The 70,306-nt window shown below is 48.2% G+C and overlaps 2 protein-coding genes across 7 annotated transcripts; one reads left to right on the top strand and one right to left on the bottom strand.

Moving 5' to 3' along the window:
* Positions 1 to 12,459: 12,459 nt before the first annotated feature.
* On the top strand, positions 12,460 to 30,458 carry Wdr86 (WD repeat domain 86). Of its 4 annotated transcripts, none has more exons than XR_004944565.1 (6): positions 12,460 to 12,994; positions 21,315 to 21,456; positions 25,029 to 25,449; positions 27,614 to 27,749; positions 29,093 to 29,200; positions 30,032 to 30,085. XR_004944565.1 is itself a non-coding variant. In XM_036182786.1 (6 exons), exons 1-6 carry the CDS (start codon positions 12,832 to 12,834, stop codon positions 30,396 to 30,398), a joined length of 1,143 nt encoding a protein of 380 aa, XP_036038679.1. In that variant the 5' UTR covers positions 12,460 to 12,831; the 3' UTR covers positions 30,399 to 30,458. The 4 variants fall into 4 exon arrangements, 3 of the variants coding, with proteins under 3 accessions (XP_036038679.1, XP_036038678.1, XP_036038680.1); XM_036182786.1 differs by lacking the exon at positions 29,093 to 29,200 and adding an exon at positions 30,222 to 30,458 and having other exon boundaries at positions 30,032 to 30,135; XM_036182785.1 differs by having other exon boundaries at positions 28,921 to 29,200; positions 30,032 to 30,129.
* Positions 30,459 to 32,788: 2,330 nt separating this feature from the next.
* Positions 32,789 to 68,716, bottom strand: Nub1 (negative regulator of ubiquitin like proteins 1). Of its 3 annotated transcripts, none has more exons than XM_036181289.1 (15): positions 68,487 to 68,716; positions 64,433 to 64,563; positions 59,202 to 59,369; positions 54,920 to 54,981; positions 54,033 to 54,103; positions 50,285 to 50,467; positions 50,047 to 50,135; positions 48,486 to 48,592; positions 41,107 to 41,290; positions 40,413 to 40,520; positions 39,086 to 39,238; positions 36,575 to 36,721; positions 35,967 to 36,062; positions 34,404 to 34,581; positions 32,789 to 34,200 (listed from the first exon to the last, which is right to left on the bottom strand). In XM_036181289.1, exons 2-15 carry the CDS (start codon positions 64,547 to 64,549, stop codon positions 34,025 to 34,027), a joined length of 1,839 nt encoding a protein of 612 aa, XP_036037182.1. In that variant the 5' UTR covers positions 64,550 to 64,563; positions 68,487 to 68,716; the 3' UTR covers positions 32,789 to 34,024. The 3 variants fall into 3 exon arrangements, with proteins under 3 accessions (XP_036037182.1, XP_036037180.1, XP_036037181.1); XM_036181287.1 differs by having other exon boundaries at positions 64,433 to 64,550; XM_036181288.1 differs by having other exon boundaries at positions 54,920 to 54,978; positions 64,433 to 64,550.
* Positions 68,717 to 70,306: the final 1,590 nt, after the last annotated feature.

Here is a 70,306-nt window from a genome sequence, read left to right as displayed (position 1 = left end):
TGGAAGCCTTCTACAGCTTCAGGCCTCAACACATTCCCCCTAAGTACACCCTCACCGGGTCCTGGACTAAATAAAAAGGAGAAAGTGAGTCCCTGCAGGGGATACAGTATGACCCTCTTCCTGCAGCTGCTGCAACCACCATTTCCCTGCTTTGCTAGACTGTATCCTGAAACTGTGAGCAAAATAAACTCTTGTTTCATTTTTTTTAAAAAAAGATTGATGTGTGTGTGTGTGTGTGTGTGTGTGTGTGTGTGTGCGCGCGCGCGCGCGCGCTCATGAATGCAGATGCCTACAGATCCCAGAGCCCTCCATCCCACTGGAGCTGGAGTTACCGATGGTGCTGGGAACCGAATTCAGGTCCTCTGCAAGAGCAGCCATGCTCTTAACCTCGGAGTCATTTATGTCTGCAGCCAGGCATAATGACGCATGTCTGTCGTCTCAGCACTGGGGAGGTGGAGACAGGAGGATCCCCAAAGCTTGCTGACCAGCCAGTCTTACATGGAACTATTGGCATGTTACAACATATTTGAAGCGGATGGTGGTGGCGCACGCCTTTAATCCCAGCACTCGGGAGGCAGAGCCAGGTGGATCTCTGTGAGTTCGAGGCCAGCCTGGGCTATAGAGTGAGTTCCAGGAAAGGCACCAAAACTACACAGAGAAACCCTGTCTCGAAAAACAAAACAAAAACCAACCAACCAAACAAACAAAAAAGAACATATTTGAGCCTAACTCTCTGGACATCACAGTGTGAAGCCCTGACCCACACTCACTGTCCCGAGGAGCTCTAGCTGCCCTCGTGCTCTGGGGACCTCGTGATATGTGTGGACGGCTTCTGGGCTCCACCGCTTGGCCAGCTGCCCTTCAGTGTGTGCACAACTGCAATGGAATTCAGTCCCAATAAAACTGCTTCCCAGTGGGGTGAGGAGGTAGTTCAGTGTATAAAGTGCTTAATGTGCCAGCATGAGGACCTGAGTCTGGGTCCCCAGGACACGTGTGAAAAAATCTAGACTCACTGTAGATGTGACCCCAGCGCTCCTCCAGTGAGATGGATGGCGGAGGAAGGGAGGGCCCCCAAAGCCTGGGGAGTCCAGCTTCTGCAGCCCTGAATAAGACAGAAGGTGAGGACCAACATTTGAGGCTGTCCTCTGACCTGCACACATATACTGTGGCATGTGTACACTGGCACTCACACACACATACACATATAGCCATGCACATAAAATACACATACCTGTGTGCACACAAAATTTAAAACACAACCAAAAACCTGCTGCAGATCATAGAGTCCTTTAAACTTTCTGTCAAAGATGAGTGTTAACAGAGCTGGAGAGGCGGCTCAGCAGGTACGAGCCCAGGCTGTTCTTGCAGAAGCCTGGAGTTTGGGTCCCAGAACCCATGTTGGGCTTTGATGGTCTCCTCCCCCATCCTGTATGACACTCTCCTTGCATGCTCTCACCTGTTCTGTTCCTGCTTGTGCTCAGCCAAGAGTCCTGAGATGCTGTGAGCTACAAAAGGCAGGCGGGGTGTGACTGCGACCTTGTTCCCAGCAGAGAGGGCACTGAGCACAGGGAAACATGACTGTGTAGGCTGAGCAGCCCAGCAGTGCAAAGCTCTGCTCAGAACCCCCACGGGGAGCAAGCCACAGCTTTGTTCTGTGGGCAGTGGGAGCTTCTGGAAGGAGTGGAAGCAGATGCAGTTGGCAGGGTTCCCTCCTGGTCCCTCCCACTCAGACACATAAGACTTCATACACATGTGCTCACACTCACATAAACAACACTGATACTCAGACACACAAACATGCTTTCACACGCCCAAGAAGGATGCACAAGCCCACAAACATGCACATGTGCACGCATGCATTTTCTCACCCTCTCACAGCAGTCAGGCATACAAGCATTCTCACTTTGAATACACGTGAACCCTCACATGCTAACAGCTTCCCATGTGCACACTGGTGCACACTCTCTCACACATATTCCTTCTAACCAGAAGCCCTACTCTATGTGATGAGGGCTGTATGAAGAGGTGTGATAGCTTTGCTTGGGATGGAATTTGGATCTATTTTGGCAGATGCACACACCCAGGAAACCATCATCACAGTTCAGATAGTCAACTACTGACTTTTAAATTGTTCCTTCTGAGTCTTTCTTTCTTTCTTTCTTTCTTTCTTTCTTTCTTTCTTTCTTTCTTTCTTTCTTTCTTTCTTTTTTTATTATGTATACAGAAGAGGGTGCCAGATCTCATTACAGATGGTTGTGAGCCACAATGTGGATGCTGGGAATTGAACTCAGGACCTCTGGAAGAGCAGTGAGTGCTCTTAACCTCTGAGCCATCTCTCCAGCCCCCTTCTGAGTCTTTCTTTGCTTGTTTTTTCCTTTTCTTTTTGAGACAGGATCTCAGTCACTCTGTAGATCAGGCTGTCAAACTCATGAGATCCCCCTGCCTCTGCCTCTCCAGCACCAGGACTGCAGGTGTGCCCCTGTCTTCCTTAGGGTTTTCATTACTGTGAAGAGACACCATGACCATGGCAACTCTTATAAAGGAAACATTTAATTGAGGTGGCTCACTTACAGTTTCAGAGGTTCAGTCCGTTATCATCACGTTGGGGAGCATGGTGGCGTGCAGGCGGACATGGCGCTGGAGCAGCTGAGAGTCTTACATCTTGCAGGCAACAGGAAGTCGACTGACTGTCACACTGAGGGAAGCTTGAGAAAAAAAGACCTCACATCTACCCCACAGTGACACACTTCCTAATAGTGCCACTCCCTTTGGAGGCCATTTTCTTTCAAGCCACCACAGCATCGCAAACCTGGTCTGTGTCATGTCATGTAAAAACATTTTAAAAGTTTTTATTTAAAATTTAAAACATTTTATTTTGGGCATGCAGCAGTGTCAGACAGAGGTAGGAGGATCTCTGAGTTCAAGGCCAGCCTGGTCTACAGAGCAAGTTCCAGGACAGCCAGGGCTACCCAGGGAAACCCTGTCTCTCGGAAAAAACAGGCCAAGCCAAAACAACCAACCAAACAATCCACTTATTCATTTTGGAGGTGGATACATGCATGCCATAATGTGTGTGTAAAGGTCAGGAGACAGCTCTTGGGAGTGGCCCTCTCCTTCTGCCATGTAAGTCTAGCGACTGGAATCAGGTCTTCAGGCTTGGTGGCAAGTGTCTCTACCTGCTGAACCATCTTGCAAGCCTAATATTATTTATGCATTTATGTATTCATTTATTTTATTTTATGTGTGTGTGCTACCTGCATGTATGTATGTGTGCTGTATGCACACCTGGTGTCATAAGAGGTCATCAAGAGGACATAAATGTCACGCATGGAGGTCAGAAGAGAACATCAGATCCTTTGGAAATAGAGTTATGGATGGTTGTGAGCCATCACATGGGTGCTGGAACCTGAACCCAGGTCCTCTGCAAAAGCAGTGAGTGCTCTACTAGCTGATCCATCTCTGCAGCCACACAAAGTCTTCATTTTTCTTATCTCTATTTATGTATGTGTGTCTGTGTGAGTGGACATCCGTCAGTTCCCTCTTTCTATCGTGATTGATTGATTATGTATACAGTGTTCTGCCTGCATGTATCCCTGCAGGCCAGAAGAGGGCACCAGATCTCATTACAGATGGTTGTGAGTCACCATGTGGTTGCTGGGAATTGAACTCAGGACCTCTGGAAGAGCAGCCAGTGCTCTTAACCTCTGAGCCATCTCTCCAGCCCCCCCCCCCCCTTTCCTAATTCTAATAACACAGTTCACAAGGATCGATCGAAGTTGTTCTAGGTCACTGGTTTGCTTCCCATTTACTGTATTTTTAATGATCCTTTTGTATTTTCAAGTACTTCTTGAATGACTTCTTCCGTGTCTCATTTCCTGAAGTCTGCACTGAGCTGTCTTCAAGTTCACGTTCTTCTATCATGTCTAAATCAGGTGTCAGTCCCGTCCAGGGTTGCTTTAATTTCAGACATCTTTGTTTTGTTTTGTTTTGGAGACGGGGTTTTTCTGTGTAGCTCTGACTATCCCGGAACTTTCTCTGTAGACCAGGCTGGCCTTGAACTCACAGAGATCTGCCTGCCTCTACCTCCCAGATGCTGGGATTAAAGGCATGTACCATCTCTAGCTCAACTGGGGACTATGATATTTTCAGTGTTTTGTTTGTTTGTTTGTTTGTTTGTTTGTTTGTTTGTTTCTCAGTGTTTTTAAGATGGTGGTCTCGGGTTTGAACCTGGAGCCTGGAGTGTTCTGGGCAAGTCCTCAGCCAATGAGCTGAACCTTGGCCCTGGATAACTTTTTAAACATATGGAATGCAATTAATAATAACTGCTGGAGAGGGATCCTTGGGGCCTGAAACACGCACTTGGGGGTTCTCTCTTCATGCTCTGTCCTACTAACAGCAGCCACCTCGCTGCCCCAAGTACTCTACTGTTTCCCCGACTCGGGAAGTCCACTGGGCTCTGCAGGGTCCCCCTTCCTGCTCTGTGGTCTGGAAGTCTCTCAAGGCAGAGAGCCAGCCCAGTGGTAGCCTGGACCTCATTTTCCCCATCCCTCAGGATTACTATCCTCCATTGCCTGATGTCTTATGTCTTGAAAACAACAGCTCTGTGTATTTTATGCGTCTGGTTTTGGTTGCTGTTGGGTGGGAGGCAGGAGGGCAAACAGGTCCTTGTCAATCCCTGGCCGGAAATGGGAGCAGAGCCTGTGTGCTGGAAGTTTTGCAGCCCTCTGCGGAGTCAGCCCTGCATTCTCGGAAGTTCCTGGGAAGAGGCTGCAGAAGATAAGGGGGGATATGGGGTGGGTGGTGGGAGGTTTGCCAGTTGGCTTGCTTTCTACACAACACAGCCCTGGTCAGAGACCCAGAAAGGGCTGACATTCCAGGGCCGGATGTGGGGTGACCACAGAAAGTCCTGCACATGTGCAGACTGGATCTCCAACCCTGTGCCCATATGGTCTCCTGCCCAGAGGGGACATCAGTGGCCATCGGTGACCACAGGAAGGAGGCTGGACTTTTTGTTGTTGTTTTGAGAAAGGGTGTCTCTGTGTAGCCCTGGCTGTCCTGGAACTCTGTAGACCAGGCTACCCTCAAACTCAAGAGAGAGCCGCCTGCCTCTGCCTCCTGAGTACTGGGATTAGAGGCTTGTGCTACCACCTGGCTTTTTTTTTTTTCCCCAGGAAAAGAAAAGGTGCCTTTCTACCCAGAATGCTGGAGTGGATGTTGTCTAATAACCTGGAATCGTTTGCTGTTATCCTATGCAGCCAGCCTTCACCTGACTCCCTCAAAATCCTGAGCATTTTTTAGGCCCCACATCCTGAGCTTTGTTCTCAGTGAATAGAACCCATCCTTACAAAAGCAGTCCTAAGAACTTTGCATCCTCCATCAATAGACTCCATCCCTAGGCTATTACAAAGTCTTCCTCTCTAGGCCTTTGCCCTAGGGAGGCACTGTTCTCTGTCAACAGCATTCATCCTTATGGTGAAGGTCACAGGTGCCTTGAGATGTACTTTGGAAGGACAGGATGCAGCTATCCCTGAAGCTTTATTATAAAATTGTCACGTGGAAACCTTTCTCCAAAGTTTCACTGTATTTAAATAGCTAAGAAAAAGAAACCACTTGGTCAGACTGTGGACATTTTTGACCCAGCACCCGCAAAAGTGGTGCTGACAGAGTTTCATTCTTTACCTCACATGAGCATTTCCCTGCCACCTGTGACACTTGCAGGGACCCCAATACATGTGTGTGCACAGGTTTATGCAGGTCACTGTGCACATGAGCACATGATGTGGGGAGCGGAGGCTGACACTGGACGTTTCCCTCAATCACTCTTTTTTTTGGTTTTTTGAGACAGGGTTTCTCTGTGTAGCTTTGCGCCTTTCCTGGAACTCACTTGGTAGCCCAGGCTGGCCTTGAACTCATAGAGATCCACCTGCCTCTGCCTCCCGAGTGCTGGGATTAAAGGCGTGCGCCACAACCACCTGGCTCCTCAATCACTCTTTATTTTTTGAGACAGGGTCTCTCACTGCACCTGGAGCTCACTGATTTGGCCAGACTGGCTGGCCGGCAAACCCCAGGGTTCCTCCTGTCTCTACCTCCGGGTGCACATCAAGTACATCATCAACTAAGCCATTTTCCCAGCCCCTCCAAACATTCATTTTAATAGTCTGATGATCATTCAGTAATAATAATAATATAACAGGTTCATTAAATATCTTTAAAGAAATTGGTGTGTGTGCACATTAAAACACACACAGCTGGGCCAGAGATGTAACTCAATTAATTGGTAGAGTGCTTGCTTAGTATTTAGAAAGCCCAGGTTCTACCCCAGCACCATATAAGCAGGGTGTGAAGGTGCACTTGTAATCCTGTACTTGGGAGGTAATGGCACAAGGATCAGGAGTTCAAGGTCATCTGAGTCTGTTTGAGTCTAGCCTGGGCTAAAATAAAATACACGTACGTAAACTGACCATCGTAACCATTTTCCCATGTGCTTATTCAGTGGTATGAAGCCTAACTCACCATGTCACCCAGCCTTCCCCACTGTTTGTACAGAACTCTCCCTGATGGGATACCCACCATACATTACACAGCAGAGCCCCAGGCCCTCCTTCAAGCTCCTAGCAACTACTAACCGGCTGTCTGTCTGACTGCATTTGGACATTGCCTCTGGATGAGATAATACTTGTCCTTTTGACTCTGGCTTCCATCACATGGCAGGTTGCTGTCTGAGCTCATCCATGAGGTGGGCCAACTCAGTCCTCTATTTCTTCCCTGAGTAAAACCTCCCTGTGTGGCTATGGCATCTGACTCCCTGTCCACCTGCTGATGTGTACCTGAGTTGTTTCTACCCTCTGCCGTTGGGAACATTCATGTTCACACTTGTGTTAGGACACACGTGTTCAGTTCTCTGCGGTAACTCCTAGGAGCAAGTCCAGGTACTTGGCCTCAATGAGGGAACAAGACAGTTTTCCAAAGTGGTTCCACTATTTCATGTTTTTACTGGCACAAATGCTCCAATCTTCCATGTTCTTGACAACACTTAGGATTCTCTGTTTTTAAACTATGGCCGTCCTGGTGGAGGCAAAGTGGCATCTCATGTGTCTAAAAAACAACTTTATCAGATGTTGTAGCATGTGTGGTCCAGCAGCGTGTAGTATATTCACAGCTGTATGTAACATCAACATGGCCAACTTAGAACATTTTTTCACCCCCAAAGAAAATCCTGATGTTTTATCCATTACTCTTCACTCTTGTCCTGGTTAGTTAGTTTTGTTTTTTGTCTTTGTTTTTGTTTTTGTCCAACATGACAGAAACCAGGGTCATCTGGGAAGAGGAACCCGAACTGAGAAATGCCTCCATGGAGTTGAACTTTCTTTGGACCACCAGCTTCTGAATAATGACATGGAGATTTTTTATTAATTATGAAAGCTGGGCCTTAGCTTAGGCTTCTTCCCAACTAGCTCTTAAAACTTAAATTAACCTGTTTATATTAATCTACATTATGCCACTACATTCTGACTTGTTACCTCTCTTTCATACTGTGTGTCCGACTTCCTCTGAGACTTGATAGCGAATCTTTGCCTCTCTCTGATTCTTCTCCTGGGTTCCTCTCTCTCCCCAGAAGTCCCGCCTATCTTTTCCTGACTAGCTATTGGCCATTCAGTGCTTTATTAAACCAATCAAAAGGCGCCTTGGCAGAGACACATCTTCACAGTGTACAAAAAGATTATCCCACAACACCTCCACACCCCCATACCTGTGGAAAAGTCTGTGGAGCATTTTCTTTTCCTTCCTTCTTTCCTTCCTTCCTTCCTTCCTTCCTTCCTTCCCTCTCTCCCTCCCTCCCTTCTTCCTTCCTTCCTGCCTTTCTTTCTTTCTTTCTTTCTTTCTTTCTTTCTTTCTTTCTTCCTTTTCTTTCTTGTTTTTAAAGATAAAGTTTCTCTGTGTAACAGTCCTGGCTGGCCTGGAACTTGCTCAGTAGACCAGGCTGGCCTTGAACTCAGAGATCCACCTGCCTCTGTCTCTTGAGTGCTAGAATTAAAGAAACCCTGGGGTAGAACAACTCCTCATTTTCTCAAACTCCCTCCAGCTCTAGGTGACCAATTCTATTTGCACAGATCCTCTGCCATGGCTATCATATAAACACAGTCATGTACCATGTGTCATTTGTGATTGACCTTTCTCCACAAACATCTTTGGGATAAAGGTACAGCTCAGAGTCCTAGCATGCATGAAGTCTTGGGTTTGATCTCCAAAACCATAAAGAAAAACATTCAGGGTTCACCATGTTGTAGCATGTATCAGTATTGCACTGTATGACCAGTACATTCTGATGATCTACTCAGCAGCTTATGGACCCTTGGGTTGTTTCCATCCTTTGGCTATTTGTTACACATTTCCATCTACCTTCCTGTCTATAGGTGGGGTACAGCATGCCACAGTCTAAGTATGGAGGTCAGAGGATACTTGTGGGAGCCAGTTCTCTCTTCCTGCCACCTGGGTCCTGCAAATGCAAATTTAGGTCATCTGAGCCATCTCTGAGCACCCTCTGTGGCTATTTGAATCATGCAATTTATTTCCCTGGAATATATATGGAATGTGCTCATTAGTCATTTGTGTATTTTATTTGGGAGAGTGTCTATATAAGTTGTGTGTGCATGTGAGCATGCATACACATGTGGTATGTGTGTGTGTGTGTGTGTGTGTGTGTGTGTGTGTGTGTGTGTGTATGGGTGTGCATGCAGGGTGTTGAGTGCCCTGCCCCCATCATTCTCCACCTTATTGCTTTGATGCAAGGTCTCTTCCTGAACTTAGCGCTCATGTGTTTCCCAGTTAGGCTGGAAGCCAACAGGTCCCAGTGATGCTGCTGTTTGAACACATGGGCACTGGGAAACATACTCTGGTCTTTCTGTGTGAGCAGCAAGCTCTTAACCACCGAGCGGTTCTCCAGGCACACCATCCTTTTCGTACTTAAAGCTGTGTGTTGGCGAAGGAATTCCTAGTGTATTCTGCATTCTAACTTTTATCAGTTCTTTGATAGTCTTCCATTCCAAAGGCCATTTTTATTTTCTCAACACTTTCTCCCCATATCTTTATTTTAATTTATTTTGAGGAATGGTCTCACTGAGTTGTCCAAGATTGCCTAGAAATCACAATCCTCCTTCCTCAGCCTACTGAGGACTAAGATTACAGCTATGTGCCTTTTTGTTGTTGTTGTTGTTGTTTGTTTGTTTTTCGAGACAGGGTTTCTCTGTAGCTTTGGAGCCTGTCCTGGACTAGCTCTGTGGACCAGGCTGGCCTCAAACTCACAGAGATCCACCTGCTGCCTCCTGAGTGCTGGGATTACAGGTGTGCGCCACCACCGCCCAGCTGAAATTGCCTTTTTATGGACAGAAGTTTAAATTCTGATTATTCCTCCTAGGCCTGTGTGTTAAGGGTTGGCCCCCCGGGTGATAGATACTCCTGGATGTAGGTCAGGCAGAATGACTTTAGTCCATAGAGTGGTACCCTGGATGGGGTTTGGGTCCTAAGCTTTTCCTCTTCTTCTTGTGCTCTCTGGCTCATAGTGAAGTGACCGATTCAGTTTCTCCACATGCTTCCACCATGATGTGCTGCCTCACCATAGGCTCACAGCCACCGGATCAGCAGGTCAGAATGCAGAGCCTCCAGCACCGGGAGCCAAGATAAACCCTTCTTCATAAACTGGCCTCGGGTCTTTTGTAATAGTGACAGAAAGCTGACTGCACATAGTTTTTAAATGTTTACATTTCAGTTGGGTGGTGAGTTCCAGGCCAGCCTGGTCTACAGAGAGTGTTCCATGACAGCCAGGGCTACACAGAGAAACCCTGTCTTGAAAAAAAAAAAAATAGTACTGTTGGGCACACGAACATAGAAAACCCATGTCAGGAAAACCAGGCCCTAGAATTTATCAGACACACAAGAAAAAGGGGTAACTCTCTCACTGGGGCATGGCAACAGTCCCTTACTGACCTGTCATCTGGCCACCTGATATGTGCATCAGAGGGCAGACAGGCAGAGGACTCCCTGCTGCTCCCTGCCCCCACTGTTGACACAGCCCATTGGGCTTTTCTGTCTTGCTGTTCATCCTTCTGGATCTGCTGTCCTTCCACCCATCCCCATCAGTGACTCTGTGCCCAGTCCTGCCCTGTCACATCCACAGCTGGACTCTGCTCCATAGCTCAACTCTGGCTTTGCAGCTGGACACTACAATAGCAGCTGCAGACCCTCTCTGGAGACTGCCAGCTGGTTTGCTATCTCACCCCCACACAGTCAATATGGCTATCAGTTTCCCAGCTTTGGCATCTCAGGCCTCTTCGGAACTCCTTGCTTTTTAACCCTTTTGTATCCTTTCTATAACCTATGCATATGCACACACACACAGTTACTATGTGGACTGTATAATCTGAAAGTTAATATTAATAATTAAGACTGGAATAAAAGCCCGTGTTTCCCTTGCTCAACACAATCAAGGAGAGTGTGGTGGGAGGGATAATTTGACAAACTGCTCCCCTGAAATTGCAACCGTGTGAATTTAGCGTGATTCAACAAAGTCTGACGTGGGAAGACACAAATGTGTCATTTATGTTTCTGATAGTGTGTGCTCATGACAGGGACCCCAAAAGGTGGCTCCCTCTGTTACTTCTTATTTTGAGATTATCACCATTCTAGATGTTTCTCATAGAGTCCCAGAAGGTCAATCTTTCTAACAGGTGACATTGAGACTATCTGTGTGGCCTTGGGGATGGGCCTTCCCTGGCACCAGATGGTCACCTCCATTGTTGCTGGGGTCTTCTGAACAGTCTGCCTTTTCCTTCTGCCTCTTGGATGTGACTGTCCCTCCCCATTCCTCTTCTTACCATGCTTTACATTCTGCAAACAATTAGCTCTCAGAGCACACGGTGTTTCAGGCTCCTGCAGCGGGCTTGGCGGCCTGGGACCACACTCACACCAGTTTTTGCTGATATCAGCTGGGCTGCTGCCCTACCTGGCTTCTAGGTGGAGAAGACTCCAGGCTCAGAGGACCTGGATGCTGCTTTCTAACTTTCTGGTCTCCAGGAAAATCCTGCTACTCTGTAAAGGAAAAGGGCAGAGACATGACCCGAGCCGACACAGTACCTATACAACCACACAGCCACTGGGTACAAATCCTGTCTGAGAAATGAACTGATAGCATTTGGTTCCTCTGCAGGCTTGGGGTTGAGGAAGCGAACAGATGTTTTCCTGAGGACTGGTGGGCAAACTAGAACTGTAAGAGTCCCAGTTTGCTCACATCATGTGACTTGCCTTGGAAGTGTTGCCCACCCCCACCCCCACCCCCAAGGTAGCTATCCTGCCCAATTCCCTGCTGGGCAAACGCTTTATATGTTTACACCACCTATCCCTGGCTGTTCTCCAACTCCCTTACAATGTCCCCGGACCTCACTTGTGCAGCCAGGTACCCAACCTGTCTTCACAACCGGATGATGCAAAGGCCTTCTAAAGGTCAAGGTACCAGATGAACTCAGGAGGGGCCCCTTAGAGGCACTTTGGATCCAGAGTCCTTTACCCTTTCTATGATCGTCAGCAGCCTCCTGCCTCCACACTCAAGGTCCCATCAATACCCTCTGCTGGCTCTTCAGCGTCTGCAAAGGTCTCCTAAGTGGATTCGAAAGTTTCAGGGGAGGAAAAATACGTTTATTTGATTGCGCCACTCGGGGAATAAAGCTATTCCATGGAACCCACTTCTGGGTCAGCCAGAGTGGGCAGGGCAGGTCGTCACATTACCCAGGAGGCTGGCTCCCCCAAACCATCGCTTTCCTTCCTCTCTCCTTGGAGGGTTTGAGAAACCCTGCTACCTCTAGGACCTGGAGGATCCGAGTGTGTGTAGGGGGGTCACCCTCCCCGCCCCCCAGCAAAGTCGACACCCGGAACTGCTCTAATAGGAACCAGCCGACTGAGCTCCGGGAGGGCTGCGGGCCGGGTGTAGGATTCCGCCAGACCTCAGTGGGACCTCAGAGGCGCGCGCCCAGCTGAGGGCGGAGGGGGTGGGGTGGTGATGGGTGTGAGAAGGACAAACCTGACCTCCCCCATCTGGGCTTGCTCCTATCCCCCACCCCCAGGGCCCGGGATCCAGCCCTCCCCTGCCCAGCCCTGGTAGAATTCGGTGTGTACTCGTGTTTTCCCAGGGAGGGTGGACTCGGGGCTCCCCAGCTCCCTTCGTCAGGGGTCCCCCAAGACTCCAGACTCTTATGTCCACTTCTTCCTCGCCCTGGGCTCTGGGGACAGGGACAGCTGGAATGGCAGGGGACAGAACCCAGCCTAGACTGCTAGGAGGGTCTCACGTGGAACACGTGGAAGCGGTCCCCAAGCCGGGACCAGAGTAGCATCTCAGTTTTGTGCCCAAAGGACGACCAGGGCGTCTTGGGGTGGGGGTTGGCGCGCGGCCGGAGAAGTGGGAGGGGACAGGTTGGGGGGTGGTCTCTGAGGAGGAGCCAGGCTGGACTGTATTGTTCCGCGCTCCGCTTCTCGGGTTCTTCTGCCCGCTTCAGACCCGGTGGGCGCACCCCGAGGCAGAGGCTCCCCCCCTGCGCTCCGAGACGGTTCCGAGGAAGGGAGGTCTCACCTGGAGCTCTGCGTCGGAGCCACAGGAGCGGGGGATACCGGTGGAGAGTCAGAGTCCCTGTTGTTCCCCGCCGCACCGCGAGCCTTTGCAGGAGCGGGGCACCAGGTCCCCTCCCTGCGATGGCCGCTGTCCGTCTGGGCCCCGTCAGGAGCACGTGCGGACGCTGGAGCACCGCTCTCTAGCCGGCCACAGCGTCTCTTTACCCCCGCCTGGCGATGGGGAGCAGCGGGTCGGCGTTGAGGGTCTGTGCGGACCACCGCGGGGGCATCAACTGGCTGAGTCTGAGCCCCGACGGGCAGCGCCTGCTGACGGGCAGCGAGGACGGCACGGCCCGCCTCTGGAGCACCGCGGACGGCCAGTGCTGCGCGCTCCTGCAAGGTAGACGAGCGCGCGTGCTCGCGACCCTTTCAGCCTCGCCATGCTCACCTGCCCCGCACCCGGGACTTCACTCTTCCCCGGGCCTGCAGTCCCCTTCTGGAAGAGTGGAGCTCTAGCTCCTTTGCATGGGGTGGGGCCCTCACCCCAACCCTTGAGCTCGTGGTGGGGCGCCGTGAGAGTCCGAGGGTGCTTGGGTGTGAGTGACTAAGGGGCGCGCACCCTAATGCAAGATCGTTTTGTCGACCAGTCCCATGTTATCCTTATCATGGCAAAATTTTTAGCCAACAAAAAGGCGCGCCCATACCCTAACGAACACTTCCTGCGGCACTCCTTGACCTGGTGACCCATGGTCGACTTGGGGGCCCCTGTAACAGTGAGGTTGTTGAGGATCCACGCTGCTGTGGGCTAACCTCATCCTGTGACCCTAACCCAGACACGGACCGATATCACCCTTGAGATTTGAACACCTCCTCCAAACCCCCACCCTCAGCTCTGTTTGGCCTCATCTCAGTTATGGCCAGAAGAAAGGGGAGGATTGATTCAAATTTCTGAGAAGTGGGGTTGAGTCTATCTTGCATATTTGAAAGGAAACAAGGAATTATCATGCGCAGAATTTATAGTATGTCTTGGGTATTCACACGTGGATTCAGTTCTGTTCACATTCTGAGCAGCCTTGTCCTGGGTGCCCCCCACACTGCTCTGTGGAGGCCCCCAGGCCTGCTGTTGGCCTCTGCAGTAGCTCATGCAGGCTTGAGGCACGCCAAGCTTTTTGCACAAGGTATGGCTCTTTATCTCCAGCTTTTCCGCCAGGATCAGCAAATGCTGGGTGGCCTGGCTCAAGCCCTCCAGAAAGATAGTATTAGTCCTGAAACTACTTCATTCCTACACTATCAGTTTTAAGTGGAAACAGTATAAGGTAGCTAGTCCACGGCCCCAAAGGGAGGAACGTTGGATTGACAGGTCCCTGGGAGCTGGTGCGAAGATGGGGAATTGGCTACAAACTGGTCCACATTCCTCCCCACACAGCCAGCATTCTCTGACAGGCCCGCTCAGGAGGAGAGCTGTTAGCTCAAGTAAAATATGTATTGTTTCCCAAAGAAAAGACTGTCGGGTTTTTAGGAGTGCAGATTCTTTGGCCTGGCTCCAAAGATTCCCCAGAGAAGAACCTTGGAATTGGCTTTTTGTTTGATTTGTTTGTTTGTTTTTTGTTTGTTTGTTTTTTGTTTGTTTGTTTTTTGAGCTGAGGATCGAACCCAGGGTCTTGCTCTTGCTAGGCAAGCGCTCTACCACTGAGCTAAATCCCCAACTCTTTTTTCTTTTCCTTTCTCTCTCTCTCTCTCTCTCTCTCTCTCTCTCTCTCTCTCTCTCTCTCTTCAAGATAGGGTTCTCTGTGTAGCCCTGGCTGTTCCGGAACTCACTCTGTAGACTAGGCTGGCCTCAAAACTCAGAGTCTAAGTGTCAGAATTAAAGGCATGCACCACCGCCGCTTGGCTTTGAGTTTGGTTCAGGGCAGGTTTTCTGTCACCTTCAGATTTCAAAGTCACCGTCTTAGTTGGGATTATTGTTGCTGTAATAAACAATATGATTGAAAGCAAGCTGGGGAGGAAATCATTGGTTAGGTTTACATTTCTACAGCACTGCTGTCACTGAAGGAAGTCAGGACAGGAACTCAAGCAGGGCAGGAACCTGGAGGCAGGAGCTGATGCAGAGGCCATGGAGCCCATTTACCGACTTGCTCTCCTGGCTTGCTCAGCCTGCCTTCTTGCAGAACCCAGGAACACCAGCCCACAATGGGCTGTGGGCTCTCTGTCATCAATCACTAACTAAGAAAATGCCCGGCAAGCTTGTCTACAGTCTAATCTTCTAGAGCCATTTTCTCACTTGAAGTTCCTCCTCTCAGATGTCTTCAGCTAGTGTCCAGTTGACATAAAACTAGACAGCACACTCACCTTGTAACTTTGAATTCCTGATCCTCCTGCCTCCACCTCCAAAATACCTGAAATCAGAGGCTCTCCACCAGGCTAGGCTTGGTTGGTGTTTCCAATTGCTATTTCCTCAGGATTTGGGTGACTAGTACACAGCCAGCCTGTGGAGCCTTTATGCCTGGGACTCCAGTGGGATTCCAGTTTGTCAAGAAGGCTTCTCCTCAGAAAGTCTAGGCCTCCCAGGCTGGTTCTGGCCCAGTGGTTTGTCCCAGGGCAGCTCTGGAATCTTGCCAAGTTTCCAGGGCCCATCCTTGAGCCCAGCTCTGACTGGCACCTAGCATCCTTCATATCTGTTTTAGTGGCCCTCACAGCTGTGTGGCCCGTCAACAGCTTTCCAGTGTGGGATGCCTGGCCTGGCCTGGGCTAGTGGAAAGCCACCCCACTGTTGGAGATTCCCTGCCTTGGCTGTTCTTGCCAGGGTTAAGACTCTGAGTCTTTGTTTCCAAAGGCTGGCATTTCAAAATTGTACAGGATAAAAGGGACAAAGATATCTACTGTGAGACCCTGATTATGACTGAGCTTGCATGAGTCAATGTGGCTATTTGGTATCTTTCTGTTTGTGTCCCCTCCTCCAGGGAAAAACAAGGTCTCCTCCAGCAGCTTCCTCCTGAGATATTAGTAGGATTGATTACACATACACACCCCTTTCGTTTGAGGCATACATGAGTGTATAAGTGTATGTACCTGTATATGGAGGCCAGATATAACCTTAGATGTTTCTCAGGAACTGTGTGCTTGTGTGTGTGTGTGTGTGTGTGTGTGTGTGTGTGTGTGTGTGTGAGTGTGTGTAGAGGGGATGGTAGAGTTAGTCTGTCATTGGCCTGGAATTTGCCAAGTAGGCTGGGTTAACTGCAAGCCCTGGGCTATCTTCTCCCTGACTCCTTTTTATTAGCTTTTTCAGACAGTGTCTCCTTTGGGTGAGGGTTGGGTTTTGTTTGTTTGTTTGTTTTGTTTTGTTTTGTTTTTCAAGACAGAGTTTCTCTCTGTAGCCCTGAATAGCCTGGAACTTGCTCTGTAGACTAGGCTGGCTTTGAACTCACAGAGACCCCCCTGCTTCTGCTTCCTGAGTGGCTGAGTTTAAAGGCATCTGCCACCACTGCCCAGGCTAAGAAGATGTCTCCTTGTTTAGCCCTGGCTGGCCTGGAACTTTGTAGACCAGGCGGGCCTCAAACTTGTGGTGATCTTAATGCTTCCTCCTCTAGATGCTGGAATTATTGGTATATGCCACCACACCCACTTAGTAAAGAATGCTTGTTTCACACCTTATATTTTAAGATGTATGTCTGTATACTTTATTATGTGGTTATATTTCATAGACTAGGATCAACACTGTTTTTTTCAATTAAAAATTTTACTTTATGTGTATGGGTATTTTGCCTTCACGTATGTCTGTGCACCAACTGTGTGCCTGGTACCCAAGGAAGCCAGAAGAGGGCATCAAATACTCTGGAACTGGAGTTACAGATGGTTGTGAGCCACCATGTGGAGTCTGGGGATAGAACCCAGGTCCTTTGGAAGAACAGCTAGTGCTTGCTGTTCTGCAAGCCCACTGACACCAGTTTATGAGCCAGAAATGGACAGAGGCAGACTTAATTACTGATACAGAATGTCTTGTGTTTTCTGGATGCTGCCTGGAGGTGAGTGTAGCCTCAGCATCCCCCAAGCAGGAATGAACTGGAGGACTTGTCCAAGGTGGCAAGACTGGTCCATTGCAGCCCGCTGCTTGTGGCTACTGCTTCTCCTCAGGGCCCTGCTGCAGGGAAGTTGTGCCCAGGCCATACAGCCAGCTAGCGGCAGCTGTCATCCCTGTGAACTGCCTGTGAATGCAGGCATCCTTCTGCTCCTGTGGGAGGACTTGGACCCTTGTGTAGCCTTAGGCTTGCAAAGGCCTTGGAATTCCAGCCTGTTGTTTGGAGCCCTGATTCCTTGGGCAGAGCGGTTGAGATTGGTGACTGGGCTGTGTGTTCAAGCTTCCTTATCAGATCTCAGCAGCAGAGGCTGTGTAGGCTGGAGGATTTTCTGAGTATTTTCCAGAGCTTGGGGAAGTTTGGACCAGGGACTGGAATGGAGATGAAAGTGGGGATTGCTGGGCAGGTCATTTCTGTTGGAACTCTCAGAAGAGTCACAAAGCAGCATCAGTAGGACTGGAATGCTCAGGCTTCCCCGCTGCGGACATACACATTTAGAAGGGACAGCTTTCAGATGCAGTGGGTGAACACTGGAGAAAAAGAGTTGACTGGCACTTATTTTGGGAAAAGGATTGCTGGAATGGTAGTGGTCACCAGTCCCCTCTTTGCCCTCTGTGGAGTATCCATGTCCTTGATGACACTGGACCCTGACCTAAGAAAACATCCTGAGATGTCTGTGCTGCCCTGTTTGGTTCCCAATGGAGTAAGGGACTTGATCTGAAGGTTCTAGGCCACTGTGGATGCTCCAGATCCTTCTTTGGCCTCAGCGTCTTCTGAGAACCACCACTCATGGTTGCAAGCTTCAGAGGAGGGCACTGGCCTGGAGCAGGACCCAAGCATAGTGTTAACTGTTAACTTTGAGGGTCAGGGAGAAAAGAGACATATAGGTATGGGCTGAATGAGGAGATGAAGTATCCATTTTTTGTTTTGATTTGTTTTTCTTGTAAGCTAACAACTCATGCATTTAAATTTTATTTTTAGATTTTTATCCTATATGTGTGAATGTTTTGCCTGCATGTATGTCTGTGTACTACATGTGTGCCTGATGGTGCCACAAGAGGGTGTCAGAGCCCATGGGACTAAAGTTACAGATAGTCATGAGCAGCCCTGTGGGGGTGCTGGGAATTGAACCCATGTCCTTTAGAAGAGCAGCCAGTGCTCTTAACTGTTGAGCTGTCTGTCCAGCCCCTTACAAGGAAGGCATAGAAGAGTACTGGGAGAGGAGGGCTGCTACACATAGGCAGTCAATATTTGCTCAAGGAAGAATTCCATGAAGACGTCGTCTGTTTTAGTGACTGCACTTTGGAGGTTCAGTGGTAGGTTCCCTGTTGCCTGTTCAGAAGGCTAAGGGGAAAGGTGCCAGAGTGGTGGGTGAGGCAATGGTGGGTGAGGCTGTGGGGAGGGTCATGGCTGGGCTGGTGCTGAAGGGCAGTACCAGTCAGGGCCCTGGCTCCCTTTTTTGTTTGTTTGTTTGTTTGTTTGTTTTTTTGGAGACAGGGTTTCTCTGTAGCTTTGGAGCCTGTCCTGGAACTCGCTTTGTAGACCAGCCTGTCCTCGAACTCACAGAGATCCTCCTGCCTCTGCCTCCTGAGTGCTGGGATTACATAGGGTAATTCATAAGCATCTAAGAAAGCGACACCACAAAGTGGACAGAGTATAATACGAAGAAGAACCACTGGGACATCACTTCTCCCAGGGCAATGCAGCTACAGCAGCCTGTAGGCAGCTGTGGGGTAGACTCCCCTGGGGCAAAGGGACCTTGCCTGCAGGGCCACAGGCGGCCCGAGGCAGCCCTCTGTGTCAGAGCCCAAGGTAACGTTTGGCCGGTCAGGCCATCCCTTATGCAGCCCTGCTGTGTAAAGCAAGCTCAGATCTAACTAGGAAACCTTTGTGGGCTCCCACAACCAGGGGCCACCCAGCAAGTGTACCTTTCTTGCACAAATCACAGTACCTGCTTGCACTCCCAGGGTGGGGTAAGGATGTGTTACTATACTACTATGGGGTGCAGTCACCAAGTGGCAGTTGGGGTGGCCAGTTATTGTGTGACCCTGGGGACTGAAAGAGAAAGGAGGTCTTGTTTGTTTGTTTTCGTTTTGTTGTTGTTGTTTCGAGACAGGGTTTCTCTGTGTAGCTTTGCTCCTTTCCTGGAACTCACTTGGTAGCCCAGGCTGGCCTCGAACTCACAGAGATCCACCTGCCTCTGCCTCCCGAGTGCTGGGATTAAAGGCATGCGCCACCACCGCCCGGCTAAGAGGACCTGTTTTATGCTGTGTCCCCTGCGGCCCTGGGTCCTGGGCCACTTTTCCTGTGCGCAGAGGGAACAGCAGATCTTGGCAAACTCTCAGTGTCCAGGGAGGCGAGAAGGGCCGCCGCCTCAGCAGGAGCCCCCAAGGCTGCTCTTCTGAATGCAATAGCTACATCTTATCTGCATTCTTTATCCCTTCAAAAATATTTTCTTTCAGCTTGGCGTTTGTGCTTATTCTGCACAATTCCAACAGCTGAAAGCCGAGGTCCCTGGAGGTGATAGGTCTAGAGCCGGCAGACACAGCTCCTCCCACACTCTGTGGTGACCCCACCAGCCCTGGGTCCGGCCCATCACTGGTTGGTTACAGTGTACCGGGGTGGGGTGGACAAGGGACAGGTACAGCAGAGTCCAGACCCTCAGCTGGCAGGTTCTGACCCATGACCCAAGCGGGTGTGTTTGCTGCCTGGAGAGTGAGCCATAGGAGACTGGAGAGGGGCTCGCCTTCAGTAGAGTCCTGGGTGCTGTGGGAGCCTCACTTGGCTCAGGGCCTGGCTGCAGAGGGCAGAGGCTGCTACGTCAGCCTGGCTTGCAGTCAGAAACACGGAAAACTCTTGTTGCGTTTGTTTATTGCCTCTTTTCAGTCTGTGTGTTCGCCCCTCTCCCTAACGTGCCATAAAGCTGCCCCCCCCCACCCCCAGGTTCAGCAGCCAGGCTCCGTCCGTAGTTCCACAAAACCAGGGAGCCGTTGCCCAATAGCTCCACGTGGCTCTCAAGTGCTTTTTCATGGTTCGATTTATGGTTCACTCCTGCACTTGACCCACTGTGTCGATGGGATGTCAGCAGCTGGGCGCTGCTGGAGCAGTTGCTCTGGGCCTCAGCCAGCCTTGGCTCACGGTCCTTAGGGGCCATGGGTGGTGACGCCCATCCAGGGTTATTAGGGGGCTATGGGAGGTAACTCCCATACAAAGTCATTAGCGGGGCCTGGAGTCATGCCATGCCAGTACCCAGTAGGCCTGGCATACCTTGGCTGCCTTTCTTGGGGTATCTCAGCTCCCAAGAGGCCTTTGGAAGAGGGAGGCAGACTGGTCTCAGGGAAAGTTTGTTGACAACTTTAAGAATTATTTATAAACTCTGGCAAAAATCTGGGCTGTGTTTTGCCAAACAGATTTGCCCTCAGCTTTTTCATCAACTTGTGTATTCGGGGAAACACAATCTGCCATTTCTTAGGGGTTTACTTAATTCTTGCATTGTTTTCAGATCAGCCTGGCATGCACTCTCCTGGAGGACCGAGAGCTTTTATTAAAATTCTCTTTCTTAGAACCCAGGAAGTCAAGTTTTTCCAAGCTAAGTTTAACCCAGGACCTTAAAAAAAAAAAAAAAAAAAAAAAAAAGTTAACAAGCTTGATCCTGCAGGAGAGATTGCTAAAATTCCTGTTTGCCTACGAAAGGAAATTCTCAAATGAGATTAAAGACCTGGGTGTGGTGGCTCATGCTTTTAATCCCAATGGTGGGAGGTAGATTTAGGAGGATCAGGAGTTCAAGGCCAGCCTGGGCTACATGAAAAAGTCTCAAAATAAAAGTGGGGAGCAGGTCCTGAGGAGATAGCTCAGTGAGTCAGAGGGCTCGCTGCTCAGCTGTGAGGGCCTGAGTTCAGGTCTCCAAACCTAGGGAAAAAGCTGAGGGTGCTCTTTGCAAACGACCATAACCCCCAGTGCTGTGGAGGATGGACACAGGAGGATCACTGGGGTCTAGCCTCAGCCCAGCTCTGGGTTCAGGGAGAGACTCTCAAGGGAACACACAGGGAGTGGTAGAGCAGACCGGACAATCCTTTTCCATGTGTCCACTGGCGCGCGCGCGCGCGCACACACACACACACACACACACACACACACACACACACACACCTCTGTCACACATACAGAGACAGACAGACAGACAGAGAAGTTTAAAAGTCACAAAAGGGAGCCAGGCAGTGGTGGCACACACCTTTAACCCCAGCACTCCGGAGGCAGAGGCAGGCGGATCTCTGTGAGTTCGAGGCCAGCCTGGTCTACAGAGTGAGTTCCAGGACAGCCAGGACTGCTTCACAGAGAAACTCTGTCTGGAAAAACCAAAACCAAAACCAAACAAACAAAAACAAAGCAAACAAACAAACAACCCGAAAGGGCCAGTCTCACTGGACGTGGCGATTTACTCCTGGGACTGAGCACCCTGGAGGCTGAGGCAGAAGGACTGTGAGTTCCAGCCTGGCCTGGGCTACAAAGTAAGATCCCGGTCTGTAGGATAGAGGTAGGGCTAGTCTCCCAGACTTGCCTCAGAGGCTCCTGCTCTCATGTATCTGCTTGCACACACAGGCAGAGAAGAGCTGGTACCTGGCCATCCCACACTTCCTCTCACTGTAGGTCATGAGAGCTATGTGACCTTCTGCCAGCTGGAGGATGAAGCCGCCTTCACCTGCAGTGCTGACTGCACCATCCGGAAGTGGGACGTTAGGACCGGGCAGTGTCTGCAGGTGTACCGAGGGCACACGTCCATCGTGAACAGGTCAGCCAAGTCCCGGGGCATGGGTCAAGACACAGAAATGGAGGATTGATTTTGAGCAGTGCGGCTAACTGCTTGTGGTAGCTGGATGGTCATGCAGAGGAGCCACAGGAAAGAGGCATCATTAGCATACATTAGCATAGTCTGTGCCCTGACTGCCCTCTGGGTGTGGGGAAGTGTTGGAGCTATATATAGCACCCACGAATGGGAGCAAATTCCAGAGGAGATTGTTACAGGACACCAATGGCAGAGCAAGGGGCTCAGAGGAGGAAGATACAGTTGGTGATATTTTTATACTTCCTTTCTTTCATATGGCTACTGAAGGTCTCCTGGCTTTCTTCAGGATCTGAATTTTTTTCCTGTTGAATTTAGGTTGGACCTGAGCAGTGGAAATTTGTTTACTGACCAGATCAACTTGATGTTATTTTTATGACACACAATGGTTGCCCTGGGCTCCCAAGTTCTAAGTGGATGCCTAGCATTGGAACCCGTAAAGTCACACTGACAGGAGTGTAGCAGGAATCTTAAAAAGGTCTTAGCAATAAAGTCAAACCTAGAGCCAGGTATTGGGGTGAATGCTGGAAGATCAGAGAAGCAGAACAAGCCACAGCTACCTCACCTCGCCAATTCCTCAGCTGATCCTGTTTCCTCAGACTGGAAGCCTCTGTGTCTTCATCCAAATGGATCTCAGCTGCACTGCTGCTCCAAAGCCTAAAAGCTTAACTAGCCAAAAGCTTCTAGTTTCTGGTCTTCACACCTTATATACCTTTCTGCTTTCTGCCATCACTTCCTGGTATTAAAGGTGTGAGTCACCATGCCTGGCTATTTCCAATGTGGCCTTGAACTCACAGAGATCCATGCCTCCAGAAGGCTAGGATTAAAGGTGTGAGTGCCACCATTTTCTAGCCTCTGTATCTAGTGGCTGTTCTATTCTCTGACCCCAGATAAGTTTATTAGAATGTACAATATTTGGGGGAACACAATACCACCACAGGTTCCTACTTGGGAAGGACCCAAGGGCCTTTCTTTGTGGACACGGAGAAGTCCCCTGTGCTGCAGCCAGGGGACTCTGAGTGCTGTGTGGGCCTCCAGACAGGCAGACTAGCTACTCAAGCTAACTGCAGCTCCAGAGTCCACATCAGATGGCAGCTCGACAGTCTGAAGGTGTCTGTAGGAGATGCTAGATCTAGGAGAACTCAGCTCTCACAGTTCAAACTGGCCTTTCCCAGCAAGATGTCTGTCATTGGCCAAGCATGGTGACTTGTTTCTGTTGTCCCAGAACTTGGGAAACTGAGGTAGTGCAATTTCCATGACTTCAAGGCCAGCCTGGGTGCAGAATGAGCTCTAGATCAGCCTGGCTTAGAGGAGACCCTGTCTCGGAATCCCCCCCCCCACCTTAACTGTCTATACAAAAAGTCCTCCACAAAAACAGAAACTCAGGCACCCTAGTCAAAAGCCAACCTAGGGTCCATGCCTCAGATGACCAGCTTGTCCTCAGGTTGTTGATCAGGGGAAGGTCACAAGCTTCTCTAAACAAGGCGGAAACTATGCTTTATGAGGTTTAGCATCCATGCCCACACACAGGTAATATACATAACACAACACAAAGGTACAGCACGTGGATACACACGTACATACAGCATACACACAACATGCATATGTATGAACAAGATCATTCATATAAAAATTACATATACACAACACATACACAACTGCGATGCATCAAATACATATACATAGGAATGTCCACACATGTGCTCGACATGTGTCCAATGCACATGCACATACAGAACATCCACAAACGTACGTACATACACTGTTTCCCATCAGTGGCTGTTCAAAATCCACCACACGAAGGACACACTCTGATGACTGTTCCCAAATGGGTGAGAGGCTGGAACTCACTTCTGTATTTTTTGTTTCTGAGACAGGATTTCTCTGTGTAGCTTTGCACCTTTCCTGGAACTCACTCTGTAGCCCAGGCTGGCCTCAAACTCACAGAGCTCAGCCTGGCTCTGCCTCCCGAGTCCTGGGATCAAAGTGCGCCACCACCACCCGGTTCACTTCTATTTTTGAAGCGAGGCTGTGCTTGTGAGCTTCCAGCACACATCCTTCAGTGGCCTAGCGTCCCTCTTGTACATTGTACCCGCATCTGCCCAGGGCCCACTTAGCCTGTGTTAATTTCTTTTCTCATTGCTTGGACACCATCCACCTCCAGAAAAAGCAACTTAAGGAATAAAGGGAGCTGGTCTATCACGGCAGGGAGGGCATGTCAGCAGGAACAGGAGACAGCTGGTCTCATCACACCCAAGATCAGCTCACTTTCTCCTTTTTATTCAGCCCAGGACCACAGTCCAGGGAATGGTGTCGTCACCTGCTTAGGATGGAGCTTCCTACTTAACCTAATCTAGCAGGTCACAAATGTACCAGAGGTCACAAATGTACCAGAGGCTTGTTTCCATGCTGATCCTAAATCTCACCAAGTTGGCAAGATTAACTATTGAGAACCCCAGTGCCTCGAGCATGCCCTATGGGGCTGCATCCTCAGAACATCATAGGTTCTTGTCAAGGAGAGTCTTTGACTCTCAACAGATCACAAACTCGCCATGTAGATCCACCTGCCTCTGTCTCCTGAGTGCTGGGATTACAGGCGTGGGTCATACCTGGTGAGTCTAGACTTCTTAACAAGGACATGTAAACAGGCCCTTGGAAGTCCTGTGCAAAGTTCTCTGAAGACAAATGTGTTTTTCTGGGAAGTTGTAGCATTTAGCAGTGTGAGAGCAGGCTGTCAACATTTATCTCATTTAAGACCCCCACCCCCAGTGGCAAGCCAGCCGGCTGCATGAATGTCCCTTCTGATGCCTCATACCCAGAGTTCCCTGGAGTCTGGTCTGTGCCCTGGAGCTGGAGTGTTTCTCCTGGGCTCTTGCTGGCAGAGTTGACAGTAGAGGCCCTCCCCACACTTCAGCTTGCCTCTGTGCCTGCCTGAGGCACAAGGGCTTCTATTCCTTGTGGCCCTCAAGGTGGGCACTCTGAACTGGCCTTAACCAGCCTGCTTTATGTATCCAGACTGTTCCCAAGGTGACCAGATGGTCCCAAGTAGCCCTAGACTTTCTCACTGGTTTTCTTTGTTTTCCTTTTGGAGGCAGGGTCTCTCCCACTCTATAGTCTGGGCTTGCCTCAAACTCACTATGTAACCCAGGTTGGCTTTGAACTCAAGGCAGGCCTTCTGCCTCAGCTCCCTGAATGGCCTTTTCCTATTTTAAACAGAAAGCCCCGTGTCCCCTCTTCCTCCTATGTCTCTGGCTTGGATAGAGTGTTATGTGAATCATGCACCAGAGACATGGTCCCTGTTGGGGTACAGGGCAGGCCTGCAGGTTGGTCATAGGAGGAAATAACTGAGAATGAAGGGTGGCTGGGGGGTGGGCACGGTGGACATGTGGTGTTTTGAGCTAGACCTTGGAGAGTGAGTGTGGAGCAGGGCAGAGACTGGAGACCACAGCTAGCCTGTGAGGGCCGGGTGGATCCCTTCAACCCTGGGTGTTCTGAGCCTGACCCCTTCCCCTCACCCATAGGATCCTAGTTGCAAATGGCCAGCTCTTCAGCAGTTCCTATGACCGGACAGCACGTGCATGGACTGTGGACAAAGGGCAAGCGTCCAAGGAGTTCCGGGGCCACCGCAACTGTGTGCTGACACTAGCCTACTCGGCCCCCAAGGACCTGCCCGGGGATCCCTGCTTGGAGGCAGCCATGGGTGGTGGGCTCCTCGTGACTGGCAGCACGGACGACACGGCCAAAGTGTGGCAGGTGGCCAGTGGCTGCTGCCACCAGACACTTCGGGGCCACACAGGGGCAGTGCTGTGCCTGGTGCTGTCTGTTTCCAGCCACACGGCCTTCACAGGTAGCACTGATGCCACCGTCCGTGCTTGGGACATCCTGAGTGGGGAGCAGCTGCGGGTTTTCCGGGAGCACCAGGGCTCTGTCATCTGTCTGGAGGTGAGACCTGTCTGACTGCTGCTGGACTGCATGTCCTATTGTGGGGGAAGGGAAGAGGGGAACACAGCCTCAAGCAGCCTTCGTTCACAGTGCCAAACTGTTCATTGCATCCGTCCATCAATTCTCTCACGTGTGGAGCTGGTGGAGTTCTCATGGTCTAAACACATTTCTGTTTTTGTTTTCAGAAACAGGGTTTCTCTGTGTCATCCTGGCTGTCCTGGGACTCACTCTGTAGGCTTGGTAGCTGTGAACTCAGAGATCATCCTCCTGCCTCTGCCTCCTGAGTGCTGGGATTAAAGGCATGTGCCACCGTGCCCAGCTCACTAAACACCTTTTATTAGGCATCCCCAACCCTACAATCATTCATTCATTCATTCATTCATTCATTCATTTTGAGACAGCGTCTCACTGTGTACTCATGGCTATCCTGAAATTCTGTGTAGACCAGGCTAGCCTTGAAGTTACAGAGATCCACCTGCCTCATGTGTGTTGGGATTAAAGGTGTGCACCATTATACCCGGCCCTGGCCCACTCCCACACTCTTGCACTGGGAAAGTGTCCAGCCTATGCTTTGTGGGGGAAACATTCAGATCTCAGCAGTGCAGACCTTGCCAGGAAAATGGACAGTAAGTCGGCTGAATAAGAAGATTCCTGAACATATATCCAGACAAAGGGGAGGTAGGGCCGAAGAAGTGACCCAACAGAGAAAGGGACTTTGAACAGCTTAAGTGTGATTGAGAATACCTGGAATCCTGGTGCTGGGGAAGCCAGGAGGGAATCTGAAGCCAGCTTGGGCTACCCAGTGAGATCCTGTCTGAAAAAAACAGACCAGGCAGATGGCTCAAACATTTGCCACACAAGCTGAGGAGCTGAGTTCATCCCAGCACCGTGTAGAAAAGCTGGGTGTATCGGGGCTGGAGAGATGGCTCAGCAGTTAAGAGCACTGGCTGCTCTTCCAGAGGACTTGGGTTCAATTCCCAGCACCCACAACCCACAACCATCTGTAATGAGATCTGATGCCCTCTTCTGACGTAAGTTGTACATATAGGTAGAAGACTCATATACATAAAATAAATAATTAGAAAAAGAAAAGCTGGGGGCATACACCTGTAACCCACCATGGAGATGCAGAGGCAGGTGGATCCCTATGGCTTGCTGCCCAACCAGCCTAACCTAATTAGTGAGCTCAGGATGCCTGAGGGTCAGCAGAGGTTGACCACTGGTCTCTCTCTCTACACACACACACACACACACACACACACACACACACACACACACACACACACACGGAACATGAACTCACATACATACACACACAAAAACAACATCAACAAAACCCCCTAAGGCCTGACCTGCGTCTGTGTATTTCTTGAACTGAGTTTCTGTCTCTGGCAACAGGAACCTTTTTCTTCCCCTAGAGGCAGGGCTTTTCTCAGTTTTAGGAGCTGGAGGAGGGTCTGAACACAGTGTCTTTGCTGCCGTATTTGGGGTTGTATATACTGTCAGCCTTCAGTCCTGGGTACCAGTTCTCTCACCCAACATGCTAGGGGTGACAACAGCCTTCTAGGTCTCTCTGGGGCTGAGAGTGGAAGTGACCTGACCCTCACCTGGAGCATGGCTCAGTGTGTCTCCACTTAGCAGGATACTGGGGGTGGAGTACTGCTGTGTGTGAGGATCCTGTGTAGGCAGAGGGCTTCTGTTTATGCCTGGGCACTGAGCTTGCCACTTAGTGACAAGCCTCCTCTGTGTCCTCTGACTCTCTGGAGGCTCTGCTACTTCTCCTGAGTGCCATCAGCTGGGGACCAAGGCTTTATTAGTGAGCCTGTGGAGGAGGAGGAGCCAGTGGAGAGGCTCTGTCTGAGTGTGTGGCTCTGCTTGGGGTCTGCAGGGCTGTACGGGGGCTGGGGGCCTCTGAGAGACAGTCTAGTATCTCTGCAGGGCTCCATCTAAGGTCTGCAGGGCTTTCTAGGGCTGAGGACACTCTGCCTTCTGGGCGCAGGTTCACCAGGGGAAAGAGGAACCGGCACTGCTTAGTGCTCCAGTGGGTGGTGGGGAGTACCTTTTGGGGTCATCGTGCTTTTCCCCATTGAGACCTTGCAAGTAATGATTTGAGGGCTGCCTGGCCACCAAGGCCAATGGGCTGACCCTCCTGCTTTTCCTTCAGCTCACAGACGGGCTCTTGTACTCGGGCAGTGCAGACAGGACCGTTAAGTGCTGGCTGGCTGACACCGGAGAGAGGGTGCGCACGTTCCCGGCACATGGACACAGCGTGAGTGCCCTCAAGTACCACGCGGGCACCTGTAAGTGATCTGTCCTGCCCCTGCCACTCCAGTTTCCTCACCCTACCTTCCTCTCCTGGTTGTCTCTTCTGCCTCCCATGGCTCCATGGTTTGCCATCCCTGAGCCAGGCTACCTTTCTACTTTCCATTTCATTGGTGTCTGAAGGGGGAATGGCTTGTTGGGTGGGGAGGAAGCTTTTTGTCTCCTAGGTCCCAAATGGTCACACATCTGGGTCTTCATCCCCTTCTCCTTGGCTCCACCAATGGCTATTCCCTTCCTATTTAGATTCATGAGCCCCTAACAGAAGCAGATGTTAGACTCCCACAGGGCTGGGCCTGAGTGGAAACACTAGGGGTTAGCCTGACGTGGAGAAGTTACTTTTCCTTCCTCTCATGTCCAAGCCTTAGTGTGGGCATAGCTCTGCTCCCTGGTCAGATACCTCTCTGAGCACAGAATGGTTAGCCCCCAGACACTGCCATCGGCCTCCTGTGCCCCCGCCCCTGGCGGCAACTGGCACAGCTGTGCTGAAGTCACCCTCACAGGCCCCTCTCACTATGACTGAGCTTGGTTCTTGGTCTTTGCCAACAAGGCTACTGAATGGGCTTTGCTCCCGACCCTGTCTACTGTCAAGATGCCCAGCAGCCCATGGGGGCTGGACCCTGCTGCTGAGTCTGGGGAGAGCCAAGGAAGGAGCTGAGGAAATGCAGCAAGGAAACTCCCTCCCGGGGCCCTGTGCACCTCAAGCTTTAATAAAAGGGGAAGTGTGTGCAGACAAAGGCAGAACAGGGTAAGAAATAGATACCGAAGAGCAGGGAGCAGCCTAGAGGGGCTGGCTTTAGGCAGGCCCAGAGTGGCAAATACAAGATGGCCTTGGGGTTCGTCTATTGCTATCACACTCAGCAGAAAGGGTTTGTCTTACAGTTCCAGGTTGCAGGGAGGTCACAGCAGCAGGGGCCTAAGTCAGCTAGTTATACCACGTGGGTCGTCCAGAGCAGAGGAGTGAGTGAACGCGAGATGCTCCGTACTCAGCTCACTTTCCTCATGGACGCAGTTCAGGACCCAGCCCATGCGATGGAGCTCCCGCATTCAGGGTCTTCCAACCTCAATTAACCATCATTTCCTACCTCAGGCTGCTGCCCTGACCTAGATAATTGAGCAGTGAGATGAGATTCTCTTCCCCGGTGATTCTAGGTTGGGTGAAGTTGACAGTTCACACTAAGCAAGCAGGATTGCTGGGAGCTGATCTCCAGGACCACTCTCTCTCAGCAGGGGTATTGAGGGTGTGTGGCCCAGCATCCTTACCTCCCTGCTGGACCTACAGTTTCTCCCCACCCCCACCTGAGCTGCTCTGCTCACTTAACAGGCTCCTGTGGTTTCGTCCCTATCACCTCCGTGTTTCCTGCACTGTCTGCCATGTGAACTGCTGGTCTCCTGTTCAGGGGGTGGCTTCTGGGGAAATCAGTGTAGGATGGTAAGTGAACCACTGAACTCACATAGTTGGCTACTTCAGGTGGCCCCTCATCACCAGCCTCACCAGTAAGGATTAAAAAGGAGCCCAGGAGCCCGGGGGCCCTGGGGTTGGGGATTTAGCTCAGTGGTAGAGCGCTTGCCTTTCGATCCTCAGCTCCGCCAAAAGAAAAAGAAAAAGAAAAAGAAAAAGGAGTCGCAGGCCCCCTTAGTGCACCAGAAACTGTGGGGTGGCACTCAGCCATCTGTCTCAGCAAGTACTACAGGGACTCTGGTGTCCTTGATGCCAGAGCACCACCAAGCCAAGTTATGACAGAGGAAGACCCAGGAATCAGATAGGGTCTGGGCTCTCTGCTTCAAGGCGGCAAATCCCTTTCTGAGGAGGGTGGGTGGGCTCTGGCTGGCCCTGGGTACAGGTGATGAATGGGCAGGGCAGAGCCTGCAGGATTCGGTGAGTGTTCTAGAAACACAAGGCAGAGAAGTCTGCTTAACTCAATAGGGTATAAGATGGGTACGTGGCCCTGAGAGGTTCTTGAGACACAGGGCCACTCAGGACAGCACAGGCTGACCGGAAGTCAAGGAAGGCATGGCAGCCAGATTATGCAAAGATGTCCACACAGCAGGGGCGTCCTAGGGCCCTCTGCGTCCTCCCTGACTCCACGGTTGAGAGAGCCCGAGTTTCCCTTCAGAAGGCTTCCAGATGTTTCCCACCTGACCCTTAGGATATCTCTGTGGGGCAGGCAGAGGTCAGACCACCCTCTCCCTGTGTCCCATTCCTGGGGAGGTGGCAAGGTGGCAGCCAGGAAGGGCCCAGTGTACTGCTGTGTGTCCGCAGTGTTCACAGGCAGTGGGGACGCCCGTGCCCGGGCCTTTGATGCCCAGTCAGGAGTGCTGCAGAAGGTGTTCCGAGGCCACAGCTTTGTCATCAACTGCCTCCAGGTAGGAGTCCTCCCTTCCCAGCTCTGTACTGCCCCAGGGAGGCAAGGGGCCTGCTCATGGCTGACAGCCGTCCTGCCTGCCCACAGGTACACGGTCAGGTGCTCTACACAGCATCTCATGATGGTGCTCTGCGCCTCTGGGATGTGCGTGGACTCCAGTCAGTGCCACCTTTGCCGCGAAGGCCAGCAGCCAAACACAGCCTGTCACGCCTCTTTAGCAACAAGGTGGCCTGTGCAGCCCCGGTGCCCTTGCAGCCAGCTTGAGGACCTGGAGAGGAGATGGTCAAAACCTGTGGCCTGGCTTGTCTGTCAGTGTTCTTGGCTTTCCCAAGCACTTTGCGACTGCAGTGGCCTGTGGCAGGGCATGCACCTTCCCTCGTGACCTTTCCTACTGTGGAAGAAGGTGCCTTTCTCCGTGCTCTGAACCAAGGCCTTGCCACTGGGACACTTAAGCCTCGGCAGGGACTTGAGCCGGCCTGCCTCCATTTCCTAGAGTTGAAGCCCTTGCTGCTGGGCCCTCCCTGCTGAGGAAATGGAGCTTCTTACAAAAGCCAGGTCAGATTGCAAGTTATGTGCCACAAGCCCCCCTGAAGAACTCAAATACATGTCACTCAAAGTGCTCTGGGTGTCGTCCTTGGTTTGGTTTCCTTTTGGAGGCCCGTTGGCCTGCCACAGCTGTGCCCTACGATCCCTGGCCTGGGTCATCTCCCCTTCTGGTTGAGAAGAGGGCTGTGAACCAAGGTCATTTATACAGCAGTGGCCTTGGGAGAGGCCAGGGAGCAAGGAACTTCAACCAGCCTGCTTGGCAGGAGCCCCCTGCCTTGGAGTACCCATCCATTTTTGGACATTAATCCAGTGGTTTTCTGTAAAGGTCTGGCATTGAACAGCTGGGTAGGACTATCTGGTCTTGTGCAGAAATGCCAGTCCTATGCCAGATGTGGTGGAGCCACTGGTCACATGCAGGAGCCACTGGGGGCTGGAGAGATGGCTCAGCTCGGATTGTTCTTGCAGAGTTTGGTTGCCAGCACCCATCCTGGGCTGTCACAACTACCTGTAACTCTAGTTCAGGTGATAAAATGCCCTCTCCTGGCCTCCATGGGCACCTGCACCCACACTGCACATAGCTATACACAACAAATGCATATACAATTTAAAAGTAAAAGTAAAACTTTTTTTTCTATTATCTGTTTATTTATTGACATAGGGGTTCTCTGTGTAGCCCTGGCTGTCCTGGAACTCACTCTAGAGACCAGGTTGTCCTTGAACTCAGAGATCAACTGTCTCTGCCTCCCTAGTGCTAGGATAAAAGGCATGTACCACTACAACCAGCGTTTCCCCCCCACACCCCTTATTTAAACTGTTATCTCTGCTATAGAGAATCCTGCCAGAAGGGGTGGCAGGAAGGATGGGTGCCAGCTGGGATCCTCCCTCAGTCTGGAGTCAGTAACAGGTTGCTGTGTGTTTTCTTCGGAAAACACTATTCTGCAGTGTTCTTGGGGAAACACCAGAACATTTTGCATTGATCCAGTACAACCCACTGGGTTTTTATTTCAATAGCATGGCGACCTTGGCTTGATGTTGAGGACATGAGGATGCCCCACGCTCCTTTCCCAGCACCTGTGGGCTGCTTCTGTGTGTTGCTGTTAAGGACAGGGAGTGTAGTTCAGTGGTAGAGTGCTTGCTTAGCCTTTGAGAAGGAAGTGGGTGTCTGTGACACATGTTCAGTTGGCCATAAGAAGGAACAGAACTTTGTACCAGATACCTGGCCAGGAGGACAGACAGGTATGGCAGTTTCACCAACGTAAGACAATTTCAGGTGATGCAAAATGCCACCAGTGACATCAGGCAAAGCCAGCACATCACTGCAGAGCTTCAGACTGACTTCACCCCGCAAGCATGCTCTCTGCTGCCCTGGTCCTACCCCTCTGGGCATTCGGTCACCTCTGGTCAGGTCTCCACCTGCTCTGGGGGCTCTGCGGAGTCTCAGCAGGTTCTTCATTCCCTTCCCAGCACTCCTGGTGCACCCAGAACCTTCTCCCAACTCATGAGTCACTCACCTGTCTCTCCCCCCACCCTGTCCGTAACATCTCTGTCTACTCTGGAATATTCTGACTCTTAAGGAGAATCTCTCTCAAACCCCACTCTGGTGGTTGCTAACCCTCTGCTTTATCTCTCCCCTATGGCCACTACCAATCCAGGCAAGGGCATCTTGGTGGCTCTGCTTGCCCATGGCTCACCCTCACACATGCAGTCAGGGCCTGCTGCCATGGCAGTGATGTCCTCCTGGCTTTCGGTATTCTCCATCAGCATTTAAACAGTAGGGAATCCAGAAAGTACAGCTGGCACCATGCTCAGGACGATGCCTGGTTGGCCAACAGTTTCAAGGCAAGTCCTTCTGCCCTGCACTTGTGAAGACACACACTCTGGTGGCTGCTTCACGGCCCCTCGAAGATTCTCTCCTCCCTGGTCATACCTGAACCCTGCTGATGCTGGAGGCGTGGCCCACACAGGCCCAACAAGGGCTCTGTTGCAGAGCCACACTCCAACCTCTAGGCTGCTTGAGGGCAACACTCCACTCACTCCCAACACACAGAATGGAATGGTTATGTGAACAACTAGGAAGGAAGCAACTCACTGCAGCTAGGCCAAAGACATTCATTTGCATTCTCCATGTTTATTTCCATCAGTATCATCTACTTCCAAAGAACAGCAAGGGGGGCAACAATCTTGTTCATCAGGGAGTGGGGCTTGCCACCAAGCCTGACAACCTGAGCTTAGTCCCTGATACCTACATGGTGGAAAGAGAGAACAAATTCCCACATGTTGTCTTCTGAATCCCCAGACATGTGCTATGGCATGTTTTCCCATCCCCCACACAATAAATACGTGTAATTTTTTTTAAAAAAGCAAGAAACAATTCTACTTGCCCAACCTAGTCTGTGGTCAGGGCTTCAGGTGAAATGAGAGGGTCTCAGGAATACAGTGGCACTTGACCCACTCCACATCTGTCTGTTGCCATGCCCTGGGTGCCAGAAGGCTATCCACCTGGTCCATACCCAGGAAGAACCAACCAAAGGCTGACAGGCCTGTTTAGGAACAGTCCTGTGACCCAGCTGTAGAAAAACCCAGCAAGAGACTTAAGAAAGCACATCTCAATCTCAGAGGTTTCTTAGCCATCAGTGAGTTTTCTGATAGCCATCTAGAAATGTAAATGAAAAAGAAGTTGCTTTGGTTAGCATTGAAAACTTACATTTAATAAAAGACTCACTTTGTATGAGGAATTTAGAATTCATAGAAACTGATTTGCAACCTTGAATTTTAAGTACAGACTTTACTGATCTACAAGCACAGAACACTGACATTTCAAGATCAAGGTATCTATCTGCCACCATTTGATATGGTATGTGGCCTATATCTCATGTGCCCACAGCACTTGGAATGAAGAGTCAGGGGTGAGGCATGGTGAACAAGGGCTGAGGTAAGCTTGCACGGCAGAGATGGGTGGAGGAGGGCAGTTTCAGCAGCAGGATAAGAGGAAAAGTGCACAGGAGGGCTGGCTGAGGGGGACAGGAGACCGAGTCCCCAGCCCTCTGCAGACCACCCTGCTTCCATTAGGGAGCCTGCTTCCCAGTCTGGATGGAAAACCAACAGAGTGGTAGAGTTAGGGGTGCAGACCTGGAGGCAGAAGGGAACAGCAGAGCCAGGGGTTCCCTCTCCTAGACTGTCCTCTTCCCAATAAAGTCTCTCTTCACTATGCTGGGTCCCCGTACCTGAGGAAGAAGCCTACTTGGAGCAGGATCGTTGAAAAGCGAGAGGAAGGCAAAGAAGAGCTGCATCTGACCATTCACAACGACAGAATTTATAGGCAGAAATGCAGGACTTAGTTCTGTTCAGTTGTTTGCGGCAGACCTGATACTTTCTACGTAGGACAAGTACTCAGCAATAATCACTTCCTCATCCTCCAGAGTGGAGTCCAGGTAGTCCTCCTCATGCTCCGGAATGTCCTCCAGGACTTCGTTGACGGCCTCTGCCTCCATGTCTTCATCTGTCGAGGCACTAGAAGTCCCTGAAGTGAAAACACAGGGATAAGCAGATCACAGGAGGAGAGGCGCCCTGACTGTGCCTTTGGTAGCAGCCACCTCGTCCTGGCAGAACCCCAGGCATGCCCCCTCAGCCTCCAGGTTAGCCTCTGCCTTAGGCTCACAGTTGCCGTTAGCTCAAACTCAGCAGACTGCAGCCATCAGTGAGGCATCCAGACCTCAGACCTACCTGCAGAGTCAGATGGGGATGTGGACGGGGTGGGGGAGGAGTCCTCTCCTGAGAACTGCAGGTCTGGAGGAAGGCTTCCTCCATGGTGTGCAAGGGTCTGAGCTGCCAGCTGGACATTGCCTCCAAAGACCCTTAGCGCTGCTTCAGCCACCACTGTGTCGAATCCCATGTACACCAGCTAGGAGAGATCACGGGGTTAGGACTGTGACCATGAGCTCAGTTCACACTGCCCTGTGGACCACATCCATGTCCTCGGCACCTCACAGCACAGCTAGGACAACTTTGCTTTCTAGGTAAGTATAATTAAAGAATGCTGCCTGCATCCTGCTAGGTAAGTATAATTAAAGAGCTGCCTGCATCCTGCTAGGTAAGTATAATTAAAGAGCTGCCTGCATTCTGCTAGGTAAGTATAATTAAAGAATGCTGCCTGCATCTTTCTAGGTAAGTATAATTAAAGAATGCTGCATGCATCCTTCTAGGTAAGTATAATTAAAGAATGCTGCATGCATCCTTCTAGGTAAATATAATTAAAGAATGCTGCATGCATCCTTCTAGGTAAGTATAATTAAAGAATGCTGCATGCTCCTGCTAGGTAAGTATATTTAAAGAATGCTGCATGCATCCTGCTAGGTAAGTATAATTAAAGAATGCTGCATGCATCCTGCTAGGTAAGTATAATTAAAGAATGCTGCATGCATCCTGCTAGGTAAGTATAATTAAAGAATGCTGCATGCATCCTGCTAGGTAAGTATAATTAAAGAATGCTGCATGCATCCTGCTAGGTAAGTATAATTAAAGAATGCTGCCTGCATCCTTCTAGGTAAGTATTATTAAAGAATGCTGCATGCATCCTGCTAGGTAAGTATAATTAAAGGACGCTGCATGCATCTTTTGCCCCTTCTGACAAGTCCCTCCCTCTTCAGCCCCAGAAGACACCAGGCCGTGTAGAAGGGGCTCTGAAGACCCGGGTTCAACAGGTGCTAGGCACTCACCTCAGGACTGGCTACCTCAGTGCTGAAAGCAGGTGTCATGAAAATCTAACTGTGAATACCACGAGTTAAATGGCCACACTGCATGGGACACGCTAAAGTGTGGTGTCAAGTGTGGATGAAGTCTCCACACTTTGAGGTGGGTTGAGTTTCCTGGGACACAATGACAACGTCTTAGGTCCCAGACAGAGAAAGAGGACTGATGTAGTGGAACATGGAAAGGGGACCTTCTGCTGCAGTCCGTCTCATGCAGTTTCCAGGGGACAGAATCTCACTAGGTAGCCCTGGCCTGGAACTCACTATGGAGACCACTATGGCCTTGAACTCAAAGCCCCACCTGCCTCTGCCTCCAGGTGCTGAGACTACAGGTATGTACTACCATGCCAGCCCCTTTTCCTTCTAAGAAGCACCTTTCATTCAAAACCCCTCTCCCCACATCCACCCACTACATCCCTGAAGTCCTCCCAGGGATGGTGGTCCTGCTGAAAGCCTAGGCAGACACACACCATCCCGCCACCAACCTACTCATCCCAGGCAGCCCTGCCCAAGGTAAGATGCACTGCCCGCCACTCACTTGGTCGATGCTTTCCTGGGAAGGACTTGCTTGTCGACTGTTGTTTTCAGGGTCTAAATCCTGTAGCCACCACATGAGGGGGTTACTGAGGAGAATCTGAGAGCACAGGAACAGCCTTTATTCACCTAACTACTGCAGGCACACAGCTCCTGCCCCTGTGTACCCATCTGTCTATCATGGTTCTGTGGCACCAGAGGGCAGCATCTGACCTGTAGCATAGAGCTTACTGTGCCTCTTGACCAAGGAAAAGCCGCTGCTGCTCTGTTACTTTGGGGATTTCTTTAAAAAGCCCCTTTGTCAAGAGGTACCACAAAAAATAAAACCAGATATAAAAACAGTTTATTCAAAAACTTCAGCTGAAATGTGACCAGTCCCTTGAGTTGGACAGCATAGCTGCTGACATTAGACTCTAGTCAAAAGAAACCCAGGTTAGGAACCAGGGCCATCATTCTGGCTATACTGGAAGAAGGTGGGACTGGCTGAACTCGCAACCCTGTCTACACAGATGGAGGGAAGAAGTCCACAAGAAGGCTGTGGAAGGAGAGTCAGCCTGGAGGCAGACCAGTGGGGTGCATCCAGCTGCTCAGACTGAAGCCTGGAAGCATTACCTTCAGGGCATCGTCCAGGTTGCCTCTGGCCTGGTGAAGGGCCTGTTTGGCAGCATGTGTGGAGTAACCCATTCCTCTCAAACAGTTGATATTTTCCAGACGACGTCTCCTCTTCTCCTTCTCCTCCTTCCTTATTTGAGCCAGTTCCTTTAGGAAGAAGACAAGTCCCTCTGAGTTAGGGATGGAGGCAGCACAGGAATCTGGGGTTTTGCTCTGCAGGGTGTCTCAAGGTCTCTGGGCTGGTGAACAACCAAACAGAGGGACCTCTCTCTACCTATCCTTGCTGAGAGAAGTGGCAAGAGGCTCAGGGACTCGGCTAGAGTTGGGCTCTGAGGTCAGGAGTAGAAACACAGGATCAGGGCTGGAGAGATGGCTCAGAGGTTAAGAGCATTGACTGTTCTTCCAGAGGTCCTGAGTTCAATTCCCAACACCACATGGTGGCTCACAACCATCTACGAAGAGACCTGATGCCCTCTTCTGGCCTGCTAGCATACAAGCAGACAGAACATTGTATATGTAATAAATAAAATGAATCTTTAAAAAAAAAAAAACCACAGGATCAGCCCAGCACCTCATGAACCCAGAACCCAGCACCCAGCATTAGAATGGGCAGGTTCCTATGTGCTGGGGGTTGGAGGCCCCCACAGGTGTGTAGCTACAGTATCATGGCAGTAGAGTTTCCTGCCGGGGTGAAAGGTCATCTCAGCCTCTGGTCACCTACCTGAGGATTCCTATCAAGGGGCTAGGAACATCACTTTGGGTAGGGTTGCCTAGCACGACACCCTGGTTCTATCCCTAACATCAGGAGAAGGAAAGCTTTAGCCCACTTAGTTCTGTGACCAATGCAGACTCAGAGCTGCAGGAATCAGGCAGCAGCTCCCACAGGAGCACCTCTTCTGTGGCACCCCAAGAGTATCTTCTCAACATCTGCCCTGACCAGCTCCCAGATGAGATCCCAATGGTATCAGCCCACACCAGCCTCAGTGAGAGGTTCGAGGACAGCTGGCTCAAGAGCGAGGACTGGTGGGCATCCAGGGTGTGATCAGAGGACACAAAGGGGAGGGCAGGCCAGGTCCTTGGCAACATGAGTGACCACCAACTCACCTAACCTATCACTCTGTCCAGGGCTTTTTCTCTGAAGATCACTTAGTTCAGAAGTGCATATATGTATGACATGCAAGTGTTCACACACATACATGTATACACGCTCATTTATATTTGTGGTGTTAGGACCCAGTGTCTCATGTAACCCAATAATTCTGCAACATTTCTTATTACATCTTAATTTACTATGTCTCTCCCTCTCTCTCTGTGTATGTGTGTGTGCGCGCGCGCACATGGGCCCAGGGGATCAACTCAGATCACTGGCACGACTGCAAGCTTGGCCCTGATGCCAACTCATCTCACTGCCCTCCCCACTGTACTTCCAAAGGCAGTCTGAACCAGAGGAGAACCACCTTTGCTAGTGGCATCACAGGCGGCCATGGGTACAACTGAATTATATCACTACATGGAGAATGACTTATGAATTCCTGAGCACTACACCATGTTTTCAGAAAGTACTTGAAAACAGACTCTCCACTGAAACTGTGTGGTGGTGGAGTGGCAGAAAGGTGGAAATGTGATGTTCGCAAGGCTTGCTTCCTGCTGCTGAACTAGACAGTGCACGCCCCTGTCCCCGACTCCTCAGGGGGGCCAGGGACGATGACTAGAACAGATGAGGCTGACAGTCCTGCTGACAGATCATTACACAACTAACCCATGGTCTACTCCCACAACGACTAGTGTCTCCTGCCCCTTCTGTGGTTCCCTGGGAAATGGGATCCGTACAAGGAGAGTGTCGGGCTGGAAAGCCCAAAGAGACTCTGCCAGCTTTGAGAAGACGGGCACCTGTTACCAGCTCTCTCTGACCTCAGGTTCTCTGCTGGACAACTAGTGGGGTATGACAAGGTCCCTTCCTTCCAACTCTAGAATTCTAAAACTTCCTTTTTTGTGAGCTTGTTATAAATGACTGCAGCTTTGAAGACCTCTTTTCTGACATGTTTCCAGGCAAGAATGCAATCCTAAACTATCAGAGTAGCCTCAGAGACTGTTTACAGTCATCTCTGAAATAGCTTCCAGAAATACAATCTGGTGGGGATGCAGTCTTGGTAAACACTTGCCCAGCATCCTTGACGCTCCAGGTCTCCTCCCCAGCATTGCAGAAAACAGGGTGTGGTGAATGCCAGTAATCTTAGCCCTCAGTTACTAGCAAGGAGAACCAGAAGTTCAAGGTTACCTTGGCTTTACCACTAGTTAGAGGCCAACCTGGACTACATGAGACCCTGTCTCAAAAAAAAAAGGGGGGAAGGCAATGTATTTCCGTCCTCCTGATTCTTGTTCACACCTCTTCTGGCATTTTCTCTGGTCCCTCTCGATCCAGTTCAGAAAAGAAGTTGTACTGGTTTTGTTTCTTAACCTTTGCAAAGGGTCCAGGCCTCATGGGTGCTGAAGAAAGAAGTGAACACTTACCTCTCTGCGGTTGGAAATGTGAGTGGCTGCATGGTCCACGTTCCCATCACAAGCCCGCAGGCCAAGCCGGGCTTCCTGGGCAGTGAACCCCAACTGCAGCAAGTTGTGAACTTTTGACGGATCGATGTACAGCTCTTTAAAGAGCTGGCGCGCCTATAAACAGGAAACAACAGAAGACTCACACAACAGCAGCAGCAGCAAAGCTTAGCAGTGCTAAAGCCCCTAAGTTAGGGCACCAATGTGAACTACTGTGTGTGAGAGCATGATGAAGTGAACTTGTCTAACCTATCTACCATCAGGAAGGGAAACAGACAACACTATCTCTGCCTGCATAGCCAACCAAGCAGGCAGGCTGAGGAACGCAGGAGTGCCAGAGCGACTGTAATACATTCCTTGAGTTTAGCTGGCTGTGGTGGTGCATGTCTGTAATCCCAGCAATCAGGAGGTAAAGGCCATCTGGGCTGACAGCAAGACCGTCTCAAAACAAAAAGAAAAAAATCCACGGAATCTGAGCTGCACATAGCACCTATCACTATCTGTAAATGGAGGTGGAGCTTTTCTTTTGTCCCAACCGCCTTATCACAAAAACACACGGAAGCTTATATTAATTACAAATGCTTGGCCGATAGCTCAGGCTTATTACTAACTAGCTCTTATATTTAAATTAATCCATTTCTATTAATCTATGTATTGCCATGTGGCTTTGCTGGTCCTCTGGCATCTTGTTTCTTAGGCATCTAGCTTGAATCTCCCTGACTCCACCCCTCTTCCTCTGAGTCCTCAGTTTGATTGTTCTACCTAACATTATCCAGCCTTGCCATAGGCAAAAACTGCTTTATCATCAACCAATGAGAGCAACACACATTCACAGAGTAGAGAAGGACCATCCCACAGCATTTCCCCCTTTCTGTCTATTCAAAAAGGAAGGTTTTAACCTTATAGCTGGGCTGGTTGGTGGTTTCTATGTCAATTGCATGCAGTCTCTTCTTCATGTAAAGGTCTGCTCTGACTCTCTGGCCCTCTCTGCTGGTGGCAGAGGTACCATGAATGAGAGCCAAGGCCTGCAGAACTCTGGCCTAGCCTGATCACCTCAAGATGCTAGATAGCAGGGCAGAAACTTTACCCAATTAAGGCAATTGTCATTTTGAAGTGTCTTATTGCAGCATCTTGCTGAACCCTAACAGATACAAGTGTTCATGCTGTATGTGAGGGAGAGGATGGGAGGAAGGTGCAGGGCCCTGAAGGGTCAGTCTGAGCTTGATTCACAGAGCACTCCACTGCCAGTCACAGAGGCGCAGGTGAAGGCATACCCAGTGGCCTTTCTTACCTTGTTGAGATAGTCCCGAGCCTCCTCTCCATTTCCACTGTGATAGTTTCGGATCCCTTGAAGCAAGTAGAGTCTTAAAAACAACACCTTCTCTTTCCCACAGTTTCCCTGCAGTCATTGGGAGAAAAAGGATAGGTTGTCTTATTTCTAATTAAAGGGTAGCACGCTCACGATGTCACCGTCCCATGTCTCTACAGGAGCAAAGTGGGAGCACTAGAGTGCCATGGCATCATCGCTGTCACTGTGAAGATTTCAAAGCAGCGCCTCTTCCACATGGAAAGAACCAGTCAGAACACCTATCTCCAACCGCTACAGGCCATGAATAAGTCAGTGTCTCTCCTGGTCTGAGTGACTGACAGCAGGGTCTGTAGTCAGTAAACTGACTTTAAAAACCTCCAAGAAGCAGTGAGGCTAAGCTGCACAGAAAGTGCATGCTGTAATCCCAGCACTCTGGAGGTTGACGCAAGAGGATTAGGAGTTCAGGGACAGCCTGGGCTACATGAGATTGTCTCAAAACAATAAAATAAAACCCAGCAGGACTAATGAAACACTTAATACTTGCTAAAGCCTTGTTTTATAAAGGGGATATTTTACACTGCTGCCCAGATGAATCACCTCTGGCAGCAGTTTCCACATCTGGACAGGAATAAATGTGCCCAGAAGTGGGTTCTGAAAACTAATCACAGTTACGTACTTTTATGTGGACCAGTCTCTGGTGATTCTCTCCATAACAATTTTTAAAGCACTTCTGGGCCAAGTTCAGCTTCTTCTCTGCATCATCGAGGCACTCCAGTTGTTCCAGGCGGAAGTAGCACCACACGATATCCAGCTGAAGAACAGCGTAGTTGTCCACAGTGTCCAGCAGCTCTTTGCACTCACTGCAAAAGAAGGAAGCCATCAATGTGGAGCCCTTCAGCCCTAGTGGGGTCCCCAGAAAGCTTTCCAGCTCTTGCTGCATTTCTAGGATTAATTAAAGGGACATTTATTTAAAATATGGATCCTTTGAATGGATAAAGGGGAATTAGGGTTCTCAACAGCAGCATGGTGGCATCTAGCCCAGGACATAGTGGCTTCCAGCTCTGGCTGTGAATTACAATCACCAAGACACAAGAGTCTTTTTCTTTGGGGATGCTGATGCTGAGGACCCAATTAGGGCCAGTGTAATAAGGTTTTCCATGCCAGGAGCTGGAGTCCTAGCTCTAAAACCTCCCTGGAGAGTCTAATATGCACGAAAGGTTGACACACATCTTTAAAGATACCCCCAGACCCCCACTTCCTAAAAATGCCTCAGCTGGTAACAGCTATGATGAGACAGGCATGCCCGGGAACTTTCTTGTTGGGTAAAAAGTCTGGAAAACACCAGGCTAACTTAAATGCCAAGCTGACTCCTGAGGGCCCATGAACAGGCTGAGCCAGACACAGGGCAAGAGATGAAGACACTGCCATGAACTATTTATCTATACCTTAAGTTGTGATGATGCTCAGTGCATAGTGCAGACCTGACCTCAAGGAAGGAGAACATCTGTGACCACACAGTTCACATAGATAACTTCAAAGCTTCACCCATCTGCTTCCAATGGGATGCGGTTAAATATGAGCTTCCTGCTTTGCCTATTAATATGTGCTCAGCCAAGATCCCAATCTAATGGATGTTGTCATCAGCCCATGAGACTGTATACAGTCCAATGGGGGCAAGAACATACAGAACAGTGTTTTTGCATGCTTTCTTCCCTGCCTCTTCTAACATTCCTATTCATTATGAATGTCTTTAAAATAAATGCCACACCACTACACACATAGGCCTGGGGAGGCCCAGTGAAAAGGAGTTTTAAAACCTGCAGCTCCAAGCTGGAGAGATGGCTCAGAGGTTAAGAGCACTAGCTGCTCTTCCAGAGGTCCTGAGTTCAATTCCCAGCAACCACAAGGTGACTCATAGCCATCTGTAATGAGATCTGGTGCCCTCTTCTGGCCTGCAGGCACACATGCAGACAGAACACTGTATTATGATAAATAAATAATTCTTAAAAAAAACAAAACAAACAAACAAAAAACCCAGCAAACTTGACTTTGAGAAGAGGCAGAGGCTATAGGTGGAGGTCTGCTCTCACATCAAGGGAGATGCCTAGATCTGCACCCTGACAGATTCAGTTTCCGGGACAGAAATGCTGAGCCATTCACAGAATGCAATGGGTACTCTGCCACACGTTAACTTCCGAGGCCTGTGAAAAGCTTTTTCAATGCCTTCAGGAAAAGCAGCAAGGACAAAGACAAGGACAGAAATGGCATTGTTTGAGTCAATATAATCAATAGTGTGACCTGGAACTGAATATATGTATGGCCAAAACATAAAACCAAAAATATATCAAAGCCCAGGTCTCCTATTAGAGAGCTATGTTTTATTCTTTTAGTTTCAAGAAATCAAGCTGGGCATGGTGGTATATAACTTTAATTCCAGCACTCAGGAGGCAGAGGCGGGCAGATCTCTCTTGAGTTTGTCCATCTAGAGTTCCAGGACAGCCAGGGCTACATAAAGAGACCCTGCCTCAAAACAAACAAACAAACAAACAAACAAACAAACCAATGACTGAATGAGAGAAAAAGAAACCAACATCCACATACTATAGTTTTGAAACTGAATTTGAACCTTATCTTGTCAAATGGGGAGGGAAAATTTAAAAACAAAATCCTAGCATAAAATTGTGTTTTAAAGTATATTTCTATTAATAATGACTTGGTTTGCAGTTTTAAAAGCTTTGCTATTCAACCAATTTTCATGTTGAAACAGCATTAAAATGGAAGCACCAGAGTCAACTGGACTTAAGATTGGTGAACAGAATTTTTAATTTTTACATTTTTACTTCTGTGGATTGTATGTATGTGTGTATACATATGTGTCTATGTAGTGCCCATGGAGACCAGAAAAGGTGTTGGATCCCCTTCAACTGGAGTTCCAGGCAGTTGTGGACCATTCAGTATGGGTGCTGGGAACTGAACCTAGGTCCTTTGCTGAGGCAGTCAGTGTTCTTAACCACTGAACCATCTCTCCAGCCCAATAGAACGATAAGCTAAGTTTAAGTATCTTTTTTCAACAGAAGTCGGTTACTAGGTCATTCTTTGTTTTCAATGAGGGCCTTCTGCATACCTCCCATGCCACCCACCGTCTCCCCTGCTCAAGCCTTCTTGAAAACAGGCAGGCAGCTACTGCTTCAGTGCCCCTGACTATTAATTCGAGCTCTGAAAGTTTCTGGAGCTGCTTCTGCTGACTGATCTCCCTTTTCATTTTACTGTGGGCTTGTAATTGGGCACAGTTTATTTTGGTTACTAAATATCGAGCCTTGTTAGGGATGCATTAGGGTTACATGAAAACATAACAAGCCTGCTGGTCATGGAAAGCTTTGAGGCTGGGCTGGGTGGGACCAACAGCAGCCTTCTTGGCTTGTGCTGAGACAGTACCCTTCCCAAAGCTCCATTCTCTGTCCCATGACCACACAGTTCTCTACTCCTGTTGGTGGGGACACAAACTGCTCCTGGTCCTCTGTGGGCACAAAGGACTGTACCTGCTACTTCTTCCAGGTGATCCCTACCAGAAGCGGGTGGTTTCTTTCCGTGGGTATGCTGGTTATCTCACTCCATGGAGACTCAAGAGAAACCTCAAGCACTCTCACTGGCCTCATTGGCAGCTTGGACACCTAGCTCTACCTCAACTCAGGGTGATGCCCTGCCTGCCTTTGCTCGCCCCGAACTGCTGGGGAGCTCTTGATTTCTTCATTTTGCCAGGCTTTTTAGGTCCATCATATGACAAAGTAAATCCTGTCCTGCTGCTCCATGGGTATGGCTCAGTAGTAAAGCATCTGCTTAACATGCACAAACCCTGGTTGATTCCCAGCACCGCACATACACAGAGGCATACACACACAGGCACACATGCATGTACCCACAAAAAAGGGGGGGGGAGACTATTCTTGGCATACTAGTCACTGTATATAAGATGAGTAAAAATTCATGAAGAAGTCCTGATTACTTGGGAAGAAGGGGGAAAAAAATTAAGAAAAAAAAATAGAATGCTAGGGTTCCCTCCATCAGCACCGGGGCTCCTGCTACAGCTGGCTTTCTTCATAAAAAACAGAAATCACACAAATACATAGACACATTGACCAGGAAAAATAGCTCTCCAGAGGAGAGAGGTAATTATCTACAATACACCTGGAATGTTCCCCAAGGGCCATGCATAACAGCCTGGGCATAAATACACACGGTCACACTAGAAGTGAGTAAAATCAAGAGTGGAAGGTTTTGCCAGGTGCTGGTGGCGCATGCCTTTAATCCCAGCACTTGGGAGGCAGAGACAGGAGGATCTCTGTGAGTTCAAGGCCAGCCTGGGCTACCAAGTGAGTTCCAGGAAAGGTGCAAAGCTACACAGAGAAACCTGTCTCAAAAAACCAAAAAGAGTGGAACGTTTTATGTCATTGTGAGGTATCCTTGAAGGGAACTGTGAGAGGCTGGTCTTTCCATCCAACTGAGATGAACAGTTCAGTTCCTCAGCCACACACTCGCACTACAAAGCAGCAGAGACAGAGGGACATGGCAATAGGGCCAGCTGGTTACAAGCTAAAACCTAACATGGTAAGCCAGTAAACCTTACTCTTTTTAAGCTGATCACCTTGTGCATCCATATTGAGAGCTGCTGGCCAGAGGAGTATACAGCAGGTGACAACTAGTGTTCAGAAGGTCAACCTATCAGAACCAAGGGTTCTGTTAGAGGAAACCATCACACAAGGCGTTATGGAATCACTGCCTTTTGAATGAACTGGCCGTCTCTTGTAAACTTCCTGTGCAATAACAAGCTATGATTCTCCCCATTTACCGTGCATCTCCATGTAATGTGTTCATGTAATCTCATGATTACATCGCAATCTTATGGGCACCCATGATTGTGGATAGTCAAGAAGATGGTTTCTTATTAAACTGTACAATTTTTATGAATAGCAACATACTAAAATACGCTTCATAACTAGGTCTGTTGTTCCATGTGGACTGCAGACACTTAGAGGTCTTACTCTCCATCCTTAGCCACTGACACGGTAAATACTGGCCAGACAAAGTGTCCTCTTGAACTTCCACAGAGCGGAATTGCAGGTGCCTGGCCTTGTTGGATCAAAACCCTTCGGAAGAATTATAGCGAACTAGAAGTTACAGTGCAGGTGTCTGGCCTGGGTATCTCTTAGTCCTTCAAGAGATCAATAGCACCTATCTTGCCCTCAGCTTCCTCCACCGGCACCTCCCCACTCTGATTCAAAAAACAATGAACACTTTGCATTTATTTCTACACCAGTTTTTAATGCAAGATTTTAGGCTCAGTAGACTATGTATAGGTCCTGAGAGTCAGGTGATTAACAGAAAAAGGCTGTTAATTGACTAACCAGGTCTGTATATTATTAATCACATAAAATAGAGCACGTATTCTTTGCCTTTTCCTTAAATCTCTCATTGGTTTAATGTCTTCCCTTGTAACCCTTGTAGCTATCCCTTTAAGAGATAGAACTTTTTACAACCTACAGCTGTTGTCAATCACCAATTAAGCTGACCAAGTCTTTGCTAAGTGTGAATGCTTGTCCCTGAGAGTTAACTTTGTCGTTTTTTACTAACAAGTTGTTAATAAATGGATACGTGTGTGTGTGTGTGTGTGTGTGTGTGTGTGTGTATGTATGTATATATGTGTGTATGTATATATGTGTGTGTGTGTGTGTGTGTGTGTGTATGCATATATATGCTTGAGGGGAGAACAAGGGAAGAAGAACTAAGAACAGTGAGAGAACAGCAGGAGAAGGCAGAGAGGAGCTAAGTATGAGGACTATGTAGACAGAATTGAGTTAGAAGAACAGAGTGAGTAGACTCAGATTAATTTCTTTGCCGCTTGGTAGTGTCTACTCCGGACCTTAAGAGAAATCTCCACCTACCAGTGGGGAATTCGATACATTCATGACCATAAAGGAAAGATGACTATCTATACCTTAAAAGCACTGATAGTTATTACTTATTAACCTGCTACTTAATGATGTATTGGTATATCGTGAACTGATGGCATGGTTGTTTTAATGAGGGATCTAACATCTGAAAATCATTTAAATGATTTGTCCAGGGAGAAAAAGTTGAAAAAGGCTCACAAAGAAGAATCAAGACTATTTCTTGGGGTTGGGGATTTAGCTCAGTGGTAGAGCACTTGCCCAGCAAGCACAAGGCCCTGAGTTCGGTTCTTAGCTCTGGAAAGAAAAAAAAAAAAAAAAAGACTTTCTTGGCACCCACTAAAGCCAGACTATGAGCCTGTGTAAGTTCACTACAACAGTCTCTCCCTCCACACATATTTGAAATCTTCTCTGCTAACAAGGTAAGAACAACTATGCAAAGATGTGAAAACTTTTCCTCAACTTTAACGACTCAGATTACAGTCTCTAGTGTTCACATCAGCAGAGAAGCACACGTACAGAGACAGAGGGACACAGCAAGACCCTGAAGCCCAGACCTGTAGCTAGAGTTTTCCTTCCTGGCCCAGTCAGGACAAATCTCTCTTACTCGCCAGTCCCACAGTCGCTCAGACAGATCCAACCAAAAAAGCACACAGAATCTTACATTGTTTAGAAACTGTATGGCTGTGGCAGGCTTCTTGTTATCTACTTCTTCTATCTTAAATTAACCCATTTCTGCTTATCTATACTTTGCCACATGGCTTGTGGCTTACCAGTGTCTTTACATGTTGCTTCTCATGGCGGCGGCTGGCAGTGTCTCCTCCCACCCAGCCTTCCACCTCCCAGAATTCTCTTCTCTCTTGTCCTGCCTATACTTCCTGCCTGGCCACTGGCCAATCAGAACTTTATTTACACAGAGCGATATCCACAGCACAGACCACCTTCTCACTCTTCCCAGCCTTGCTCCATCTCCTTCAAAGGTCTGGGACAATAAATCTCTTCTTCGTATAAGTTAGCCTGAGGTTTACACATTTAAGACCCAACAGCACTGACCTTTGCAACTAGAAAACTATCATAAACATCTGTATTCATTTCTTGACATATGGATGATTGCCATGGGAATTCACCAAACACAAAGTCCACACTTTGAGGCTGTTTACTCTTGACCATTTCCCAGAACCAAGCCTATCTATTTCAAGCATCCAACATGTCTGGATGACATTCTCTAAGTACCATTTCCAAGAACAGGAACTAGGAACCCTGGGAAACTGCAGACTACCAGCACCAGGTCAAAAGGACACCGGGGCCAGCCAAAGTTGTGCATGAAGCACATCAGATCAGATGTGTTAAAGCCCATGTTAAAAACATATATATCCCTAGAGACAAGGACTTGCAGGGTAGCCCAGGTTGGCCTACAACTTGTGCCTCAACTTCCCAAGTGCTAAGATAGTAGGAATTCACTCTTGGCTTCACCAATTAATACTGATGGGGGTGGGGGGAAGCAAACCTCAGTTTGGTCACCTTTGAGGAACCAACTAAATCTGAAAACTAGGAAATAAGGCAAAAGGAGGCAGGCATTCTGCTTTCTTCCTGTGAACACTGCACCTCAGCATAACTGACAGCTCATGAGGCAAAATAGTCCTCTTCAGAGAAATCCAGCAGTGACTGAAGAAGAGCGACAGGGTCACATTTTGCAGTGTTTGGTGCGATATGGTTCAGGGCCATCACCTTCGGCACCAACACCACTTGTAAGAGAAGAGCAAGTGTGACAGACAGCTCTGGTGGCAGCACCCTGGCAGTCCAGAGCCTACACACTAGGGTGAAAAGGAATGGGGGAGTGGAGGGTCAGGTCAGTTAGAAATACAAAGGAGGGCCGGGGGTGGGGGGTTGATCCCAGCACTTGGGAGGCAGAGGCCAGCCTGAGCTACACAGAGAAACCCTGTCTCAAAAGAAAAAAAGTACAAAGGAGGAAACAAGCACAAACTGGCGTGTGCCTTAACTTCAGACTCCCAGCAACCACTGTGGAGTGAAGATCAGTCTGAAGTTACAGGCAGGAGGTTGCTGGGGCTTCCCCCTTACACTAGTATATACTGAATACAAAAGTACCTACCAGAAATACCTGTCAGCGTCCAGAAGGCATGGCAAGGCTATTCCATATTCTTTTCTCTTCAGGAAAGCTCTGCCCTTCTCATGGTATCCCATAGCTAACATAAGGGCCTAGAAAAGAATGTGGAATTTTAAAAACAGCTCTTTCAAACAAAATTAGAAAAGCATTAATAAAACAAATTAAAAAGCATATTAGCTCTAATAAAAAAACAAGGCAAAAACAAAAAACAACTCAATCTAAAGCCAAATTATAATGAGAGCTTTCTCTCCTTGAAGCACTGAAGCCAAATTCTCACGTCAGGGTGACTGCCATTGTGAGGAGCATCATCCTCACTTTTACCAGTTTGGTTTTTAAACCACCTACTGGTCTAGATCTAGTTCTAGTTTTCCAAAAGACTAAAGAAGATTAGCGGCCAGTAACTATTATGGCCTTTCTAAGGAATATGCAGGTATGGTAGTGTGGGCCTGTGAGGAGCTGAGGAAGGACTTTAAGGAGAGGCCAACCTGAGCTAAGTAGCAAGAGTATACCAAACACCCATTTTTGGTTGTGGTTTTGGTTTTGACTTGGGGTCTCTTACTTATCAAGACTCCTGTGTCAGTCTCCCATCCTCCACCTTCACAAGCAATGTTACTACACACTTCTGATATACTTGACAAAGACAGCCTTTCTTTACATTTGTGCGTGTGCATGCGTGTGTGTGTGCATGTGCATGTGCGTGTGTGTATGTGTATGTACATTTGTGCCACAGCACATGTGTGGAGGTCACAGGACAGCTTTCAAGACTCTTCTTACCATGTGGGTTCTGGAGATGGAACTCAGGTTGTTATGTTTGACAGCAAGTGCCTTGACCTGCTAAGCCATCTTGCTGGCCCTCCAAATCCATTTTCAAAAGGTCACCAATGGCTTAGACTGTGTACTAAATGAGGGTTTGACCCCCAGCCTCCCCAGTTGTTGGGATTACAGGCTTGTACCACCATGTCCAGCTTAAGACCTCATTTCATTATTTGAAGTAATTCTTTTTATTACTGTGTATGTGCATGTGTCTACGTGTACAGCTGTGCCAGAGTACATGTGAATATGAGAGGACACTGAGGGTCAGTTCTCTCCCTCCACCATGTAGGTTCTGATGACAGAACTCAGGTCAGCAGGCTCAGCAGTAAGAACCTTCACCTGCTGAGCCTCCCCTCCAGCCTTTTATTTTTTGGGGGAGGGAATGGGAGGGTTGAGACAGGGTTTCTGTACAGCTCTAGCTGTCCTGGAACTTTCTCTATAGAGCAGGCTGGCCTTAAACTCAGAGATCATCCATTCTCCTGCCTCTGACTCCTGAGTGCTGGGATTAAAGGTGTGTGCCACCACCTCCCAGCTCTTAATTTTTAATTTTAAACAGAATAATTCAAATAATGCAGCCTACCCCAAATTGTCATTTAAATTCCAAAAAGATATAAAATCAAAACTCTAAAATGAACTTGATCCCTAGTCAGAACTCTTCATTCTAAGAAACTTTGGGGCCTGACCCCGCCCCTCTGCTCTGACAGCCCAGCAAGCCTTCCAAGCCTGTACTTACTTTTCTTTCGGCAGGGGGGATTCTGATTGACCTGCCTGTCTGGTTTGCAATGTCTAAGTAAGGCATCGTTTCCGGATCTACCATCTCCGCTGCAACAAAGCCATAAAGTCTGGTTAACTCAGGTGGACAGCAGTGACAGTGACAAACACTTGACATGCCACACTCTGGAGTGAACTCCACGAGAGGCACCGCACTCTAGCTGTGTATCTGAGGGAAGGACAAGCCAAATTCTGTGTACCTCTCTCTGCTAGGATCTCCAGTCCCCTTTTGGTCCTCTGAATGCGTTTCTCCTTCAGTTCAGCCTCATTCTGCTCCTCCTCCTCTACCTGGAAGTTTTTCCTGGCATCTTCTTCGGACTGTTTCAGCTCCAGCACCATTGCCTTTACATTGTGAGTCACCCCTTGTTCTTCAAGACTTTTCCCTGGGAACAGCAGAATTGCCTGTCACACAACCTTCCTGGGCAACAGTCCATTTCCTACGGTAAATGGAGTTCTTTTTTTTATTAATTCATTAATTTACTTTTGAGTGTGTATGCGTGCACATGTGTATGTGCTGTGTACGTGTGTTTGTATACAACTTGCAGTTCTACCATGTGGGATCCCAGGACCGAATCAAGTCATCAGGCTCTGCAGCCAGTGTTGTTTACCCCTGCACCACTGTGCCAGCCTGGAGAATGGGGTTCTGAGACCTGCAGCCACAGCTGCAGACCAGTAGGCCACGCTCACTCCTTCCTACTTCCTTTCTCTTCACCCTGAGACCACACTGAAGTAACACATGCCTGAGAGCACTAGGGCAGGCAGCATAAAGGGAAACAAAAGTGTGATCAATACACGAACTTTGCACGCAGTAGCAACAGCAATGCCAGCTCTGGCTCTGGTGAAAAGCAGGTCACAGCGCCTTCCTGCCACCCCATGGACTTAAGTCTGCTTCTGCTTTTCTAGGACACATTTCTTCTCGTAATGAGTAGAAATAAAGACAGAAACCCATGAAACAGAACAAAGGGGAATAGCCCATACAGTGAATAGGTTAGCCAAGCACTACAGACAAACCTAGTAAAAGATGTTGAGGGAGGATAGGTTGCTCAGTGGTTAGAGCACTGGCTGCTCTTCCAGAGGTCCTGAGTTCAATTCCCAGAACCTACATGGTGGCTCATAAGCATCTATAATAGGATCTGATGTCCTCTTCTGTCCTGCGGGAGTATGGGACAACTCATCCCTAACAGGCTTGAGGGCCAGCCAGCCCAAACCAGTAATAAGATACTTTCTGAGAGCCAACCTGAATCTGCCTATAGGCCTTAGCAACAGCAGCTGAGACATGATCTGAGATGACCTGGACCAATGAGAGGCAGCCATGTCACACCAGCAGATCCATATTCATCGGACTTTCCCCAGGGCGGGGTGGAGGGTGTATAAGGCTTGCCTCTTCCTGAAGAAACTGAGCTTGTTGTTTCCACATTCTCCCAGAGTCTGTGTCATTGACTCTGTGCCTACTTGGCCCCTCCTCCAAAAGGAACAACAGCACAGAACCCTGCCACACAGGAGGACAGAACACTCGTATACATAAATAAAAAAACCTAAAAAAGTCTCTAAAACATGATGTTGAAATACACACAGACAAAAGAGAGGTCCACACAGATAGATACCACCATCTTTCTCCATCCCGAAGGCTGAGGATCAGCTTGGGTCCCCTCCAGTGTCTAACCACTGGTGGGTGCTGCTGTTTCAGGAGGGCACCTCCTTCCTGCACTTCTGTTCTTTGTACCATTCTACAGTGTTTCCCCTTCCTGGTTTCTTTTTTAGAAACAACCACCATTTTAACATTCAAATACAAAAGTCAAGATCCACCTGGGAAAAGGAGATGGCAAGGGAGGAAGTCACCTAAATAGATTTTGTTGTTGTTCTCGAGGCAGTTTGTGTAGCCCTGGCTGTCCTGGAACTTGCTATGGAGACAGGCTGGCCTCAAACTCAGTGATCTGCCTGCCTCTGACCCCTGAGTACTGGGATTAAAGCAGTGTCCATCTGACTAGATTTTTGTATACATTGGCTGTAAAGGTCACCAGTCAACATCAAGTGTCTTCCTTAATAGTTTCTTCACATTACTATTTTCAATATTTTTAGACTTATTACTTGGTGTGTATGAGTATTTTGCCTGCATGTGTATAGGTATACTACATGTGGGCCATTGGATCCCTTGGAATGGGGGTTATTGATGATTGATTATGAGCCAGCATATGGGTGCTAGGAATACAAACTGGGTCCTCTGCAAGAGCAGTAAGAGTTCTTAACTTCTGACCCACCTTTCCAGCCCCTCCATATTATTTTTTGAGGCAAGGTCTCTTGCTGAACCTGGAGCCCACTGTTTCAGTTAAGTTGGCTGGCTGAAGAACCCTGGGATTTGCCCATCTCTTTTTTATGGCACTGGGGTTACAAGAGTGTGCCACCAAATCCAACATGTATGAGTGTTAGAGAGCCAAACTCAGGTCCTAGGCAGCAAGCATTTCACCTACTGGTCATCACCCAGCCCCATCAGATTTAAGATTACAAAACAAACAAAACAAAAAAATCACAAGAAGAGGAAGTAGGGTACAAAGAACAGAAGTGCAGGAAGGAGGCGCCCTCCTGAAACAGCAGCACCCACCAGGGGTTAGACTCTGGAGGGGACCCAAGCTGATCCTCAGCCTTCAGGATGAAGGAATATGTCGGTGTACAGGTGGAGAATACCCTTGTGGTCCTGGGCTTGGGAAGAGCTTCTTCAACAAACACAAAATCTAACTAGGCAATGGTTTTGACACCATCAAAATGAAAAATTTCTGTCCAGTGATGAGCAGAACAGAGGGATAGGATGTCAGTGAAAAGGTAGCTGTGACACGTGAATATACAAGGGAAACAACTGGAGGTGCTGAAAGTCTATGAAGGGCAATGTTTAGAAATATGAAACCTAGACAGGCGGTGGTGGTGCACGTCTTTAATCCAGCACTCTGGAGGCAGAGGCAGGGGATCTCTGTGAGTTTGAGGATAGCTTGATCTACAGAGCAAGTTCCAGGACAGCCAGGGCTACACAGAGAAACCCTGTCTTGAAAAGTCGAGAGAGAGAGAGAGAGAGAGAGAGAGAGAGAGAGAGACTGACTTAGGTTCCTGAAGCTCCAGGGACTCTCCCTGGAACTCCATGAGACCTTGTGGACCACCTGAGCTGCTAAAGAGCTAATGTCTCTCTGGTTCCACCCATGCCTCCTGCAGATTGCAGCCACTGGTCTGTTAGCCATATATGCCCCTGTGTGTCACTCTGGAGTATCAGTGGTTTCCACTTCTCTGAGGACAAACTCCATTTTGAACAAGGCTCATTTTCACAGGCTTGGCAACAGTACTCAACATCTTGGGGAGAAGTCTGTGACAGGTGGCTTTTGTGGGGATTGTCTTGCATTCAGCAGCAACTCTGATTTGGACTCGGTAAATGATAGGAGTGCAGCCCTCACCCCCAACTAATTATCATCAAATTGTCTCCTCACCAAGTCAGCTGTCCTCTGGATAGTGAGATTTTCCCTGGCTGAGACTCACTGCTAGAAGATTCACAGGGTCCATCTGCTCTCCACAGTCAGAATGGCCTCCACCCCACACTCAGTTCCCTGGGCTGTCAGTGGAGTGCTCCAATATGACCTTGTCCATCTGTCTCTCTCAGGGTCACCTCTCTTCCCAGAGAGAACTATGAGTAACCCAGACCCTCCCCTCAGCACAGACTTTCATTCTGGAACAGTCTGTGTGACTGAAATGAACATCCTTCTTCCCCACTAGCCAGAGCAAGCCAGTGAATATTTATTTACTAGAATGTTCTTTTCTGCTTACATTTTCATTATGATAAACAACATAATTGACTTTGGATAATAAATGCAACAAGGCCAGGAAGTTTTCAATAGAAGAAAAGCAAGAAAAAAATACAAAAAATGGAAAGTAACTACTTATACATCAGATGCATTCTTTACTATGACATACCTAGTTGAAGCTGTTTCTTATTTATTACGATCTTGATGTAATTTTCTTGAAATCCAAAAGTTTCAGCTATTCTATAAAGTAAACACAATATAAGCTGCAGGAAAGCAAATTTGTTATTTGTTACCTACTATGAAGACTTGGATCATGATGGCCACTTTCTATCTTTTTACTCAGAAAGATCCAGGCTTTCCACCTACTGATCAGTAAGCATGACTTTACAATAAAGCTGGTACTGTGAGCGGCTGCTGGAAGCTGTGAGCCAAGCCCTTTCTAAACTTGTTTCCAAGTTGAAGACTACAGGGTTGTGCATCTGAGCAGGTGTCAAAAACCATTCTTGCCATACTACCCAGCATCCTCTGAGAACCCTGTAACTAGGGCTATCCTATACCACTGTCTACTTGAATATCACTGAATGAGTGATGCTTTCTCATTCTCCAGTACCCCTGATGGAAGCTAAAGAAATGCGACAATCAGCTCAAGAACACCTGGGTTGGCTGGCCTTTGCTGAAGGTCACAGCAAGCGATCAGTGCTAAAAAGGATGGAATTATAAAACACATGCTCTGCTCAGTGCAAGGATGGCTCCTCCCACTCCTCAGCCACTCACTCAGGTACTAGTTGGGCACCTCCTCTGTGGGCCCCAAGCTGCAACCCTCTAAAAGCTGTACTGCATTCAAGAAGCTCCCATGAACTGGCCTCACCTAGGCAGCCATGCTGCCTCTTACTTAGCAGGGTGAGCCCAGCATAGCCTCTTTCTTGTCCCACCCTCCAGGTTTCATTTCTTTGGCTAGAAGGGGAGGATGGGCCAGCTTACAAGACAGCTTGACAGCATTCAGTGAACCAGGGTAAGATGGGCAGACCTGTTGGGAGATATAGCTCAGATACTCACTTAGACCTCAGGTCTCTCCCAGTGACATGCAAGCGGGTCTCCAACAAGCTTTTCTTGTCCTGCTGCAAAATGACACAAAACAAAATGCACTTGAGTGTGACACTTCTTTGAACTGCTACCCTGCATGTGAGGTTGTGAGGTGCAGTCAGAAGATGTAAACTCTGGGTTCCACTTAAGGACCAAAGTACTGCCTGTACAGAGAAGCATGTTGAACACAGTCAAGCACAGACCAATAGAGTGACCTTGAGTGCTAGAGTGACCTTTAGTGCACTAGGTAGGACTGCTCAGTGGGACTTGTCACATGGCCAGCCATCATTATAATCAAAATTCAAAACACTGGAGAGATGGTTCAGTAGTAAAAGCATATACTTTTTTTTGTTGTTTGTTTTTCAAGACAGGGTTTCTCTGTGTAGCTTTGGTGCCTTTCCTAGAACTTACTCTGTAGCCCAGGCTGGGCTTGAACTCACAGAGCTCCGCCTACCTTTGCCTCCCAAGTGCTGGGATTAAAGGCGTGGGCCACCACCATCCAGCCAGCATATACTTCTTTTACAGAGGACCTGAGCTCACTTCCCAGCATCCAGTCACACCTGACTGTAACTCCAGCCCAGAGGATACAATTTACTGGAGGTACTTCATTTACATGCATAAGCCCACGCATATGTACATATAATTAAATATTTAAATATAATTAAAAGAAATCTTTTTTTAAAATATTATTTATTTATTATTTTATTTATTATATGTACAACATTCTGCCTCTATGTATGCCTGGATGCCAGAAGAGGGCACCAGATGGCTGTGAGCTACTACATGGTTGCTGGGAATTGAACTCAGGACCTCTAGAACAGCAAGCAGGCAGTGTTCTTAACTTCTGGGCCATCTCTCCAGTCCCCTAAAAAAAAATCTTTGGGTTTTTTTTTTTTTTTTTTTTTTTTTTTTTTGAGCTGAGGATCAAACCCAGGGCCTTGCAAGCTAGGCAAGCACTCTATCACTGAGCTAAATCCCCAACCGAGGGGGGGGGGGATTTGATTATTTTTTTTTTTTAATTTTTAAAGGAGAATTTCTCTCTCTCTCTCTCTCTCTCTCTCTCTCTCTCTCTCTCTCTCTTTTGGTTTTTCAAGGCAGGGTTTTTCTGTGTAGCTTTGTGCCTTTCCTGGAACTCACTCTGCAGCCCAGGCTGGCCTCAAACTCACAGAGATCCACCTTCCTCTGCCTCCCGAGTGCTGGGATTAAAGGCGTGTGCACCACCACCACCCAGCTAAAAAATAAAATCTTAAGAGAAGAAAAAATTGTAATGGAATTTCTGAACATTCCCACTCATCATCCGTTACCGGGCACCATGCCCTACACTCCATCCCTCTACTTCCCAGCCTTGCAACCATTTATTTCCTGTCTACAAAGTTGTCTGTTTTGGATACTACAGAAGCAGGACCATATAGTATCAGGCCTTTTTTGCATGTTTCTGAGGTTTGCTCATACTATAAACTATTGGTATTGTGTATCTGTACACAGCTATCTTCTATAGTGTGGGTGTATCTGTTTATCCACACATCCACTGATGGAAGTTAGGCTGTCTCCACCTCAGCCATTACGAGTGCTACTACTGTGGATGCTCGCTCACCAGTCAGTTTCTTCTTAGAATATCTGGTGTGTGGTGGTTGTACTTGTTATTGTGGATGTGTGTGTGTGACAGGTGTGAAATCTGGAGGTGTCTTGATTACTTTCTGCCTTTCCTTTCTTTTCTTCTTCCTTCCTTCCTTTTTTTGAGACAGGTTTCTCTGTGTAGCCCTGACTGTCCTGAACTTGCATTGTAGACCAGGCTAGCCTCGAACTCAGTTTTTTTGTTTTTGTTTTTGTTTGTTTGTTTTTTTACTTCAATAGAGTCTCTCATTGATTTACTGGCCAATGAGCTTCAGGGATCCATTCACATCCCTGTAAGCCTGTACCACCTAGGGCTGGGGTTACAGGAACCCTAACATACCTGGCTTTTTACCTGGATTCGAGGGATCAGAACTTAGGTCCTCATGCTTGCATGGCAGGCACTTTTACTGACATGAGCCACATCTCCAGTCCCATATAGAAGTGTTTTGTTTTTTCTTGCTTTAAATAAAGTGGGGGGGGGGGGGGGCTGGAGAGATGGCTCAGTGGTTAAGAGCACTGAATGCTCTTCCAGAGGTCCTGAGTTCAATTCCCAGTAACCACATGGTGGCTTACAACCATCTGCAATGAGATCTGGCACCCTCTTCTGTATACATAATAAATAAAATAAATCTTCAAAAAAAAAATGTGGGGTTAGGGATTTAGCTCAATGGTAGAGTGCTTATCTAGCAAGCACAAGGCCCTGGGTTCGGTCCTCAACTCGGGGGGGAAGAAAAAAAAAAAACCAGTGTGTGTATGTGTGTTTGTGTGTGTGTGTGTCTGTTATGATGGGGCAGAGGAGACATGTGGATGTGCCATGGCACACATGTGGAGGTCAGAGGACAAGGTGGTGGTATCAGGTCTCTTTCTGACTTTATTCGAATACCAGGGAATCACAATGAAGTCATCAGGCTTTCTGGCAAGCATTTTTTTTTTTCTTTTCTTTTTTTTTTTTTTTTTTTTGAGACAGGGTTTCTCTGTGTAGTTTTGGTGCCTGTCCTGGATCTCGCTCTGTAGACCAGGCTGGCTTTGAACTCACAGAGATCACCTGGCTCTGCCTCCTGAGTGCTGGAATTAAAGGTGCGCGCCATCATTGCCTGGGCTCTGGCAAGCGTTTTAACTGCTGAGCCATCTCACCTGCCCATGCACAAATTTTGAAGTACCTACTTTCACTTCTGAGAATGGTCAACATTGTTTGGTTCTGAGAAGGACTACAAAGTGCTTGCCAGGAAAACATGCCAGACATGTACTACCTGAGGACGAGGCCCTGCGACAAGGAGGCCATACACTCAAGTCAGTTCAGCCCTGTCTGGCGCTTAGCTGACTAGCCTGCCCTACGTCAGAACAGGATTAGATGCGCTCCACAGGGAGCATCCTACTACATGGGTGCTAGAGCCTGCTCTCTGCTTTGTCTTCTTGACATTGCATGCTTATTTACATGTATAGGTGTTTGCCTGCATCTATGTCTGTGCACTATGTGTGTGCAATGCCCAAGGAAGCTACAGGAGGGCACTGGACCACCTGGGGCTGGGGTTAAAGATAGCTGTGAGCTGTACTGTGGGTGCTGAGAACTGAACCTGGGTCCTCTGGAAGAACAGCCAGTGCTCTTAACTCTCTGAGCCATCTCTCCAGCCCTACTTCTCAGTATCTGTAAGCATTAAACTATAAAGGTACAAACTTAACATCAGCTCTGTACATGAGGGTTTGTTTTAATTTTTAAAATGACATTTATTTATTTAGCACAGTCACACCACAGAGCACTTGTGATCATAAGACAACCTATGAGTCAGTTCTCCTTCTACCATTTGGGTTCTGAGGAATACACCCCTGTCATTAGGTTTGATGATAAGAGTCTTTACCTGCTAAGCCATCTCATTGGCCCATGTGACACTGTGGTTTGGTTTTTTTTTGTTGTTGTTGTTTTTTTGTTTTTGTTTTTGCCAGACCTGAGGAACAAACCCAGGGCCTTGCACTGAGCCCCCAACCCCCCCTGCCTTTTTAAAAAAAGATTTATTTATTTATTATATATACAGAAGGGGGCGCCAGATCTCATTACAGATGGTTGTGAGCTTCCACGTGATTGCTGGGAATTGAACTCAGGACCTCCAGAAGAGTAGTTGGTGCTTTTAACCTCTGAGCCATCTCTCCAGCCCTGTGTTTGTTTTTTTAAGGCATGTTTTTCATGCAGCCTGGACTGGCCTTGAACTCACTATGCAGCTGAGGATAACCCTGAATTCCCAGAATGCTCCTGCCTCTGCCTCCCAAGTGCTGAGATTACAATGTGCACTATCATGCCCCACTTCTGTGACGGATGCTTTGAACAAGCCTACCTTAAATCTACCAGGATAAGTCAACATCATCAATCATTCAACATGCAGAGTTCCTTAAGCACTCTGCTTGTAGATTTACAAAAACAACAGCTCACTGGGCACCATGGCACATGCCTCTCTCTAATCCCAGCACTTGGGAGGCAGAGGCAGGAAGATCTGTGAGTTCAAAGCCAGCTTGGTCTCTATGTGAAGTTCCAGGATAGCAAGACCACACAAGAAAAGACCCTGTCTCAAAAAACCAAAGCAAACAAACCCACAACAAAACCTGATCACAGCACTAAGTTGGTCTCAATGCGCCCTGGGCAGTTACTCACTTTCCGGAGTCTTGGAGGCAGAAACACCTCAATTGTGGCAATCCCAGTTGTTCGGAAGTGCTCATTCCCTGTGCCGCGCTCAATGGCTTTGCGACGGATCTCCTCTATTATGTTCTCCACTTCATTTTCACAGCACTCTAGTCGGTCAGAGTACTTCTTAGCAAGGTCCTATGAGGGGAAACCAGAGACTGCAGCTCAGCAGAGTGCCAGCGCAGAAACAGTCAAAGAAAAAAATCCCCAAAGTGACACTCTGACAAGGGAAGCTGCCATTGTACTGAAATGCAATCTCGGCTTTCAGGGAGGATTCAGAGAGAAATTAAAACACTTACAATAGTGACAATAGGCTCCGTAGGCAAAGTGGGAGTGACTGGGGCTATTCCAGGGGGACAGAGAGAAGGGCTGAGACTCTTGTGACCGAAATATATTAAGAAATTACTTTACAAAGCAGTGAACTAGGGCTGTCGAGATGGCTCAACATGTAAAGGCACTTGCTTATTAGCGCCTTGAGTTCAATTTCTGGGCCCTACAGGGTGGGAGAGAATCAAGTCCCATACTGACTTCTAACCTCCATAAATATGCCATGGTTTATGCATGTGTACACACACACACACACACACACACACACACATACACATACACACACAATTATTTCTTTAGGTCGTGGCGGTTGGAGAGATGGCTCAGTGGTTAAGAGCATTTGTTGCTCTTACAGAAGACCTGGGTTTGATTCCTAACACCCACATGGTAGTTCACCACCGTCTGCAACTCCAGTTCCAGGGAATCCAATGTCCTCTCTCTTTCTGACTTCCAAGGGTACTAATCACACATGAGGTGCATATACATACATTCAGTAAAGATACTCACACACAAAATAAATGTAAAAACCTTTTTAAAACTGTCATTGGATGGGAAAAAATTTGAAACCGAAAAAAATATTCTAATTTTTCAAACTGTGTGAGATCAAGATAGATTAAATAACCTTCCTTTTTATTTGGTTAAGGGTTTTTGTTTTTTGTTTTTTTTGTTTTTTTTTTTGGTGACAAAGTCCTATTCATAAAACATTTTAAATAGTCATTAGGAGGAGATGGGAAGAATATACCCATATCAATGATGTTTACTATTTTTTTTTTTTTTTTGGTCTGGAGCTGAGGACCAAACCCAGGGCCTGCCTAGCAAGCGCTCTACCACTGAGCTAAAATCCCCAACCCTGATGTTTACTATATTTTTAAAAATATATTCTTTAGGGGTGGGGGATTTAGCTCAGTGGTAGAGGGCTTGCCTAGCAAGCTCAAGGCTCTGGGTTCAGTCCTCAGCTCTGAAAAAAAAAATTCTTTGAAATAGGACCTCACATATTCTAGGCTGGCCTCAAATTTGCTACATAGTTATCCTTGGCTACATAGCAAATTTGAGGCCAACCTAGGATGACCATGAACTTCTGATCCTCCTGCATCTACCTCCCTGAGTGCTAAAATAGGTATGCTCACCATGTCTGGTTTATAAAACTGTCATTTTTTTTGTTTTGTTTTGTTTTGTTTTTTTGCTTTTTTCAAGAGAGGGTTTCTCTGTGTAGTTTTGATTCCTGTCCTGAAGCTCACTCTGTAGACCAGGATGGCCTCGAACTCAGAGATCTGCCCGCCTCTGCCTCCAGAGACCTAGGATTAAAGGCATGTGCCACCACCACCTGTCATAAATTGTCTTCTTTATATTTCTGTATTTAAAAATACTCATGTGTGGGAGGACAGGGGAACCCATGGCTGATATGTAAAATTAAATTAATTTATAAATAAAATAAAGTTAAACATGAGTGAAAAAAATACTCATGTGTTACGTAACTATGCTTTGGTCAATGATGGACCAAGTATAAGTCAGTCACCTCATAAGACACAATGCACAATGCAACTAAAAAATTCCTTCTCCTCAGTGATGAAGGGGTTGTTTTAAAAAAGGCTTACTTTCGGGGTTGGGGATTTAGCTCAGTGGTAGAGTGCTTGCCTAGCAAACACAAGGTCCTGGGTTCGGTCCTCAGCTCCAGAAAACAAAACATAACAAAACAAAAAAAAAGATTTAAAAAAGGCTTACTTTCATTATTTATATATGTATGTATACATGTATATGCAGGTGCCTGTGGAGACCAGAAGAGGGCAACATATCCTCTGGAGCTTGAGTTACAGGCAGTTGTGAGTCTCTTAAATGCTGAACCATTCCTCTCTCCATACCTGGAGGTGGCCAGCTTAGTGTCCATGTTGCATGTCTATAGTGAGGCTGGTATGAGCAGGCCTACTCTGCTGCCAGTCCTGTGAAGCACAGCACACACACTCGGGCACAGCGTACACTGTCTCAGGATGAGAGCAAATGACTGCAAACTAGCCCTGGGTAGGTTAGAGTGAGCTCCAGCCTCTCTAAAATAGTTTACTGTGAAGTAGTGTGGGAGCCAGCAGCAACCTCAGACTCCTGCAAATCACTAGCCGGGTGTGAGCCAAACTCACATCTCAGGCCCATCACCCAACCACACATCTCAGAGCATCCCCAGTGGCGAAGGCATGACTGTGTATACAAACTGACTATCCTTGATCTGGCAATCCTCCTGCCTCAGCCACTGGAGTGTTGGGATTTCTGGTGTGTATCAGGCTCAGCTCTATTTATTTTTAACCCAGAAATACATATCATTTTTATCACTACAAAACATGCAAGTTTTAAAAATAAAATACTTTAAAAATCCATTTCAGAGCCAATAGGCTGGCTCAACAGATAAGGTCTCTGCCACTAAGCTGAGAACCTGTCACTCTCCAGAGTCCACATGGTAGAAGGAGAGAACTGACTCCTGAAAGCTGTCCTCCAATTCCCCATGTGCACCACCCATATAAAAATAAACAAATGTGGGGGGTGGAGAGATGGCTCAGAGGTTAAGAGCACTGCCTGTTCTTCCAGAGGTCCTGAGTTCAATTCCCAGCAATCACTAGTGGCTCCCAACCATCTATAAACCATCTATAATGAGATCTGGCGCCCTCTTCTGGTCTGCAGGTGTACATGCAAACAGAACACTGTATACATAATAAATGAATCTTTAAAAATAAATAAATATAGAAAAAAAATCACTTTCTAAATTCTAATGCCCCCCTCCCCCTGTAGCAATCTGAACACTCAGGAGGCAGAGAAGGGAGGTTAGGAGTCCAAGTCCTAGGGAGTTTGAGGCAGTCTAGGTTGTGTGAAAACTCTCAAAAGCCAAAACAGAACACCAAACCAACCTACTAAACACCAAAAACCAACCTACCCACCACCAAACCCTAATTACCTAGTAAGGGCATATATTTCTCCTGACAGCAGGATCTCAGTTAGGTTCTACTGCTGTGAAGAGCTACAGTGACCATGGCAGCTCTTACAAAGGAAACCATTTAGTTGTGTGGCAGCTTACAGTGCAGAGATCAGTCCATTCTCATCATGGCGGGGAGCATGACAGCATGCAGGTAGACATGGTGCTGGCTACATCTTGATCAGAAGGCAACAGGAAGTGGGCTGTGACATTGAGCGAAGCTTAAGCAAAAGAGATCTTAAAGCCCACCCCCACAGTGACATATTTCCTTCAACTAGGCCACATCTCTCAATAGATTGGCAAGAGCTTATGGGGGCCAATGAAATTCAAAGTACTACAGCTGGTGGTGCTGACATTAACTCAGCCAGCAGCTCCAACTTTCCCTTGATAATAATCACTACCCAGGCTTCCACTCCACAGGTCTGAGGGTGCACCCTCATGTCCAGCACCAGGGCACCAAGCATGCCATCTCCAGGTAACCCTCACTGACTGGCTACAAAGTACAGGGTTCCCATGTTTGACAATTTGCTACAATAACTCAGAACTCAGATGAAGTTCTGGCATTCTAGTTTCCCACAAAGGCTACAAGAGAAAAGAGAGCAGAGGGACAGTGTGAGGTTCGCAAGGGCCCTGCCCCGGAGAATGAGCTACCCTCCCAGCTCCTAAGTCTTTGGAGTAGGAATCTTAGAGCCCATCATTTACATATTTGTAATGGAGGCCTGCTATCAAGCTTGACTGATTAAATCCCGGGCCACTAGTGATGAAAGCCATGATTAGCCCTTTCCTCTCTGTGGCTAGAGGGCGGGACAGAAAGGGTCAAGCTTCTGATCAAGGCTTCTTCTTTCTGGCAAGCATCCCTCCCCTAAGCTACTAGGGCCACCATGCCTCATTAGGATGTAAGATGCTCCTGATGTTAGCTTCATAGGAACTGGAAATAAGGCCAGTGTCTTTATGTCTCACTAGTTCTCAAGCCAAGATTCCACAGCCAGTAAGTTCAGATGGCATTAAAAGTAGCACATACATGCCAAGGGTTGAGTATCTTCCAAAGCCTCTATGTTAAAGGCTTAATGTCCAGGGTGGTACTATTGGCAGGTGGTGGTGAGGTCCTTGAGGGTAAGGCCAGCAAGGGGATTTATGGGACTCCATTGGCCACATCCTTCCTTTCAGTTTCCTGGTTCAGGTGAGAAATTTCCTTCGCCACTGGGGATGCTCTGAGATGTGTGGTTGGGTGATGGGCCTGAGATGTGAGTTTGGCTCACACCCGGCTAGTGATTTGCAGGAGTCTGAGGTTGCTGTTGGCTCCCACACTACTTCACAGTAAACTATTTTAGAGAGGCTGGAGCTCACTCTAACCTACCCAGGGCTAGTTTGCAGTCATTTGCTCTCATCCTGAGACAGTGCACGCTGTGCCCGAGTGTGTGTGCTGTGCTTCACAGGACTGGCAGCAGAGTCCTCCTCTTGGCCCTGAGGCTATGACAGTGTGCTACCCTTGCCAAAGTCCTGAGGCTTCAGGACCACTCAAGCTTGAGGAACTTCCAGAACCATGAACCAAATGACCTTTTTCTCTTTAGAACTTAGCTTGCCCCAGGTTCTTCTTTATAGTTAAGGTGACTAATCAATGCCCAGAGAATCAGTCAGGTAGCACTCTCATAAGAATGAAATGCCAGTCACAGCACTGGGGGTGTGCCGTGGTGGTGAAAGACTTGCCTAGCATGTGTGAAGTCCTGGCTTCTACCTTCAGTGCTGAAAAAAATTACTTTTTAAAAACTACATTAAATTTAAATTAGATTTGTTCAATAATAAAGGTTTTGGTGCTTCTCAACGTTTTCACAGCTGTACCTGGGAATTTCTGGAACTTCAGAATAATATTTACTAAGAAGTTATGACAGTACAAAAGATTCACATATTGAAAGAAAAATACCTTTAAGGCCAAACCAACTTCTTTATTTTCATCAGTATATGGAGGTTTCCAAAGTTGAATTCTGTCTTCCCTTAGAAACTGGGTCAATTTTGCTTGAAGATATTTCTTCTGCGCCATCCTTGAAAGTAAAACTGTAAATCAATAAAACTCACATTACATTTTAAAATGCTGTACACATTACCTAATCCACTGAGGTGTTCTGCAAAGTAAGTGGGGTTCCCCTCTGTGCCTCTGTCAGTTTAATATAAGCTACTGTATCCAATTACATGTAAGCCAATATAAAATGTTTCTTTTGTTATTGTAGTTGTTTTGTTTCCCTGAGCCAGGGTTTCTCTGTGTAGCCTTGTCCTGGAACTCAGTCAGTGACTCTCTAGGCTGGGACTAAAGGCGTAGGTTACCACACCCAGCTTAAAATGTCTATTTCAAACTTGCTAATATGTAGCAAGTAGTTAAGCTCCTGTTTCCTGTGGAAGGAGTGAGCAAACCAGGATATTTCACATGCTAGGCCTGTGCTCTACTCTCCATTTCTTACCCTGTTGTTATTCTCAGAAAGATAAGGAAAGGGGCCTGGGCCAGACAGCTTCAGGGTTAGAGCACTAGCTGTTCTTCCAGAGGACCTGGGTTTGGTTCCCAGCACTCCAAGGCAGCTCATAACCATCTGTAATTTTAGTTCTAGGGGATCCAAGGGCCTTTTCTGGTGTACAGACATACATACAGGCAAAACACCCATACACATAAAATAAAAGGTAATTTCATTTTATATTATTATTATTATTATTATTATTATTATTATTATCTTTCTCTGTGTAATACCCCTGGCTGTCCTGGAACTCGATTTGTAGACTGGGCTGGCCTCGAATTCACAGAGATCTGCCTGCCTCTGCCACCCAAGTGCTGGGGTTAAAGGCATGCACTACCAAGCCCATCTAATAATTTTATTTTAAGACAAATCTTTTTTTTTTTTTTTTTGAGCAGAGGATCAAACCCAGGGCCTTGGCTAAATTCCCAATCCCAAGACAAATCTTTTAAGCAATCAATATATAGTTTGTAAATTCTCTCACACTTTGGCTGCTTTAACTAAAAAACCAAAGACTGAGCACTCTGGTAATTAAGCACAAAGAAAAGCTACTTTGAACTATGAACTATCAGTAATAAATGTTTGTATAGTTGAACTCTGAAAATTAAAGGGTTAGCTAAGCGTGGTGATGCACACTTTAAGCTCTTGGGAGGCAGAGACAGATCAATGTGAGTTCCAGGCCAGCCTCTCAAAAATAAGTAAAATTAAAATTACAGAACTATACTATTTCACATTTTGTTGTTTTATTTTTGTTTGAGACAAGGTCCTTACTCTGTAGCCCAGCTTCCTTCCACAGCACCTGGATAACAGGCATGAGCCATCACACCTCAGTCACAAGGTTTGTAGTTTGTTTTCACTGGTACTTTTGAGAGCACAAAGCACATCAACATCTATTATTCAATCTAACAGTGGCTAGATCATTTTACAGCTGGGAAATCCAGCCTCTAGGTTTGTAAAACCACATGAGCTAGTGCCAGAACTGGCATGGGACATCTGCCTACAAAAAAGGACTCTGTACTGTCTCACAGTCCCTTGCTGCATGTCCTCAGCATGTAACTTCTCTTTTCTATATAGGAGGTATGGCATCCCACACCAACACAGCTACTCCAAGGGGTGGGTGAAGCTGCTGAAAGCTGGTGGCAGCTAGGAAGAGTAGTGAAGTGTTTCAAGGTTTGCCAAATCAAAGGAGGGTCGGGCAGTGGTGGCGCACGCCTTTAATCCCAGCAGAGGCAGGTGGATCTCTGTGAGTTCGAGGCCAGCCTGGTCTACAGAGCTAGTCCAGGACAGACTCCAAAGCTACAGAGAAACCCTGTCTCAAAAAACAAAAACAAAACAAAACAAAAAAAGAACAAAAAGCAAAGGAGGAAGTTACTCACTCCTTATTAATGAACATGAATTTCAGAGTGGAAAAAAATGTATGGACTAATAACTTAAATGTTTCTTTTATCCCCCTATGGAGGGCTAATACATTATAGCCTCCTGAAGATAATCCACCTGATTTTAGGTTAAGTGTGGTGACTTAAGCACTATTCCATAACCACACTTTTGAAAGAATGCTCAGATCTGTCTGAGAGTGAGAAGCAGGTCGTCAGGATGGGGAACAGAATGAACAGTTGAATGTGTGTGAGCTGTGTTTTTAGTCACTTATAAACTGATCCTCACAGCAAGAGACAGCAGCACTTAGGAGCATTTACTTTGCTAACACAAGTCACTTAACCCACCAGACAACAGGACTGACGTCTATAAAAATTCTGAGAAAAAGATCATTGCCACCTCATAAGGAGGGTGGCAAGGAGAACTTATGGGTACCTAGCTATTTAGAAGGTTGGAAACAATCTTCCAGACTGTAACCAGTCTACTGTCTGAAAAAAGAGACAAGGTTATCACAACTCCTGTCTGTGTTCCAACACTGCTGTCAGGTCTGCAGTCTGCATCACAAGAGATTTTTTTTTTCCTGATACAGGGTGTCTTAGGGTTTCTGTTGCTGCAATGAAACACCGTGACCATACAGCAAGTTGGGAAGAAAAGGGTTTATTTGGCTTACACTTTCATATTGCTGTTCATTATTGAAGGAAGCCAGGACAAGAACTCAAAGGGGGCAGGATCCTAGAGGCAGGAGCTGATGCAGAAGCCATGGAGGGGTGCTGTTTACTGGTTTGCTCAGCCTGCTTTCATATAGAACCCAGGACCACCAGTCCAGGGATGGCACCATCCACAATTGACTGGACCCTCCTCCATTTATCACTAATGGAGAAAATGCCTTTCTGCTGGAACTCATGGAGGCATTTCCTCAATTGAGGCTTCTTCCTCTCTGATGACTAGCTTTTGTCAAGTTGACACAAAACCAGCCAGTATACAGGGTCTCACCACTTAGCTCTGGCTGTCCTGGAACTCACTATGTAGACCAGACTAGCTTCGAACTCACAGAGATTGGCCTGTCTCTGCCTCCCAAATGCTAGAATTAAGGCGTTAGCCACTATGACCACATAAGATTTAATGTTTAAAAAAATTAAACCACCAGTTGGGCGGTGCTAGTGCACGCCTTTAATCCCAGCACTCCGGAGGCTGGGGTAGGCGGACCTCTGCCAGTTCGAGGCCAGCCTGGTCTACAGAGTGAGTTCCTGGACAGTCAGGACTGTTTCACAGAGAAACCCTGCCTCGAAAAACAAAAAACAAACAAAGAAAAAAATTAAACCACCATCGCGCCATACTGTTGCACACCTGTAATCCCAGAACTAGGGAAGCAAAAGCGAGAGGATCTCCCGTGAGTTTGAAGCCAGCCTGATCTACATACAGAATTCCAGGACAGCCAGAGCTACATAGTGAGACACGTTTATTTAAAAAAAAAAAAAAATTAAATCGCGGTCTTCAAAAGTATTGACTCCAGTCATAAACAACAGAATGACAGGTGGTAGGTCAAAAGGAAGAAAATCTAATAGCCCAGTTTTCCGTTTTAATTGGAGAACTGCAAGTTTTGTGCATGTTGCTGGGTATTCCCCATCCTAACGCGGAAAACACTTGAGTCCTGACTGTCAGCGTTCAGAACCGAAAGTGAAACGTTAGGAATTAACGTTGAAATTTTCACTTTCTCTTCTGGAATAGATCAATCTAGTCTCACAGACTCACGCACATTCAACACGTATTCCCTCTCAAGAAAATAACACGCGATTAGGGGCTCGTATTTAAAAGTAAGAGCAAGGGAAGGGAAGGAGGCAGGATCAGTGTGGGTCCAGAAAGCTCGCTTTCTCACCCACAACGACCCGCTGTCCGCGCACGTCAGCCCCTGGCAGTCCTCTCAACGCAGCTCAGGCTGACGACAAGTGTCTGTCCCCCTCCCTCAGGCCCGCAGCAACCTCCTCCCGCTCCCGCCCGAGCCTGACCGCCGCGTCCACCCGACCGCTCCCGCCGCGCCGTCGGCCGACGCCGGCCGCGTAGCCAGGCCCAGGTTCCGATCGGTGCCCGCCGCAGCCGCCTCACCTGCGCCACCGCCGCGCCAGCTGCGACCTGCTGAGTGCCCGGATGCCGCAGAGGCCGCCGTTTGTTTTCATTCCGGGTGAGGCCGGCCCCGCCCCCGCTCCCGCCCCCTCGCGCTGTCCGGAAGGCGGATGGTGGGCGGGGGCTTCATGGAGGGGTGGGGCCGAGGAGCCAGTCCTGAGACCAAGGAGTGGGAAAAGAAGCGGCTGGGAAGACGCGGGTGTGGGCGGGGCTAGCACGTAATGGGCGGGGCTAATATGGGGCGGGACGAGGGCGAAGATGGAGGCGGGGAGGGTGGTGGGTGGGGCGGGGCTAATATGGAGGGGTGGAGCGAAGGCGGAGATGGCAGTCAGGCGATCTGTGGGCGGGGCTGGTATTTGCAGGGCGGGACTGGTATGAGGAGGGGAGCTGTGGGTGGAGCTGTTAGGTGAAGGGCGGGGCTAAAACGGGAGGGGAGAGATGAGAGGTGAGGCGGTGCAAGTCTAGAGAAGCAGCGGGCACCTGGTCCCGACCTCTCTCCCAGACCCAGTTTTTCTGACGTCGGAGGAAATTGAATTTGGCTTTGTTTCTCCAAAAGCCTTGACAGAGGGTAGGACAAGACCTGTTTTCCTGGACCTTTTTCCGTCTTCCTGCCAATAGGCTTAGGGGGTCCCCCAAAACTAAAGGATCCTCACACTATCCTCCGCAATCCCACCAGGGTCCCCCTCTTGGAGAAGTTAGGTAGGTTGCCAGGTCCCCACGTCTCCAGTTGCCCTGCTACCCATTTCCATCCATGAGAATCTATAGATGTCTGCTTTGCCCGGCGCTGTGAAAAATACCAATGAATCTATGAACTGACATGTGTCTTTAAGTCTATGTGAGGAAACAAATCCAAGCAGGAATAAAAAAAAAAAATAATGAGGCCTTTTTAAAAAATACTATGAGAAACGGGACAGTGCTCTGGTGTTGAGCCTCCTCTTGCTGCAGACTGTGAGTAGGCATGGGCTAGCCTGCAAGGAGCACAAGCAACCAGAGGAAAGCCGAGGAACCCCTACAAGCAGCTTGTCAACTGTCAGCCTGCCAGTGAAGCTACATTGATCGTTCAGCACCGGCTTCCCACGCACTCATGAGAAAGCCCAGCACAGACCCACTGAGTCAGTCCAGAAATGCTGGGCCTTGAATCTGGAGCTAAACAAGTTATTATAAGCTTTGGATTTGCAAGTAGTTTGCTATGCAGCAAAAACTGACACAGTATTCGGTACCAAGCAAAAGTAACAAAGTTAACCTAAGGAAAATAGTATCTGTAGGTAACTGTTACCGCTCTAAACAAATAGAAGGCCATTCATTACCTTTCCTTCTTTGCAACTAAGTAACAAACTTAGTGAAGTGAAATTTGATCCTTTTCTCACAAAGGATTTTGTTTGTGTTCTGACAAAGCTTGCCTGGCGATCAGAGGGCAGAGCTAACCACTAGTTAACAGTAGAGGCCAGGCAGTGGTGGCACACACCTTTAATCCCAGCATTTGGGAGGAAGCAGGAAGATCAAGAGTTCAAGGCCACAGCAAGGTGGTGGTAGCTCAGACCTTTGATCCCAGCATTTGGGAGCCTCCTGTCTTTAATCCTAGCACTAAGGAGATAGAGACAGAAATATAAGTCGAGTGTGGAGACAGGATCCTCCCACCCCACCTTGTTTCGGTCTGAGATTTTGTAGAGATAAGAAGACTCTGGCCGAGCAGTGGTGGCGCACGCCTTTAATCCCAGCACTCAGGAGGCAGAGGCAGGTGGATCTTTGTGAGTTCTAGGCCAGCCTGGTCTACAGAGCGAGATCCAGAGAAGTCACAAGGC

The sequence above is a fragment of the Onychomys torridus genome, chromosome 3 (assembly GCF_903995425.1).
Source record: "Onychomys torridus chromosome 3, mOncTor1.1, whole genome shotgun sequence".
Classification (NCBI taxonomy): Eukaryota; Metazoa; Chordata; class Mammalia; order Rodentia; family Cricetidae; genus Onychomys; species Onychomys torridus.
The sequence above is the reverse complement of the archived record's forward strand: the minus strand, read 5'-3'. Positions and strand labels throughout refer to the sequence as shown.

Excerpts from the sequence above, each read along its gene's own strand:
- Wdr86 (XM_036182785.1), top strand. The coding sequence starts at position 12,832 with ATGGGGAGCAGCGGGTCGGCGTTGAGGGTCTGTGCGGACCACCGCGGG. Across the intron at positions 21,457-25,028 it reads CACACGTCCATCGTGAACAG|GATCCTAGTTGCAAATGGCC; the intron begins GTCAGCCAAGTC and ends CCTCACCCATAG. Across the intron at positions 25,450-27,613 it reads GCTCTGTCATCTGTCTGGAG|CTCACAGACGGGCTCTTGTA; the intron begins GTGAGACCTGTC and ends CTTTTCCTTCAG.
- Nub1 (XM_036181287.1), bottom strand. The coding sequence starts at position 68,557 with ATGAAAACAAACGGCGGCCTCTGCGGCATCCGGGCACTCAGCAGGTCG. Across the intron at positions 54,982-59,201 it reads TGCCTCCAAGACTCCGGAAA|CAGGACAAGAAAAGCTTGTT; the intron begins GTGAGTAACTGC and ends GTCATTTTGCAG. Across the intron at positions 41,291-48,485 it reads GACGCTGACAGGTATTTCTG|TGAGTGCAAAGAGCTGCTGG; the intron begins GTAGGTACTTTT and ends CTTCTTTTGCAG.